The sequence below is a fragment of the Pyrus communis genome, chromosome 7 (assembly GCF_041283825.1).
Source record: "Pyrus communis isolate YQ-2024b chromosome 7, ASM4128382v1, whole genome shotgun sequence".
Taxonomy (NCBI): domain Eukaryota; kingdom Viridiplantae; phylum Streptophyta; class Magnoliopsida; order Rosales; family Rosaceae; genus Pyrus; species Pyrus communis.
The window spans coordinates 8,834,159-8,906,247 of record NC_142571.1 but is presented as its reverse complement, the minus strand read 5'-3'; the positions used below and the strand labels follow the sequence as shown (position 1 = coordinate 8,906,247).

Sequence of the window (72,089 nt, the reverse complement as noted above, 5' to 3'; positions counted from 1 at the left end):
TGAAGTATTGTCTCACTCATGCACCTGTTTTGGCACTCCCGGACGATAGTGGTGATTTCGAGGTTTATAGTGATGCTTCTTTGAATGGTCTGGGATGTGTGTTGATGCAACATGGTAGGGTGATTGCTTACGCTTCGCGACAGTTGAAACCTCATGAGTTGAATTACCCTACCCATGACTTGGAGTTAGCAGCTATCATTTTTGCGTTGAAGTTGTGGAGACACTACCTTTATGGAGAGAAATGTAAGATCTTTACAGATCACAAGAGTCTTCAGTATCTCTTTACGCAGAAAGATCTTAATCTTCGTCAGCGGAGGTGGATGGAGCTGCTCAGTGATTATGACTGCACGATTGATTATCACCCTGGTCGTGCAAATGTAGTGGCTGACGCATTTAGCAGGAAGTCTCAGGGCCGTATCAATGCGTTGTACGCTAGTCGTATTCCTCTTTTAGCAGACTTACGTTCTACGGGAGTGAGGTTGGAAGCAGAAGATCGAGATGTGGCTTTACTTGCTAATTTTCAAGTTAGACCAATTTTGGTCGATCGGGTGCTTGAAGCTCAGGTAGCTAATAGAGAAACTCAAGATTTAATTCAAGCTCGAGATCGGGGAAGGAGGAGAGACCTCAGAGTTCACGATTCGGATGGCATGTTGATGCAGGAAGGTAGGATGTTCGTGCCTAATAATTTGGATTTAAAGAAAGCAATTCTCGATGAGGCACACATCTCGGCTTATGCCATGCATCCAGGAGCTACAAAAATGTATCATACCATTCGACCGTTTTATTATTGGCCGGGCATGAAGAGGGAAATAGCTGAGTATGTGAATAGGTATGCTGTTTGTTAGCAAGTTAAGGCGGAAAGGAAGAAACCGTTTGGGTTGTTGCAGCCGCTTCCCGTTCCAGAGTGGAAATGGGAAAATATTACTATGGATTTTGTATACAAGCTTCCGCGTACACATAATGGTTTTGACGACATTTGGGTGATTGTTGATCGGCTTACTAAGTCGGCACAGTTTATTCCAGTGAGGGAGAAGTATTCTTTGGGCTGATTAGCAGAGTTGTTTATCTCGAAGATTGTGAAGTACCATGGTGTCCCTGTGAGCATTGTCTCTGATCGTGATCCACGATTTACATCTAAGTTTTGGGTGGCGTTTCAGCAAGCTTTGGGTACGAGACTACTTTATAGTACAGCGTATTATCCTCAGACGGACGGACAGTCAGAGAGAACCATTCAGACTTTGGAGGATATGTTGCGAGCTTCGGTGTTACAGTTTGGTGATGCTTGGCACCAACAGTTGAATTTAATGGAATTTTCCTACAACAACAGCTTTCATTCGAGTATCGGCATGACACCATTTGAGGCATTGTATGGCAGATCTTGTCGCACACCGTTGTGTTGGTCAAAGGTCGGGGAAAAAGTCTTAGTGGGTCCGGAGATTGTTGAGGAGACTACTCAAAATATTCAGGTAATTAAGTCTAACCTGAAGGCAACCCAGGATAGGCAGAAGAGTTTAGCAGATCGTCTGCTACTGACAGAGTGTATGAGGTTGGCGATTGGGTATTTTTGAAGCTTTCACCATGGAGAGGTGTTGTACGGTTTGGAAAGAAAGGTAAGTTGAGTCCCAGGTACATTGGACCATACATGGTCACTGAGCGAGTTGGTGAGGTAGCTTACAGGTTGGAGTTAGCTCCGGAGTTAGCTAGGGTACATAACGTTTTTCACGTGTCTATGCTTCGACATTATGTTGCTGATCCGTCTCATGTGATACCTCCTCAACCCTTGGAAATTAATCCAGATTTGACTTATGACGAGGAACCAGTGACGATACTAGATTGGAAGGAAAAGGTTCTGAGGAACAAGACAGTGAACTTAGTGAAAGTTTTGTGGAGAAATCATTCTGTGGAGGAAGCTACGTGGGAAACAGAAGATCGGATGAGGGATTTGTATCCTCGGTTGTTCTTTGATCACTAGGGGTTTGTTGTAGGGCTGTTTTGAATTTCGGGACGAAATTCTAATAAGGTGGGTAGGTTGTGACAGCCCGTTCCGAAAATTTAAAAAACGTACGTGTGAAAAGACGATTTTGCCCTTAGTGCGATTTCTTTACGTTGTGTGGTTATTTTTGGTTGGTTGTTGGCTGATGGTGGACCACACATTCCCCCCCACACACACACACTCACCCTTTTCCTGTCCCGTGCCATTTCCCTTCCCATTTTCCATCCAAACGTACGGACACACACACAAACACATCAAATCTTCACAGATCGAAGAAACAAAGTACATAGTTTTTATGTATTCGTATTACTATTTCTATTATTTTATTAGCTTCCTCACTGTGCACATGGTTACGTCACTTCCACGTGACGGCCAGCATGCCCTGATCTCGATCGGGGTGTGTCATGATACATCACGTGTTACTATATAAATAATGAGATACTTGTATTAAAAAATTAACAACTTAAAAAAATAAAAATTTTCTCTACTTATATAATGATACGTGATGTACTACCAGTATTCCAGAAACAATAAAAAAAGGGTTAAACTCTGTTTACTACCCTCATGTTTCGTGGTTTTCAACATTTAGTACATGAAGTTTTTTTGGTCCCAGAGTCATACCTAAAGTGTTAATTTTGGGATAGTCTCATACATATGTTAGTCTGGCTGTTAAGTCTTCCGTTAACTGATGATGTGGCGCCCACATGATCAATGACTGGGCACCACGTGTCATTAAAAAAAAAAAAAAATTAAACTATTAAAATTATTAATTAAATAAAAGTTATAAATAAATAAAAATTCCCTAGGTCCCCTTTGTCTTCCCTACCCCGATCCCCTTCCTTTCTCACTTTGCACCTCTGCACATCCGCTTTCACCCTCACTCTCCACTCTTTCTCTCTCACTCTCACTCCCCAGATCCCTAGATCCCTCTGCACCTCTGCACATCCATCATTCTCTAGACCCCCTTTGTCTTCCCCACCCCGAGCAACTTGTTGTGACACGTGTTACGATAGAGGCCTTTCTGTGGAAGAAAGGGTCGCCGTGCTTCCATCCGAGGACGAGGGACTTGTTGGGTTCCTGGAGCTCGACGGAGGGGAGCGCGTGGGAGTTGAGGATGGTGCGGACGGCATTGAGTTCTTGGATGGTGAGGGGGTCGAGAGGGTGGTGGGGGGGGGGGTGTCGGAGCTGTGCTATTTGAGATATGGGGTTTGGATTGGATGCGGTTTTTGGAGGAGCACCAGGCAAAGTTTGTTGTGCAGTCGAGGAGGTCGGAGACGTACGTGCGGTGCGTAAGGGAGGTGGGACCAAGTGAAGAGGAGGACTAGGCCTATGCAAAGGGAAAAGGAGAAAAAAAAAACGCAGGAATCTCCAATCATCCATGGATTCTGTGTTTCAGAGTTTGAATTTGAGGGAGGGGGAAGGATGGATGTGCAGATGTGCAAAGGGAGAAGGAAGGGGAGTCAGGGTGGGGAAGACAAAAGGGATATGGGGATTTTTTTTGTTTTTGTTTTTTTTTTTCACTTTTTTTTAATTAATTATTTTAATAGTTTAATTTTTTTAATTTCCACATGGATGACACGTGGCGCCCAGTCATTATTCACATGGGCACCACGTCACAGTTAACGGGCGATTTAACAGTTTGACTAACGGATGTATGAGACTGTCCTAAAATTTACACTTTAGGTATGACTCTGAGACCAAAAAAACTTGATGTACTAAATGTTGAAAACCACGAAACATGAGGGTAGTAAATAGTCTTTTGCCCATAAAAAATTTCCAACATATGAGCCATGCATAAGAATGCCATCGTGGTTGTTTCGGGTTGAGTACTGCTGTAGCGAAACCATCAGCTATAACTATATTTAATGAAAAAGAAACAAAAGGAGCTTTCATGAAAAGGGCTTGGGCTAAGTCTATTTTAACAAAAAAAAAAAAAAAAAAAAGCATGCTATGACTATATTTAATGAAAAAGAATTAAATTTTAATAAATAAAAAAACCCTTAAATTTTAATAAAAGAACAAAAGAACTTAAAGTTTAATGAAAATGACACAATTTTAATATAGAAAAATTCAAAAAAAAAAGAAAAAAAAAAGACCTGACACGTGAGTCCATCACAAACATTTTTATGAAACTGAACATTATTTATGAAACTTAACGGTATTACACTATTTATTGGTCTAGTTTCATAAATAGTGTATAGTTCTTGCTCTATTTTCATAAATAGTGCCTAGTTCTTTGTCATGTTTCATAAATAGTGCCTAGTCATTGGATCTAGTTTTATAAATAGAATATAGTAATTGGTACAAATTCATAAATAGTGCCTAATTCTTAGTCAAGTTTCATAAATAGTGTCTAGTTCTTGGTTCAGTTTCATAAATAGTTTCCACCATTGGTTTAGTTTTAGAAATAGTGCCTAATCCTTGACATCGTTTCATAAATAGTGTCTACTTATTGGTCTAGTTTTCATAAATAGTGTATAATTATTAGTCTAGTTTCATAAATAATGTCTACTTATTGGTCCTGTTTTTATAAATAGTGCTTAATTCTTGGTTCAGTTTCACAAGGTTTGAAACTTAAATCTTGTTTGGTCCTGTAAAAGCACCCATTGTGCCGAAAACGATGAACCCACAAGTGATCCTTTAAGTCAAAGATTATGTATTTAGTAATTATATATAAAAAGTTGTTTTCAATTACCAAATTAAAATTTCCTCACAGTTTTTACATACCTACAATAATTAAATGTAACTTTCCATCCAATTTCTTAAGCTTGGGTGTCATCTTGAAGAAAATTTTCCTTATGCTCGTAACACAAGTGGTACACCACATATTATTATATAAGTGGTGAGAAATTTTATTTTTTTTGTTATTAAATTTTTAACACAATAATCTCACTACTTGTATAGAGACACGTGCTGTACCACATCGTGTTCTGAACACATTGAAAAATCTTTTGTCATCATGACTACTATTGGGAAACAACACCATAAAAATAAAATTGGAGAATGTAATTCAATTTGAAGTCTTTTTCTTATTCTAAGCACAAATAAAAAAAATTAAAAAAAAATTCCTTAATGATAGCTGACAGGAAAAAAAGAGGAGTGTGGAGGGAGTGGGTGTACCCGTGCCCTGCGCAGGTTGTGTTTTTTATGTTTTATTTTTATTTTTTATTCTTCTGTCCGTATCATTTAAATAAAGTTATTACATTGTTTTTATTTATTAAAATGCAAAGATTTAAAGCTCTTTTCATTAATTTTTTCTAAAAGAAAATATAACACACAATATAATATAGGCTAAGTTTTTTTCTTGATCCTTGTGGTGAGACACTAATTTTAAATCGACCATGTGGGGAAAAAAAGTGTTAATCTTAACCGTGTGGTGAAGTTTGTTATCAATCGTAGTCTAAATTGAAATTTCTGTCAAAATCTCATCCACATGCAGGGGTAAAAAAGTCATTCCATTCTTTTTTCTTTTCTTTTTGGTAATTCCACTTTTTTATAATCAACAAAAATAGAAGGAAAAAAAAGAAGAAGAAACCCCTCCCCAATCCCTACCCTTGTCAGCCACAACCATGATGACCACCCACCACCTTCTCCCCTCTCTCACATAACCCTAGCCATCCTGTCCGCCATTGTTCTTCTTAAATGAAACTAAATTCAATGTTTGCATAATAACTTATATTCTAACGTAAATGTGGTGAGGTACTTTGTGATTTTTTAAATCTTGAATTTGGACTCTTGGTTCTTTTGAAATGAGAAAATCTGATAAAATGAACCTTGTAATTTTATTGTAGTTCTAAAAGTTTTTAAAATAAAATTTTTTTTATGTCCATATGGCGCTTCATGATTGGTTCATAGAATCAATAAAAATGAAATTAACAATTTTACCCCTACAAATGATAGAAGAATGAGGAAAAATCCAATTTGGACTATGATTGATAACAAATTTCACCACAGGATTATAATTAATAGCTTTTTTACTGCAGGGGTCTACTTAAAAGTAGGGTATCACCACAAGGATCACAAAAAAAAATTTGGCCTATAATATAATATGGTAGTATCATTAAATACTAAAATAACACTCTTAAATTTGAAAAACAAAGAAATAGAATTCCAAAATTACAAAAAAAAAAAAAATATACGAGGTTGTTTCAAATTGAATGTACTATTACTATATATGGGGCGAATTCCTGGAATTTACCTGTATCCACATGCATTTTGCCCCATCTCTACCCATATTTAATCGTACATATTGTGACAACATTCAACACTTGAAGTGCCTGGTCTCTCAAAGTTTTTTGTAACAAAAATTTGTAGTTGGAGTAGTTAGACTAGGTTTTTATAATTATAACTTTTAACTTTTGACAAGGTATGAGCGATTAAAATCCGTTGTTTCTTCAATGTACTAAATTTATCTTTACTTTTTGTTTGTTAAACGGTTTTCATATACGATTGATTTAGATTAAATGTGTCTAAACTATTTCTGTATGGCACATAAACATATACAAAAAGTAAATCTACAAATGTGCGTTTGATTGTATGTTTTAGAAAACAAATTTTGTTGTATTCACTTCATTTGTACATGGATTATAAGGTTTAAAACATAATTAAGGTTGTTTTGATTATGATATTGAATTGTAGTTTAAGCCAAGTGGACATATGTGAAATTTCTGTGGAGTCCCGAAGCCCAGCATGGGCGGCCATGAAGACTGAAGATGGGCGTCGTGTGTCGGCAGTGAATATTCTTTCTGGGGAAGGTCCCATTATGTCTGTTTCATAACTCATTCTTCACGAGGACTATTTTGACCAGTGCTGAGTATCTATCCGTGTTCTTTTTTCTTTTTGTTTTGTTTTGTTATGTTCTTCTGAATCGTTGTATTTCGAGTTTCTTATACCGAACATATGATTAATTCCAAAGTCACGTATGACCAAATAGTTTTCTATAGTATAAACAGATATGATTATTAATTGGGTATTAGACCTTGTGGAATTCATGTTGTTATTATTTTTCATCATTAAATTATACTGGATTTTCCTTCTCTTTAGACTTTTGCATTATTTCAACCGCTAGTAAACTATACTAGAAGAATTTGAACTCCAAATGTAGTGGGTCATAAAAATTACTTCAGATTATTGCGACGCATTGTTAGCGTCACAAAGTTATTTTCATGACGGCTTTGCAAAACAATAGTTAACATCGCAACTGCTTTGGCGTTAAAATTAAACAGAATATTTGAGACATGTTTGACGTGTCGTAGATGCTTTATTTTTACTGTAAATATAATATGTTGGAAATGAAATTATTTTCCGTGAAAGCATGAGGCTGGAATTTTTAATTTAGTTATAATAATGCTAAAATCAAAAGTAAAATAATAGATGAATTAAAAGAAGGGAATTTTAACTAAAAGCTCCGGGGACTGTTCATTTTAACGAAAAAACATATTTTTACACTAAAAAGTTAATCCTGGTACTATTTACTTTATCCTTTATTTTGTCTTTATCGTTAAAATTCAAAGTTTTCAAGTCATTTTCATTAGTTTCCTTTAAAAGAATTGTACTTTTATTATTGCTGTCATTTTGAAAATACACCACTCATAATCCTACAAGAGTTCAATGTCAAATACGAAAAATCTTCTCCAAAAAGTGGACGAACATATTTTTTATTTAAAATCCCCAAAAGAGTTCAAACTTGGAAAATGAAACTTACACAACCATCAATAAAATAAGGAAAACTAATGAAAATAGTTTGAAAACTTTGAGTTTTAACGATACAGACAAAATAAAGGGTACCATATTTGACTTTTTAGTGTAAAAATATAATTTTTCGTTAAGGTAAATAGTACCACAAATTTTTCGTTAAAACTCCCTAAATCGATGAAAAGTACAATGTTTTCTTTACAAACCTTTTATGAAAGCAATTGCTTTTATGCTTCTAGGTCTGATTAAGGTTGATGCTCATTACTCCCAAGTCTCCTAGCTTGATGTATTAGAATCTATTTAAATACAATTATATTAGCTTCTTTTCTTTTTTTTTTTTTTTTTTTTTTTTTTTTTTTTTTGAGGAGAAAATTGTATTAGTTTAAAAACACACTAAATAAGTTAAAATAATAAAAATAATAAATTAAACAAAAAAGGGAGACTTACCGAGGCTCTTTCTTCATCGCCCTCTGCACCTCGGAGGCGAGCTTCCTCCGTGTAGGGCCGAGCATGTGGCACTTGGTATGGATAATGGCTTTATGTCGTGTCTCACCAAGCCCTGATCACACATGCAAAGGCACCATTGTGATCCACACAGGTCATCGGGATTCAGAATATGGTGGTTTTGAGGTTCGATTTGGTCGGAATGGTGATGCTTGTGGGTGGTGGTTCTTGGTGAGTTCAGAGAGAGAGAGTGAGAGAGTGAGAGAGTAAGAGAGTTAGAGAGAGGAGAGTTACAGACTGAGGGAGAAGAGAGAGAGCCGGAATGGGTTAATCCCACTTAAAAAAATTTCCCAAGGAAAATTATCATTTTGCTTTCCATCGAATTAAATTCATAACTCAACTCAAATAACTCCGAATTCGATTCTGCTTTCACCCCTGCACTTTTGAGTATGAAAACTAGTTTAATAAAATAAGAAAATACGAGAAATTGAAATTTAACTTAGAGCTCCATCATTATCCGAGACACCCAACTATGGGCATCTTGATCATTTCACATCGTTCGAAAATAAAATACATTAATTTAAGGTAGGGGTTGTACATAATTGATCTGGATGACCTTGTGCGTTGCGGTCGCTGATGTATTTGCATCCTTGGCTTGATGTTTTACCTCGTCCATGAGAAACTCTATACATATTCCTTAGTTGACCAACTGTCCGAGATAGTTCTTCCAATCTATACATTCTCTTGTGAGGTGGCCAAAGGTTGATTTTTCAGCGTGATGTAAATCTGATGGATCAGGTCGTTAAACTTGGTGTAAGTTTTCTTGGAAGAACCATCATCTGTTGCGGGACGTTGCTTCCCTTTTTTTCCGCAATCTGCCTTGTTAAAGTTTTTCTAGTAGACTTTTTTCTCTGAGGGTTGCTGCTTTTTGGTTGAATCTGGTACCTTTAATTGCTGCCCGGCCAAGTCTGGTTTGGGGTCATAGTAATATCTCCATGCATGGAGTGGATGCTTTGCTGGCATTCTTTACTTGAAAGCTGTTCACGTAACTGTATTGTCGCAGCCGACAATCTTGGCCTTTTCGAACTTGATGCGCTGAATGTATTCCTGATAAACTCGTCGGCCTTCTCAGTCATGATCGGATAGTGTCTTGACAACTCAGTAGGATGAATACTCTTTCGTGAAAACGAAGGTGAGTTCTTCAAAACTGCCTATAGATAGTAAGGCCAAAGTATGTAACCAATCCTAAGCTACTCCCTGCAAATTCATGGTTAATACTTCGCATATCAAGGCTTCGTCCTGCTTGTGAAGTGTCATAACCTTTCGGTAGTGCTTCAGTGCCCTTCTGGGCCTGAATCTCCCTTAAACTGAGTGAAGAAAATTTGGAAAACCTCACGCAGGTCGTGCCTACTCGATCTTGTCTGTGTATGGTAAAACATTCAAGGTGGCAGCCTCCTTCCATCACGCATCCTCTAAGTTTCCTTTTGTCCAGAAATCCCTAAGTCATTATGCAATCGTTGTATGCCTTCGAGTTAGATGGGCTATCATTCTGCCTGTGGTTCTGCTGCTCTCTGATTTTGTGGTGGTCTATGCTTCGCTTCTTGCAATAGTTGGACCGGATAATTGGCAGAGCCTGCTTCCAACGAACTTTCATTATGATCCTCCTCATGGATTGAGCATTGACCTAATTCCTAGGGCACACCCCTAGAATTACGAACATTTTCCTGGGGAAAAGCCAAGTGTGAACCCTTCCCTCGAACCCAAGGCGGGAAGGTGTTGGAATGTAACCCTTCAGCTGGAGATTGACGGCTGAGATCATTTCACAAATGTTTTCCATTTCAGTTTGAATGTCAGCCATTGGATCATAGTCCACATGGTTACTCAATGTTGTATCTAGTTTTAAGTAATAGAATTAGACATGTGGCATTATCTCATAGGATGATACCAATGAATGGTTGAGATTATGTTGTGTATTGGAGTGTGAAGGATCTCCCTTCCTTCCGTGTGCAACAGTAACAAAATGTATTCGTGTTCAGTGTGTGAAAAGATTGAAGCATATTTCCTTTCATCTTCTTCTTAAGTTTTGTCTGATTTCCTTTACACAGAACCTCCATTGAAACACATATCACCACCAATCACAAACATTAACATGGCCTCAGAGCCTGGTTTCATCGTCTAATCTGGGCGTGAAATCTGTGAGTTCGTGAAGTTCGATTGAGCTACATACTTGAGTCCAAATCGAATCTGGAAATTTACGATTTCTTGAATCCAAGTCTAATATGGCTGGATCCGGCAATGTTGAGCTTAGAGCTCCAGTTTTCAATGGAGAGAATTATGAGTTCTGGAGTATTCGAATGAAAACCATTCTGAAATCTCATGGTTTATGGGAGCTGGTTGAAAATGGGTTTGAATCTTCAGATCCGAAGTCTAAAGAAGCTACGGTTGACGAGACGAAGAAGGAGATGTCAGGTGAAACATCGTTCAGTGAGATTCTGATGAAGGATGCTCGTGTGCTTGGGATGATTCAAGGCGCAGTCTCGAACCAGATTTTTCCCAGAATCGTGAATGAAGAGACATCCAAAGGAGCTTGGGATGCTCTAAAAGGTGAATTTCGAGGTGATAAACAAGTAAGAAATGTAAAATTACAAGGGTTACATAGAGATTTTGAATATACTCGTATGAAGGATAGTGAATCATTATCTGTATATCTCTCTCGATTGTTTGATATCATTAATCAAATGAAAAGCTATGGAGAAGAATTATCTAGGGAGAGAATAGTGCAGAAATTACTGATTAGTCTTCCTAAAACATATGATGTTATCTGTTCTGTAATTGAGCACTCTAGAGATCTTGAGACTATTGAGGTTCAAGAGGTTGTGGCTTCTCTAAAAGGATTTGAGCAGAGGCTTGATTTACATGCTGAGTCTTCTACTGAGAAAGCATTTGCAAGTTTAACTGTTGCAACTAAGGGTGCTAGAAGTGGTGGATTTTCTGGGAATCATAGGTCTCAAGAGAATTGGAAATCAAGAGGAAAAGGTTGGGATCATAAGTCAAACTTTGTTCAGAGGCAGAGTAACATTCAAAGAGGTTGGGATCACAAACCCAATTATGCTCAAAGACAGAACAACACTCAAAGAAATTAGGATCATAGGCCTAATTATACTCAGAAACAAAACAATTCTCAAGGTGATTGCAAATGGTGTGACAGGTTACATTATGGGAAGTGTTGGTATGAGGGTAAACCAAAATGCACAGGTTGTGGGAAACCAGGTCATTCTGTAAAGGATTGTCATGAGAACAAGGGAATGCAGAAGGCTAATTATGCAAGGCAGATGGGAGAAATAGGATCATTGTTTTATGCTTGCAATGCAGTGACAGATGTGAAGGTAAATAATTCATGGTATATAGACAGTGGCTGTAGCAACCACATGACAGGTGATGAGAGATTGTTGGTTGATGTTCAAAGAAATTTGACCTCTAAGGTAAAGATGGGCACTGGAGAAATTGTGCAGGTGGCAGGAAAGGGAACTTTGGTGATTGAGACTAAACTGGGAAGAAAACATATACAAGAAGTGATGCTTGTTCCTGGACTTGAGGAAAATCTTCTCAATGTAGGACAGATGATGGAACATGGCTATTATCTGTTGTTTGGAGGTGATGTAGTGAATGTTTTTTATGGTAGGTCATTTGACAACTTGGTAGTAAGGGTACATATGACTGCAAATAGATGTTTTCCTTTGACAATGATGCATGTAACTCAGTGTGCTCGAAAAGCAAGTGTCACACACTGCTCTCAGATATGGCATAAAAGGCTGGGTCACTTGCATGAAGGAGGTCTGAAATTACTTGAAGAACAGAAGCTGGTGCATGGACTGCCTAAGTTAGAGATGTCCACAAATGTGTGTGAAGGGTGTATGCTAGGCAAACAACACAGAGACTCATTTCTTTCTAAATCAGCTTGGAGAGCTAAGGATCCACTGGAGGTAGTTCACACGGATATTTGTGGTCCAATGCAAGTTGAATCTCATTCTAGAAACAAGTACTTCTTGTTATTCACAGATGACTGCACAAGGATGTCATGGGTGTATTTTCTGAGAAATAAGTTTGATGCATTTGGATATTTTAAGAAGTTTAAGGCAATGACTAAGCTACAATGTGGATATAAGGTGAAATGCCTCAGAAGTGATAGAGGAGGAGAATTCCTTTCTGCAGAATTTACTGGATATTGCAGTGATTTAGGAATCCAGAGACAATTAACTATGGCTTACACTCCTCAACAAAATGGAGTGTCAGAGAGGAAGAATAGGACTGTAGTGGAAATGGCAAAGTCAATGTTGCATGAGAAGGGCCTTCCATACATGTTCTGGGCAGAGGCAGTCAATACTACAGTGTATTTGCTTAACAGGTGTCCATCCAAAGCTTTGAGAAAGACAACAATATTTGAGGCATATAGTGGAAGAAAACCTGGAATAGCTCACTTGAAGATATTTGGATCACTTTGCTATGTTCACATACCTTCTAATCTTAGACACAAGTTAGAAGAGAATAGTCACAAATGTATCTTTGTTGGTTATGGTGCAAGTGAGAAAGGCTACAGACTGTTTGATCCAATTTCAAGAAAAATTGTCCTCTCAAGAGATGTCATATTTGATGAGAGTGCTTCTTGGAACTGGAACTGCAATGAAGATACTGGAATAACATTTCCAGTCAGTAATGACCATCAGGATGCTAATGAAAACTGTGAGATTGGTGAGAATTCTCACTCTGAGGAATATACTGTTGCTCAAAGTGAGAATATGTTTGATAGATCTCAAGCACATGATGATACACCTAAGAAATGGAGAAGTATAAATGAGATCATGGCGCAATGCAACATGTGTGTTATTGAACCTGAAAATTATGATGATGCAGCTAAGGATGAGTCATGGAGGAGTGCAATGAGAGCTGAACTGGATATGATAGAAAAGAACAACACATGGCAGCTTGTTAAGAGACCATATGACAAGCCTGTTATTGGTGTTAAGTGGGTCTATAAGACCAAACTTAATCTGGATGGTACTGTGCAGAAGAACAAAGCTCGACTGGTGGCTAAAGGCTATTCACAAAAGCCTGGAATTGACTATAATGAAACCTTTGCCCCTGTGGCAAGGTTGGACACGATTAGAACCTTGATTGCTCTTGCTGCACAGAAGAAATGGAACTTGTATCAATTAGATGTGAAGTCTGCATTTCTCAATGAAGTATTAAAGGAAGAAGTGTATGTCGAGCAACCTCAAGGTTTTGTGAAGGGAAGTGAAGAAACAAAGGCGTACAGACTGAACAAGGCTCTCTATGGTTTGAAACAGGCACCAAGGGCCTGGTATGATGAGATTAATGCATATTTCAGTAGTGCAGGATTTGAGAAAAGTTCAATTGAGGCAACTTTGTATGTTAAGACAAGGAAGGACTCTGGTATCATTATTGTCTCCCTATATGTAGATGACATTGTTTATACTGGTAGCAGTCCACAGATGCTTGAAGAGTTTAGAAATGACATGATGAAACACTATGAGATGACTGATTTGGGTTTATTACATCATTTCCTTAGAATAGGTGTGCTCCAAACTGAGAATAGTATTTTTATACATCAAAAGAAATATGCACAGAAGCTAATTGAGAAGTTTGGCTTGAAAGACTGCAAACCAGTTGCTACTCCACTTGCCATGAATGAGAAATTGAACAAAAGTGATGGGAGTGAGGCTGCAGATGAAGGAGAATATAGGCAGCTTGTTGGAAGTTTGCTATATTTGACTACAACTAGACTTGATGTGATGTTTGCAGCAAGTCTATTGTCACGATTCATGCACAATCCCACCAAGAAACATATGGGAACAGCCAAAAGGGTACTGAGGTACATCCAGGGAATAGTTGACTTTGGAATCATTTTCGACAAAGGCAAAGCAACTACTCTAATTGGTTACTGTGACAGTGATTGGGCTGGAAGTGAGGATGATATAAGAAGCACTTCAGGGTATGCATTTACACTAGGGTCTGGTATGTTCTCATGGGCTTCAATCAAACAAAACACTATGGCATTGTCTACTGCAGAAGCAGAATATGTCAGTGCTGCAGAAGCTACATCACAAGCAAAGTGGTTAAGGTTTGTCCTAGAAGACTTTGGAGAAGAACAAGTGGAGGGAACTTAGATCATGTGTGATAACACATCAGCTATTGCTATGGCAAAGAATCCAGTTTTTCATCAGAAGACAAGACACATCAACAGGAAGTTTCATTTCATCCGAGAAGCAATTCAAGCCAAAGAAATTGAGCTAGTGTACTGCAGGACAGAGGAGCAGATTGCAGATATCCTTACTAAGGCTTTGCCTAAAGACCGGTTTGTGTATCTAAGGGAGTTACTTGGAGTTAAATCAGCTAAAGGGTTAGAAGGGAGTGTTGGAATGTAACCCTTCAGCTGGAGATTGACGGCTGAGATCATTTCACAAATGTTTTCCATTTCAGTTTGAATGTCAGCCATTGGATCATAGTCCACATGGTTACTCAATGTTGTATCTAGTTTTAAGTAATAGAATTAGACATGTGGCATTATCTCATAGGATGATACCAATGAATGGTTGAGATTATGTTGTGTATTGGAGTGTGAAGGATCTCCCTTCCTTCCGTGTGCAACGCTAACAAAATGTATGCGTGTTCAGTGTGTGAAAAGATTGAAGCATATTTCCTTTCATCTTCTTCTTGAGTTTTGTCTAATTTCCTTTACACAGAACCTCCATTGAAACACATATCACTAATCACAAACATTAACAGAAGGTACATCAGAGCAAGGGCCAAGCCTAGACTGAACACTCCGGGATACTTTGCTTCTCGATCTGCGATCTCCTTTCTTATTTGCTGAATGGTCTTCAAGCTCATGCCTCTGATGCTGACGTCTGGTGACTACTACTCAAACTCCCTTTGATTTGGCAAGGAGTTGATTTTGAGCACCATCCTCTGCTCATTAAGCACCACAGTTAGGTATGTTACTTGGAGCACCGTAGTTAGGTATGTTACTTGGAAAGAAAGAGATCCCAGATGGGTAGAAACCCAGTGGTTTGCTTTAGCTCGACTCAGTTCGCAAACACGTGATGCACTGTAGGCAAAGCCACTAGAGGCTGAATTGATGGGCCAAAGCCCATGGGAGCTAGAGTTTCTAAATCAACGGGCTCGGGCCATGAAGTTTATTCAACCGAGACCATCCGTAGCGGGTAGCGCCGCTCGGTAGAAAGTGGCTGAAGCAATGATATATTTCGGTACGTGGTTGTCGAACTAGTGGTAGCTTTTTGGCAAAGTGGGCTGAATGTGGTGAGGCTACACCGACGACAGCTGCTGACGCTACTGCTATTGTGGCGTCATGGCCAAAGAAGTGGCACACCGACGGTTGTCGCTGCAACCGTGACCATGATTTAAGGCATCGACGAAGTCACAACAATCTTAATTCGCTTCAATTCTTGGGTGAAAGGTGCACAGGAGGCATGACGGACAAAATCCGAATTGACATTCTAGACAAAATCCGAATTGACATTCTAGGGCCTCTCAGTATCCATGGCAATCTTTGATTGCAAGGATTAAGAGTTGTTATTCTTACTCGCGGTTCTTCGCGTGTCCACCATGTTATTCGTTATGAACAAAGATGATGAACGAGGAACAAAGAACACCAAAAAAATATTTTAAAATTTTACTTTCTTCGCTCAAAACTCTAAGCACACATGGAGTATAGCTTAAATTTCTCTCTAAAAGGAAATCAGTAATTTGTGAATTTTGTACATGGCTGATTTGACAAAATTCTACCTATAAGAGAACAAACAGCCTTATCCTAATTAATGAACACCCAAAAAAATGGGGGTGGGTGCCTACCAAAAGGTTTCTGATGCCTAGGTAAAAAAAAGTAGTCGCGAGAAAAATAGAACTTGACAGAGTTCTGATAGTAAGTGGCGATTGCTATTTCCTCTGTTTGACCTGCTATTTATAGGGGAAAAAACCCTAGCAGGTAGCTATGAGGGGAGGTTGCAGAGAGTAATGGGTAGTCCTTAAGGATGTAGGCCAAACTCCACATTCCTGCTAGCTAGCAATTTTGTAGGACCTTGTTGGTAAGAGCATAATAGTGCCGGATACCTAACGGGAGACTCCGGATAGTCGATACCCTACAACCATTTGCAAAAAAAGCACAATTACCTTAGGGCAGACTACATCTCTTCCTTAGGCAGTATTGTAGTTTACTCACAACGTTAAGAGCAAAACTGTCATATTGAGCATATTGTCCAGGTGTCCTTCTCCTATTGGATGTGGTTAATTTATGCCCTAACAATACCTTAATCAGTGACGGTAAATAGTAATAGATCGCAATCCAGTATGAATCGCCAAATACATGTTTTCATTTATCGTACACATTAGATGAGTATGACACCCTAATAGACAGAGAAGAATTGGTTTTTAATGAGGCTCATAATCAATTACAACCCATCATAGTATAAAATAGGAAACTAATTCTCAAAATTTGCTCCATAGGATTGCTTCTAAAAATAGTATTCATTTAACAAAATAATAAACTATTGTAAAGGACTTCTATAAAATATCCTATCATTTCTCAAAAATCGCAAATTTCTTTCATTGTAATATATGTTTTAAGGAAACGATATTTATTACATAAACTTTAACAGTATATCAAAGACATTTACAATATAACACCGAACATAAGATAACGTGAAACAAAGCGCATAAAATCCACATTAGCCAAAACCTTAATGTCATAATCCACAATCCTAAACCTAGACTAACTGTGAATCGAATCCATGCAGCCATAGATCTCCTCGTGTCCTACCTTGGAGATCATGTGTAACATTTGACGGATTTGTGAACTCAAACTTTCACTGATCCAATTGCGCATAAAAGTGAACAAAAAGCCAGGATTTCACTTATTACCCAAAAACATATGAGTATATCGCAATAACGTTGTAATGAAGGGACATGAAAGTTGTAATGGTGAACTCAAATTATATGAGCATACCTCATATCAAATCACCATAGGAAAATTCACCACAAAGGAACATTATTCACCCGAAGAAATTACACTAAACGTAAAGAAAAAGAGGAGGAGGGGAGGGGAGGGGAGGGGATGGGAGGAAAACAGACAGCGCTCTACCTCCTCACCCTCCACTAGTGCTACCTCATATCAAATCACCATAGGAAAATTCACCACAAAGGAACATTATTCACCCGAAGAAATTACACTAAACGAAAAGAAAAAGAGGAGGAGGGGAGGGGAGGGGAGGGGAGGGGAGGAAAACAGACAGCGCTCTACCTCCTCACCCTCCACTAGTGCCTAGGGGTTCTCTTTGGTCAACTTCAGAGTTTTTCGAGGTCTATGAGATTTTTTCAAGATCCTATTAGTTTTTTTCAAGGTCTTTTTTTCACAGTAAAATATTTAGGCCACTGTAAAATTTTAAACACGAGGAAAAGAAAACGCAAGAATTTCATAACTTGTTACATTATACTCTATCTCAAGCAGCCAAGTATTCAATCCCAGCCTTACTTCGCTTTGGCATCTGAGTTTCATAACCATCCGATGTCGATGCCAACGCAGACGAGTGGTCAGGCGAGCGGCGCCGCTTAGGGGTAACCCTAACGGGCTCAATGCTACTCGAGCCAATCAAGTGAGGAAAATTCAGCTTAGCTTTGCAGCCACGTAGCTTAAACGCAGCTCGGTCATAAGCCAACCCCGCGTCCTCTGGCGTCTCATAAGTCCCAAGCCACAGTCTCGCACCGTTCTTCGCCGGATCTCTTATCTCTGCTGCGTACTTCCCCCACGGCCTCCTTCTCACCCCTCTATAATGTTTCACAGCGTAAACCTCACGCGCCACCGCTGCTTCATTCTTTACAGCGCCATGCAAACCTCCAAAGGCAGCCTGCGCGTCATGATCAGTGACTACAAACAATGACTCCCACCAATCTTCCGTTGTTAAAACTGGAAATATGACTGGAACATTATTTGGGCTAACACTCATTGCCCGATGCTCCAAGTCATCAAGATGTTGGTGAATGGATTCAAGAAGAGCAAAATCGTCCGATTCTAGTTCTAGGGTTTCCTGTCCGTACATGTTTCTAAACTGTATATTGTGTACGTATATAATGCACGAAATTGAATGAATGGGTTTGGGTTGAAGATTCTTGTGAATGATTTATATGGAGAGAGTTTTTTGTGATCATGTTTTGTTTAATTTGTTACAGAAGCTATAGCTTTATTAAGCATCGCAGGCAGCTTCGATCGACTTTCAAGTTTCATGGCAGTGCGTGCAATAATTAAGAACTCTTTGTAGCATTTTTGTCACGTGCAGTAATTATGTGATACTTAATTAGTACTAATAATCCAAAATCAAATAAATTAATCGAATTATAGATCGTGTAGATTTTTATAGCGTGGTATGTTGGACTCCATGATTATAAGTGACATCGCAGCCTAATAGGGTCAAAAGCTCTCTCCATCACAAGCAACCCTTTATTTGTCTTACTATACGTGTAACACATGCATTTTAATAAAATATTTTTTTTTTATCAGATTGAATTTGGGATTAAAGTTGGGAAATCAAGTTCCTTATTTTATTGGAAAATACCCCAAAATAGGATATTTTCTTAATCTTTGGATAGAAATAGGATTTTTTTTTTAATATGCACATAGCATGCACACGGCATGCACAACAATATGACAAAAATATGATTTTTTCCACAACTGAAAATCACCCAATTGCCCTCGTATATAAATGTGTTATTTCCTCTCATTTTCTAATTTTTTTTTCCCTCTCTCTACTCTCTCTCTGTCGAAGAACCTTAACGATGCACTCACCCTCTAACAACCCACCTCACCGGCACTAACCGTTTCTCTCTCACCGATAGCCATCCTTTCACCAGTCCCCTTTCTCCTTTGTTTTCGAACTGGTGACCCAAGATTCAGATCGCATCTAAATTTTGGGTGGCAGTACAATTCCCAACTCACAATCCCAAAAGCTTGGTGTTTAATGGATAATAATTCATCCACCAAAGCTCTCATGAAGGTTGCAGATGGGATTGGATGAATCATCATGAGCCAAAGCCCAGTATGAGTGATGGGGTATCTTTACAATATTTGGGGAATAATTTTTTTAATATTTTAAAGGTTTGTTTATGGGTTTTGATTTCAAAGTCAATATTCATGAGTATTAATGTTTGGGTTCATATGCTTTATGGCTGCTGGGTTTCTTGGTTTTGCCTGTATTTTATGATTTCGTGGGTTTTATGGTTAGGGTCAAATATTTCTTGGTTTTGGCTTCAATTTTTCAGAAATTATTTCGTGCGTTTTATGGCTGGGGTCAAATATTTCATGGTTTTGGCTTCAAATTTCTAGAAAATTATACACTGTATGCACACGAGATGCGTAATGGAGGTCAAATTTGGATTTGTGCTTAATTATTTTAGTCCAATTCGAACCTATGACATCGGGTTTTGGAGACTTAAGCATGCATTGTTCATGCTTTGTGTTGTGCATCTTTTCATTTAAGAAAACAAACAGTGTTAATGTTACCAAAAACTTCTCCCTTTTCCATTTACTAACAAAAAGTACATAACAACTAAATTTGCAGAAAAGTTAAGGAAAAGAAACAAATCTAGTGCTTATTAAAACCATTTAACATATCATAAAATATGTTCATTTCCTAATGCCTTCCATTCTTTATCCCTTCATTTTCTTTGCTCTTGTAAATTGTTTGGTTTTTCTTTTATCTTTGAATTTATATGTATATGTACGCACGTACGTACGTACGTATGTATGTATGTGTATCTACTACACTGAATTCGTAGGCTTTTAGTTTGTTTAAGTGCTGAATTTCTGTAAATCTGCATTTTCAAATGCTGAAATTTTTTTACCTAAACTTTGTTTCCCTTTTTTCCCATACAGGTTGCTCTACTTGGGTTTAGTTTTAAGCGCATTGAAAATGGAGGGGAAATTGATGCCAGTGCAACTTGGGCCTATGCTGAGATTCAGATTTTTCCATCCCAGAACAGGTTAGGTTTTCGCCTTCCGGTAAATTTTATTCTTTTAAGGGTATATGTTTTCTCCTTTGTTGTATTGGATTATAAAAGTTTGTTCCTTCTGTATATGCTACACTAAGTGCATTATTATTTCCCATTGGTGATTCCTTTTGTCTGGTTATTCCATTGGAGAGTAACTACATGTTTTTTTTTTTTTTTTGTGTATTAGAATTGATAAGTTACCTTTCCTCTCTTCCGACTTATAATAAATTTTTCAGAGGCTGGAGCAGGGGCTGAAGGTTGTTTGCGGTGGTTGAGGGTTGTCTGGCATGCGAGGAACTCGAGAGTAATGGTATTTGTTAGGTTCTTAGATTTAGTTATTAGTTTTTCATGGAATAAAAAATGTATTACGAATTATTTTCATTATATGTATGAATAATTTCTTATTGATGGTATTACAATTTAAATATATATATTTTTATATATTTACCCTTATTTGTGCTAAGCCTTTTGGGCAACAAAGATCATATTGTGCCCTTTGACAAATGGTGACACCCATAGAGGGCACAAACACAAAGATAGTAGCTGCATTGTTGCTATTGGTCTATGAGCACAATTGTTGGTGCTTTTTGGCCTCAAAGGGCACATATAATTTATTGTGTGCAGTGCTCATTTTTCTTGTAGTGCGAGCCAAAATACAATACTGAAACATCATTTGAACTTCGTAATTTTTAGCATTGTGGTCCCATTGGCATGCCAAAATGTTGAACCGAAAAACTACACAACCTACTTGGCGTGCAGGCCAAGGACAAAGAGTTAACTAAGTCCTTTTGTGATTGAATATTAAAGTAGGCGTGCCAATTAGCTACTGAACTTGGTCGGGCGAATAATTCTGAATGTGATGGAATACACTTCTGACTTCTCAATCAGGCAACCTCAGCCGAGAAAGGAACACTCTTGGCCTTGACTTCTAAAACCTTAAGAGAGTGTTATGCAAATCACTGTGTAGATATGGATCTTAAATGACCAGGTTTGGTAGCTTCAACTATACTTATAAAGATATAAGTGCGCCCAATTGGTATCAAATTGCAGGGGCCCCAAAAAATTCTCAAATGTATGGTTGGCACTTGGAACTGAAAATCGAAACCAAAACACAAACTAAATCGGACCACACCAAACTGTTCGGTTTTGCGGTTTTGAAACTGAACCGCAATGTAGTGAAACGGTTTGGTTTTGGTTTTGGCTTTTGAAACTACAACAAAACTAAAACCGCACCTCAATTAAAATGTGGTGTTTTAATTTGCTGTTTTAGAGTCCATACATTTAGTATGGACTCAACCACACTAAAATGCCACCCCTTTCCATCCATACCACACAAAATGCTTAATTATATCAATACATCAACTTTATGTAGAAACTAGAAAGCTAATTCGTTTATTGAGAGAGAGAGAGAGAGAGACAACAATCACTTTCACTTCTCTCTGGAAACCTCTGTGAACTTTGAAATCCCTCACATTGAAGTTGGGGAGGGGGGCAAACTGCCATGAACTCTTGTTAAAAAAGAACATTAGGCCATTGCCACTTTTAAGCTTCTTTTTTCTTATAACAACTTCGTATAATCTTGAAAAAATGTTGTTCTTCGTATAATCTTACTACAGTTTGCTGCAAGTTTGGTGCAGTTTTGCTGCAGGTCATTAATTAACGCATTGTGTGGAAAATGAAAGCGTCTTATGCATGGATAGGTGCAATTTTTAAATTGTACATCTTTTCTCAAAAACCAAATCGAAACCCTCTGAACCACAAGGAAATGAACCAAACGGTTTGGTTTCATTTCTGTTTTGGCTTCAAAACAGCATCGCATCGAACCGCAAAATGTTTTGGTTTCAGTTTCGATTCCACTCAAAATCGCACTGAACTAAACCATGTCCACCCCTACTCAAAGGAGATGAGTATCCTTATGGTGAAAGTGGTTCAGCCATCGATATGCCAAACTCTGAAAGTCAGTTGGGAATATCCGATCCTAGAAGACTCAACTTTGCCAAGAAAGCTAATCAAGTGACATCATTCAACGAAAGAATAGCAAAAAAACACTTTGCCAACAAAGACTTGGGATTAATAACTAGTAAAAAATGAGAACTTGATGTTTAACCAAACGGCCGAACCACCTTCACCATAAAGATACTCATCTCCTTTGAGTATCTTACCCCTACAATTTAATACCAATTCGGTGCACCTATATTTTTAAAAATATAGTTGAAGTTGCTAAACGTGGTGTTGAAGTTTGAATTTCATAGCAAAAGGTATAACCTTGTCTTCAGGTTTTAAAAAAAAGCCCAGAGTGTTCCATCCTTGGTCGAGGTCCCCTATTCAGGAGTTAGGAGCGCATTCTATTACATTACCGTACTCAGAATTATTCGCACAGCCAAGCTTGGTGGCAAATTGACATGCCTATATCAGCAATCAGTTACTGAAGTTCGTAGTTAGCTTATTCAGTTGCTCAACCTACATGCCACATAAATTTTGTAATTTTTAAAGTCAACACTAAGAAAGGCATCGTGCAATCGATCAACACTGACCGTTAAGCTTGCTTCTCCCTAATGCATTATTAGCTTGGATATTGGGAGGTTTCTCCTAGTAATAGTATTAACTGTTTCATGAAATGTAAAGGTTCAAAATAATAACATGATTCTCCAACCATATCCGATTTAATATCAAAGGTTAGGATTGGAAGATCAAAGCACGACATCAAATGCAATAGCACCAGAGAGAATTCGGGGGTGTGGCCAGAAGAATCTTTACCAGTTTTTATAGAAAAGTTTTGACGGATTTATTGGATCTTGATAGGTTGAGTAATATGATTTTTTTATTTTTTTTGTTTAGATTGATTAAAATTGAAAAAGAATAAGTACCGTTGGCCTGTCTTCCGAGTCCCAAGCAACAACTTCGTTTACAAGTATTTTCTTTTCAATCAATCGAAAATATTCGATCTGATTGATAAAGAAAAGAAAGATACTGAACTTATTGTGGAAGGACAAATGACAATAAAATTTTAGCTGCCATTAAACTAGGCTGGTGACTGCCTTGAACGTGTGTTAGACATTTCCTGTAGATCTCTATTTAAATTTATGTAATATAATATGTATGTAAAAATCAATTATTTTTATTTTATCTTCCAATAGTTTCCAATTTAATAATATAAATTTAGTAAATGTGCAATTTTCAAATTTAAAAAATCCATTTATAAGCATGTTTTTTTTTTCAACTTTAGAATTGTTTCAGCTACTATAATACTTATAGTGCCCATTATACCTAACGAAATAATTTGCTAGTATTAGTGTTTTGGTAGTTCATATCCCCATTTTATAATTAACGAAGTGATAGTTTTTGTTCTTTAGCTTGGAAAAAAACACAAATGATGATGAATATTATTCCATTTTAGAACCCAATAGATCAAAAGTCACCCAATTGTTATTAGAAAATTATAACCCTTTATTATTATTATTTTACATTATATATATTTTTTCAATTATTTATTTTAGGGTAATGCTAAGGAGACTATCTATCTAAACTATAATTTATAAATCATATGACGTAGTAGTTGATAATTAGATTATTTTAAAGTGTTGATTAACATGTTTTTTTTATTGGTAACATAGCACATAATTTGCAAATTTATTCTAAAAAAAAAGTGATCTGCCTACCATTACTCTTTACTTTATATTGAGAGAATTAGCTCTAGCAATATATATATATATATATATATATATATATATATATATATATAGGGGTGTGATATCCACACATCCCATTTTACTTCTCACACATCTTTTTAATTTTCGGCCGTTGGATTAGATGAATTGAAGAAAATCAACGGACAGAAATTATCAAGGGTGTGTGAAAAGTAAAATGGGGTGTGTTGATAGCACATTCCTATATATATATATATATATATATATAAGAGATGTTATTTGGTCTATTACATGGATGCATGCTAGCCACTACCGCCAAGACACCAACCAACATTGAGATACAATAATTCAGGCCAAGGATTGACCTGTACTGTGCCACTGCCCACTTGCCATGCAGCAATGTAGCCATTTGAAATCACTGTAATCGAAATATATAAAAAATAAATGATATGAGTCAGTGACAAATAGATGAATCAATTAATTAAACCCACGAAATTAGTAACTTATTTATTTAGTAAATAAGTATTGTAACATGTGATGCATGTGGGAAACCTTGATCAATAATGAAGTTTCATGGAAATGATAACAGTACTGGTAAGAAAGTTACAATTATAAGCAATACCTCATTGCCCACATATAAATACACACAACACAAGGTCTAAACCACTACAACAACAACAACTAGTATCTACAGTACTACTACCGCATCCTTCAACCTCCAAAAGCCTATTCAAAACCAATTCCAGAACCCTAACAAGTAAAAATGTTTGAAGACATTTGCTTGGTGTCTGATTTTGCTCTTTTGGAGTCGATTCGGCAACACCTTCTCGACGATAATTTTGATACTACTTTGCAAGAATCATCACCAACAGCTTCAGGCAGTCCTCCCCCAATGCACTCCCAGAGTTTAAGCTTCAACACCCTCTTCTCGACGGAAAGTTGGATGGACATGCCGTTTAAAGTGGAACTGGACACTAACGACATTGTTGGTTCTCTGTCTGATGGCACAGACGGGTGGAGTCCATCATCAGATCACCATCACGTTGATGTTGTTGAGACCACACCCGTGAAACCGAAGCCTTGGGAGATTGTCAGGGAAGAGGTAGTGGTGGCGCGTGAGACTCACACGCCACCGTCGCGGCAGCACTTTCGAGGCGTGAGACGGAGGCCATGGGGGAAATACGCGGCGGAGATTAGGGATCCCAAGAAGAACGGGGCCAGAGTGTGGCTTGGGACTTATGAGACGGCTGAGGGTGCGGCATTGGCTTATGACCAAGCCGCTTTTAAGATGCGCGGCTCTAAAGCCAAGCTCAACTTCCCTCATCTTATTGGCTCGGAGGGATGTGAGCCCGTTCGAGTAACAGCAAAGCGGCGTGCCCCGGAGTTCTCCACTTCTTCTTCCTCGTCAGAAAGTGGGTCGCCGAAGCCGAAAAGGAGGAATATTGGACTTCGAACGGCGGCTGAAGCCGAGTCGGGTAGCACAAGCCGGGTTGAGATGAGCCAGCTAGCTGCTGTTGATCAGTGGCTAAGTGATCTTAACACAACAGTGTCCCCAATGCCACATGAATTATTGATTAGTGGTTTATGATTAATATTTAATGCTGGTTAATTGTTGCATTATTTAGAGTAATTGGAGATTCCCCAAGTGTAAAGCGTTGGATTTTTTTTTTTATTCCACCTTTTCGTTTTGTACGTGATCGTTAATGGAGACTAAATTTTTGTTATTTATTATGTACCTTCCTTTTCCTTTTGGTGGGATATTTTTCATTTTTTTTTCTTTTTACATGACAGAAGAAATAAATAATAAATAAAGTATGTAATTGATAGAAGAATGGTAGAGATCAATATAGGAGGTTTTGGTTTGATACAATAAGAAATAAAGTTAGGGATCCTTAATAGCGCATCTCACTTATTTTTTATCTTTTCTGAACAACGATATTATCTATATTAAGAGGGTGGGGGAATTGGTTAATCTTTACAATGGCTAGCAACAATATGATTCAAATTCTTTTTTGGTGAAAATCAAATTTAAGATCTCTCACTTACCAGTAAAGATGAATACTACTATTTTATTAAAGGGAAATTTGTTATATATAAATTATAAGGATTAATATACTTCTCCCATACTGTATTTCATAATTACAAGGCACAAATAGAAATATGGGTAATGCTAAAGAGACCAAACTTTTAAACCAAATGATGTGGTTGTTGATGATTGGATTATTACTGAAGTGTTGAGTAACATGCTTATTTCTTAGAGGTATTCATCAATTCACCCCCTGTTGTGACCATTGGCCAATTTCCCCCCTTAACTTTAATTTTGGCTAATTTCCCTCCTCAACTCTCATAATTAGTCAATTTCTCCCCTCAACTTAAATTTTGGCCAATTTCCCCCCTCAACTCTCATAATTAGTCAATTTGCACCCTACTGTTAATTTTTTTAATTTTCCATCTACTCTTCCGTTAAGTAGGTATCCGCATGATTGCCTTTGAAGGAAAAAAAATGTCAATTTGCACCCTACTGTCAATTTTTTCAATTTGCACCCTACTATCATTTTCCGTTAAGTAGGTTTCCCTACACCTTAACAGAGGTAGACGAGGCCAAAGGATGAGGTGACGGGGTGTGGGCAGCTGCAAACTGCAAAAGCAACATATGAAATGGATTGGGCTGTAAACAGTAGAGGAGGGAGGCATTGGTGGCAGTCACGGGCTCAGCTTCAACAAAAAGGAAGAACAAGAGAAAGTTCGAAGAAAAGGAAGAAGATAGAAAGTGTAGGGAAAATGACTTTTTTGCCCTTTAAAGGCAGTCATGCGGATGCCTACTTAACGGAAGAATAGATGGAAAATTAAAAAAATTAACAGTAGGGTGTAAATTGACTAATTATGAGAGTTGAGAGGGAAAATTGGCCAAGATTAAAGTTGAATGGGAAAATTGACTAATTATGAGAGTTGAGGGGGGAAATTGGCCAAAATTAAAGTTGAGGGGGAAAATTAGCCAATCCTTACAAGTTCAGGGGGTAAATTGATGAATACCTCTATTTCTTATTGGTGACACATCATTTGGATAAAAATTTGATCTACCTAATTATCACGCCCCGATCCCTATATACGTCCAGGATCGACACATGATGTCAACAAGTATCTGTATACCTAACATACTTCGCCTCCGGGATATGTACAAAGCATAATTCAAGATTCAAATTGCATAGTAATTTTCGTATACTTTATGGCTGCATCTAACCTTCTTGTTAGACTGTCTACGTACCCTAAAAAGGGATCAAGCCATTTGTAGTTCACCATCCACTACACCCTGACGTTTATCATAACACGTTCAAGCAAAAAAGCATAGCATTCCTCAATCATTTATTAGAACTTGACATGCCTGAAATTACTAGATTTAAGGTTACATAACCAACCCACATGACAACCAAGATTTTCACTTCATCGATCACATAAATCACTATGTTTCAACATAATACCGCAATACATAGCATGCAACATCTCAAAGAACAATCAACGCAGCACAATATTATTCTCTCGCCACATTGGTCAACAAGTCTAATCGTAATAATAACAATCATACCCCACATCATTCCACAATCACTTAAATTAAGCAATTCCATGAATCAAAGATGTACAATATTAACATTTAACTATGTTAATCAATCAAGGAGACAACATATCAATTCACGAAATTTAATATAGGAATTCTACATAATTCCCTACCTGGATTCCAAGTAATAACATGATAAATCTAATTTATAAACACAACTTCTACTGTGAGCAATTCCTACTCACTCGGATATAAGGTCGGACTAAACTGATGGAAATGAGCAAGAGTAGGGATTCCGGAACACTCAACGGAATCCAACCAAAATATGATCACCTATCGAAATGTACCAACTACAACTAATCATCATCACCCTTAGAATGTGTATGGTCCCCCATCCTAACTCTAGGTAGTGATCACCCATCACCTATCGCAGATATACCAAGCATAATGCAGAACCATAGGCATAATTTCATCGTGCAAGCAGCGATTACCTATCGCGAATATACCAAGCAGGACCACATCCTAACTCTAGGTAGTGATCACCCATCATGGATATACCAAGCATGATCACTCCTAGAATGTGTATGGTCCCCCATCACAGATATACCAAGCAGAACCATAAACATAGTCAAATAAAGTAGGCAGTGATCACCCATCGTGGATATACCAAGCATGATCACTCCTAATAGTCCCTCATCGTGGATATACCAAGTAGGACTACATCCTATACTCTAGGTAATGATCACCCATCGCGGATATACCAAGCATGATCACTCCTAAAATGCCTATGGCCCCCCATCGCGGATATACCAAGCAGAACCATAAGCATTGTCTAATCAAGCAGGCGGTGATCACCCATCGCAAATATACCAAGCATGATCACCCCTGAAATACGTATGGTCCCCCATCGCAAATATACCAAGTAGGACCATCCATGTGCCACTACTACAAGGTGCAATATATTCAACACATAACCTACCCATACCTCAACCCCTATGAGTTACAACGTAGTCACCTACACCATCAACTTTTCATGGCCACCAACTAATATGTCACACAAGCATATAAGTTCTACATAATACTTCTAATAGGATTCTAGGATCACATTGTCATAACATTTATCATACTTATCATTCACGTTATTAAGAAGATAAATAAACACATATATATCATAATATGATGTCCCATACAAGTAAACCGATGTGTATATTATCTGGGATAACTCACTAACCAATATAGGTCCACTAAGCCCTACATAGTCTCTACTAATACTGATTTTAATATTTAAGATCAATTTGTAGCATATTGACCAAAAGTCAAGTTTCTGTCAAATGTGGGGTCCACAACCCTATACAAGTCAATCTGGAACATCCGCCTATGGATTTCTGATCCATAACTTCCTAAAGGTCTCATTTATCTTCTAGAACAATATTCTAAAATTTCGAAATGATCCAACGGTCGGATCTCCGTCAATTGCTAGAATTAGGTTGCTATCAACGTTTGGTTTTACAAACTTAGAAATTCAATTTGGGAAGATCAGTACGTCGGATTCTCAATCCATCAGTTCCTATGGTCCTTAAATATTACGTACTATAATGTGTTAAGGTTTGGTGTTGATCCAACAGTGGGATCGTCAATCCATATAATGACCAAATTGCGGTCTCTAACAAAACTATGTTCAAATGACAGAATTTCGTCAATCGGACGTCACATACGGAATCGGGCATTAAAATTAGCCTAGGAAGGTTAGGTGGGGTCTCAGCCCACATGCCGTTGCTCACAGTGGCGGGGCGCCCTGACTTGCCGGAAAATTCAACTATTTCAAAAAATTACCAATTTTACAGAAATGTAGATCAAAACAAGGGGAAGAACTTTCATGCTCGGTCAAAGTCCAATTGGGTTGGGAAACGCCTAAAAACACCCTCAATCCGTCGGAAACCCTTTAAATGGGTGTTCTCGATTCGACCTCAAAACGAGCTCCAACGCCTCCTCCACCACTGCTTGGGCTTTGTTCCTAAGGTTGAGGGGAGTCTATTGGTAGTGGTGGTTGAAGGAGTTACCTTCGGATTTAATGAATCGTCGCCGTACACCCATACGCACCCGTCATTGGTTTTTTCACCAAAACTACAACTAATTTATTTCTAATTTTGGGTGAAAATGGAAAATGGAAAAGGGAAGGCTAGGAAGTTGTCTCCAGGTGATGATTTTTTGTGATTTTCCGTGAATGGCATCGGGAAAAATGGCACCGCCACCAGGTCGAGTCGAGCCAGAAACAAGTCGAAGGGAGGTCTGGTTCGCTGGCTCTCCCCTCTTATTTTCCCTCATTCCTTCCCTTCTGATTGGTCACTCCCCCCTCATTTTCTCTCCCGCAACTCTTTATTTTCCTTTCTCTCCTACTGCCATCTGGCAGCATCTAATTTTTATTTTTATTATTATCTTTTTTAACAACTAAAACGTCTCTAATTTCTTCGTTTCAATTCCAATTCACAAACGGTTTTTGCCTACGTGCTCCTAAGATTGAGCTTTGTCCAATTGTATTTAATGTGACCTTGTAAGGTTTAATAAAACGCGCTCCTACGATTATTGACCAAAATTCAAAAATTGTAATTAGTTTAATTAAAATCTAAATTTAATAAAACTTGTATAAATTCTCGAAAATAACATAAAATCTTGTTAATACAAATACTTAGTTTTCAATAGTGAAAACCAGGAATGGGATTTCACACTAACATTACCCTAGAAGTGTGATTAGAATTTAGATCCTCCAATCAAAACATAGAAAAACACATGTGCAAAATGACTCCTTACACAAGTTAATAATCATTTATCTAAGTTGACATTTTATTTTTATATTTATATTATTTGTATTTATCAAATAGTCCATCTATCTATTATGAAATCGTAAGAACTACTCCAACGCTTGGAGCAAAACTCAAATTTTACGTTCTAAACATATCCCAACTTGCTCCAACTCTTGGACTAAAAATGAGTTTTAACCCAAAATCAATTTTGGGGCAAATTCCGGCCAGGATTCCATATTGGGTTAGTGGATTGGCCCACGGATGAAAGTGGGGGCACCTAGAAAAAGTTCAGACGTAGCGAGCTTCACTTGCCAACGCTCTCTACGCGCGATGCTCTAACACAAATAGGCACCACGTATGTGGGTCATGTTGGCCACCATAATGAGGCCCAACGGCTCTTTAACAAATCGAACAGTCAGGAAATTTGGACGGTTGGTTGATCCAACAGTCTATATTCAAATTTATTTAATTTTTGGTTTTGTATTTATATATTCATGAATCTAACAGCTGAGATTTAATATGATCAAATCTAACAGTAAAAAAATCTATTGGCCCAAATTCATGGTGTTGCTGTAACATCCCGTCCCGAAACTAACGAAACGTACATTGGAAATTACAATTTTACCCCTAATCTTTTTAGTTACGCTTAGTGTTGTGTTGTGTGGGTTGAGGGACCACACACAATCATACATTTTCTTTTCTTCCCGGGATTCCCTCCCTCATTCCCTCACTCTGTCTTTCTCTGTCTTTCTCTCTCTCTCCCCGAGTTCCTCTCTTCTTCTTCTTCCTTCTGCAAACACACGGACTTACACACAAACATACCCAATACTTCACCAATCGAGAAACTAAGACCACCATCGTGCTCGTGAGGCTGAGAGGAGTCCAGTGGTGCCATTTCCAGGTAAGAACTTTGACGTTTTCACGTCGATATCACCATGGCCGATTTGAGCACTGTTCATGCAAACCTAATCTAGCTTGTTTTAGGAGATTCTAAGCTTGTAGTTGTGTTTGTGAGGTTCCCAGGAGCTTGGGAGTAGTTCGTTGGACGAGTTTTGACGTCGGGAAGGCTAAGTTCAAAGTTGGCCGACTTTTGAAGTTGTGGACAGGTATGATCTAGCAATTTTTAGCCCTTGAAACTAGTCTATCGTGATTCTACTAGTCCTAAGCTTCATTTTGGCGTTTGAATCGTGAAAAATGGTTGAAAAACGAAGGAGAAAACTAAATTGGAAAATTTCCCAGTTTTCCGGCGCCGTCGCCGGCGCCGGAGTCTCGCCGGAGAAGACAGGGGAATATTCCGTTAAGTTTAACGGAATATTCCTAACGGCAGTGGACGGCGTCAGTTAAGTCTAACGGAATATTCCGTCAGTTTAACGGAATATTCCTGACGGCGTCAGTTGATGCCGTCAGTGTGCAGTGCACGTGGCCGCGCGTGGGGGGCGCGTAGGGCCGTGCCTAGGACGGCGCGTGGGGGCGCGTGCGTGGTCCAAAAATTATTCTAAAAATATGGGTGTGATCCTGAGGTTGTGTAGATCACGTTGGTATATTCAATTGTCCATTTTGAGCAATGTATGAGAAGTTTTTACGAGAAGTTGGTTAGGTGCTTTTAAATTAACGTTTTTGTAACTTTTGCGCGTATAGGTGATTCGTTTTCCGAGGACGAGCGTACACACTCGAGGCAGGGGGGCTACGACCCTTCTAATTATCAGTGAGTGGGCTTTTGTTTTCCGTATATACCTATATACATATTAATTCCCAGAAATTAAATAGAAAAGGTTATTTGTTTTATGCCAAGCATCATATGAATGTTGTTTACGCATCATTGCATGTATTAGTAGTGGCATACATATATATATGTGTATTTGGTGCTGTGGACGCACAGGTAAGTGCCAGGTAAGCGGTATTCATGTTGTTATGCAATGGTAGTTTGAAATGTTTAGAGAGCTCATAATCTGCACCCCCGGTGTTAGTGCTCCCGCCCGAGGCTAGGGCACAGCCTTCACGTGTATGTTCACCAGCACCGCATGCTCGCCTTGGATCCAAGTTAGGTGCAAGCCTGTCGTACAGACCACAATAGGTGGTTCCGACTTGTAGGTGACCCGCGATTTATCGCACAGCTTCACGTGATCGTAGCACTAGAGCATACATATATATATATTACACCCAGCCTGTCGTACAGACCACGTTAGGTGGTTCCGACTCGTGTGCAGATTCAGATATTGAGTTGAGATTGGAGCTCTATATGCAGCCGTACAGGTCACGTTAGGTGACTCCCGGCTGCTAGATTATATGTTATTGATGTGAATTACGCTTGAGCATTTACATTTGATTATGAGATTATGAATGACATATTATGGAGCATGAATGGCATATTGTGGAGCATGATTGGCATACCTATACATACGTATATATGTTCATTTTCTGGGAAGTATACAGGTTTTACGGCGAGGGGTTAGAATGTATTTTGCTAAAGAGTTTTCAAAGAGCTTTGTTTTTGCCCACTCACGCTTTTGTTTTTGCGCCCTCCAGGTTCTAGTGGTCTAGCAAGTTCGGTGGTTTATCCCAGAGGGCGTCCCGGCATTTCTGACAGACACTCACCATTGTAGGGTCACCTTCGGGTGTATTTATGTCGTATCTTTTCCTTTTGGACTGTTGTAGACTTGCTCTGAATTGTGTCTCACATACACTAGTACCTTGTATGCTAGTTAGTTTTTAATTATTAGTACTTTTATTTTACCTTCTTAATAGCTTCCGCACGCGCACATGGCTACGTCACCTTCACGTGACGGCCAGCATGCCCTGATCTCGGTCGGGGTGTGTCAGTTGCTTTATTGATTATCGTTTGTATTAGCTTTATGTAGTTTCATGGCGTCGGTTTATTGATTTTTCAATATTTATCGGAATATAAATATTTTTAGGTTAAAATGTTCATAAAATTTAATTAGGATGGTCTAAATAATTTTTTTTAAAGTACTTTAAAAAAAATTAGCCTAAATTTTTTTTTAATAATCTTAGCCTAAATATTTAACCCATAAGGTTTAGTGCTGAAAAACTGTTTCTAAGTTAAAACCTAATTTTTATGCTTTAAAAATTTTAGGTTTTAACTCAAGGATTAGAGATTGTCAAAAGAGCAAAACATATCCTCGATTGAAATGTCTTTTATTGTGTATAAGTGACTGATGGCTCAAATTCTAATGATAAATATATAAACGGGTATTTAGAATATCTCTAAAGAAAGCTCTAAATTTTTGTTAAACTAGCAAATAAACAATGTAAAAAAAATTAAAAAAATAAACATTTTAGCTACTCAGTTTGCAAAAATGCAATTCTCACCATCTATTTGTATCAACTCTCTAATAGAGATGAGACTCACATGTGTTGGTGAACCCTACCTCTATTGGAGAGATAGTACAAGAGTGATGATACAAATAGATGATAAGTATAGCACTACTCCTCAGTTTAACATAACATCTTCAACAACACTTTCTATTTGAAAAATCTGTTCATATTTTATTACTTTTTCAAATTAAAAAGACTTTAAAAAAAGGTAAATTATTCAAATCAGCTATGTTTTGTTCTAGCTTGTATAACATCTAGTTTTCCAATTGCTACTTTTGTAATCGTAGCCCAGCATCCTTTTCATCCCCTTTTTTTTTTTTTTGGTAAAAGCGGTAGAGTTATTACCGAAAACATACTAAAATTTCCAAAGGTTTGAGCCCATAAACAGTAAAAGGAACACAAAACCTTAAATTCCTTGCGACCGCTACCGATGCATCGCCGAAAACATCTGCCCAACAAACGCCTAAAATCCAACCAAACAGTTCCACAAAAATGATGGGAAAACGACTACAACAACCTTCATAAAGCACCATAGATGTTGCAACAATAACAACGAACCAAAGGAAGCTGGTGAAAGAACTCATAAGCAACAAAGTCACCTAAGGCAACAAAGCCGTCAAAGACAAATCCATGGGAGGTGGTGGTGTGAATACCCAAACCGAAACAAAATGCACTTCCCAGTCCATGAGAGGTGGTGGTGTGAACATCTGCACCAAAGCTCTACAAACATCCTGAGATTATCGCACCAAAACGCGTTCAAGGTAAGTGGCTACTAATTCGAAATCTGATGGGTTTGAGGAAATCCAAAGAGGTGGAGGATGGGAAAGATAGGGAATAGAAAATGGAATTGATGGCATAGGATTTGAAAAGTTAAAGCACAGATCCGAGACAATCAAAGGAAAAATTGCAGAGAAAACTAAATTCGATAGCCACCAACTCAGGCCTTAGGAATGACCGAGGGCAGAAGAGATGAAATCGGAAGATAACTCAGCATACAAGCTAGAAAATCTCTTACAAGGAAGGAGAGAAACTCTCACAGTGGGAGAGAAAAACATACTTCACCTGTTATTAACTAAAGCTCATATGCTCTTCTCAAACCTCTTTCATATTTCAAAATTATTATTCTTCAATTATAATAGAGAAGTCTTAGATTTAATTCTCGTCAAATCCAAATTCTAACCAAATTATTGTGACTGACTCATATTGAGAGAGAGAGAGAGAGAGAGAGAGAGAGAGAGAGAGAGAGAGAGAGAGAGAGAGAGAGAGAGGGATCCTAAAGGTTTTCTATTTTAGTGTATGAGGGAACATGGTTGGTTAGAGTTGATTTTTTTAACTTATTCCCAAGTATTTCTATGCAATAAAGTTTGAAATCCCCATGTTACGTCTCTGCAAATAAAAATAAATAAAAGTCTATGAAATCAGATATACTCAATAGTTGGGATTTGAATTTTCACTTTTTTATTTCAGTTTTTATTTTTATGAAAGCTGAAAACTTTAACTAGTTTTAGTTTTCAAAAAATAAAACTTAGAAAACTAAAAACAAACAATTGAAAACGAAATGTTAACTTATTCTTTTCTGGGTGCAACAATACTCTCTATATAAGCAATTCGTGATTTGTTTAATTACTTTTTTGAACTCAAAACATAAAAAATTAACTAATTTGGTTCAAAACTGGGCTTATTAAATGAGCTTCTAGGTAATATTGAGGGAGATTATGTTAAAAATACGTATAGAATCCGTGAATTTTACATATATGAATAAAAATGTTTAAAAATAACGTGTAGTGTGCTAAACATAAAAAGTACATATATACGTTGTAGGACAGCCGGACAAGGCAAATGCAGCAGTAAAAATTGGATCTCCAATTAAAGAATGGAGGATCCAGGGAAATGGATCGATTTGAATCAATACTCAGACCTCGGGGTCTAAACTGTTAGATCAACGTGGTCATAGTGACCTATATGATCTGGACCGGATCGTCTAAAGGTACTATTAAAATAATAAATCTAATAGGCACCAAAACAGTAGACAAGGGCCACCATTGTAGAGACCTACTAGGCCCTCAAGGAACGTAACTCCTAATCCTACTTTGATTAGGAGAAAAACTTGGGAATTCCTATTATTATGGGAATTAGCATGTGCTCTAAGTAATCATTAGCCTAATGGAAAGGGAATATCTTCCCAGATTTCCTATTAGGATTCACCTGGCTTTAATACGGATTTCTATCCTCATAAGGGCTTTCATTGAACATTATAAATACGCCATTTAGGGTTTAATGTAAATGTATCACATTCTACACTCTATTCTACTACTTGACATTGTAAACACTGTTGTAACTTGATAGTCAAAGGGTCCTTGGTTGGTACCTCCCCGGTGCCTAGGTTCTTTTATGATCTCTTCTTCTTGTCTTGTAGGTGGCCGACAATTGTTCGTATACTAAATGGTGGTGTGCAAATTTAATTCTAAAATACGTAAATAGTACGTGTACCGTATTTTGGAGTTTTAAAAACGTATGATTTAGTTTTAAAAATGTATGATTTAGCTAATCATTAAGCCATGTAAGAAATGAGAAAATATTTTAAAGAAACTACGTGAGTATATATATAATAAAGAGATATATATATATATATATATATATATATATATATATATATTTTACACGAAATTATTGCGCACGTACATAACGAAAACATGAGCAAGAAATTAGAATTATATACATACGATTTCAAATGAAATAAAAAAGTTTTATGGTTATACAACCTTAGTTTTGCGCTATACATTAATTTATTTGTGGGCTTATTAAAATTCATAATTTCGAATCTTTGATGTCATCAGTCGGCTAATATTCTCTTAGCACAATATAACATAAGTCATCAGCTAGATTGTGAGTTTAATCTTATGGTAATTCTTGTCTAAATATTTGCCTTGTCCAAAAGTTGATACACAAACATACAAAATTGTACGTTTGGGCTCTTATTTATTTATTTATTTGGTACATCAATATTTTTACATTAAGAGAAGGGGAGTTCGGCTATGCCACACAATGGGTAGCCTAATTTGATATCGAATTCGCCATCAACGAGATTCGAACTTAAGACCTCTCATTTCCAAGTAAAAATGAATATCAGCAGACTATAATATTGAATGGTGGGCCTTTATTAAGACCTTAAATATTTTTTTCACCTTAAAGATTTGAATCTTGATGTGGCAAACTTATTTTATACATGAAGATCTATACACACTTCTAAAAATATATGATTCCTTTCAAACGAAGGAAGATGGTATACGTATAGTATAATCCCAAGCAATATATTTGTGATAATCCCAAGTGGTTTTTGGCTAAAATGATTTATGAAAATGAAATAACAACTTACTTTAGTCCTTGGCAATGAAAATCAATAGAAGTAATCTCTGAGTTTGTCCATCGTAAATCATTTTAGTCATTTCACGAAAAATTAGTCAATATCCTCGTTAACTGAAAGAGTTGGTTTGACAAACAAACCCTTAAAAAGGTGGTCACGTGATCGTTTATACCACAATTTGACGAGGATATTAACAGATTTTTCACGGACCGGTTAAAATCATTTATGGTGGACAAACTCAAAGACCACTCCTATTGATTTTCATTGTTTAGGTAAATTAAGGAGTTATGTAAATCTCAGTGACTATTTTTATTAAAAAGAATCATCCGCCGCCTTGTAGTTGGAGTCATTATCAAGTATGAACTGAGGGTGGTTTTGAATGGAAACAAAATTTCTTGAAAAGATGGAATTTGTTAACTTGGGCCAGAAGGGCATGACACATTGAACAGGGCCAGACTCATCGCTCATTACCAAAATTATAAAGCCTGCAAACTAGTAACTAAAATTGGCCCAAACCTTGTCCTCTTTAGCCTTTACTATCCAAGTGACTAGAAAGGCCGAACTTTCGTAACTGTTTTTGTCTAGGTCCATTATCTTCAACCGGCTATAAGTACACCATGCAAGCCATCCATTTTCCACAAGCAAAAGCGCAAGCTCAAACGCAAGCTAGCTATCAAGCTTTTCACTACTAGGAAAAATGATGAAGGGCATTGTGATCTCAAAGTTGGTTCTGCTAGCCATGGCTCACCTAATGGTGAAGCAAGGAGAGGCCGTCGTCTCTTGTGGCCAGGTGGACTCGAACTTAGCGCCTTGCGTTTCCTACCTGACCAAACGGGGTAATCTTGACTCGGCTTACTGCACAGGGGTGCAGAACATCAAGAACCTCGCCCAAACCACAGCTGATAAGCAGGCCGCTTGTGAATGTTGTAAGGCAGCGGCAAACTGCTTCCCCAGTGTTGACGAAGTTACAGCTTCTACTCTCCCAGGCAAGTGTGGGATTGTGATGATTATCCCCATCTCAAAGACCACCAACTGCCAGCGGCGAGTGTCTTATTTTCTTACCCTAATTAACTTATATATCTCGCTTACACACACACACACACACACACACATATATATATATATATAGATATAAACTTGCTAACATGTCGCTTTTTTTTCTTGGACCAGCATCAGCCAAGATGGAGGTGATCAAGGGCAGGAAATAAAGCAAGAGAAAGCTTTGAGTGTTATATGATCATTCCTTGTATTAATAAACATCTCTGTATTATTTCCTGTTGAAATAACGATTATTTATGCATGATTTGAGAGACCTAGTTAAATAAATTCATTTCTGAGATATTTATAAAGATGTTCGTGTTGTTTATCCTCTTTAATTCAATACGTGTGCGCTGATTAGGCCGCGTGAAATTCGGTATAGATTTGCCTGCTACAGAAGCAAAGTACTGATGGTGTTGATCAAGAACTTGTTAAAACCAAGTAATGATCATGCACAGATTAAAAATTGAGGCTCATGACAATCTTTTATTCTGTAATCGGATAAACAAAGTTCCAAACGAACATATAATAGTATTCAAGCTATGAAGAGGGAACACAAGCTCAGTAGCAAAAGCTGCTACTTCATGAGCAACCCTATTGAATTTCATAACATATTTAAAAGAGATAAACTGGCTGAAAGAGGCAGCTAATGGCACACATGGATCCCTTGGAGTTTGAATACAACTATCAATTTAATCAATCCCATGCAGTTTGTAAGTCACTAACTCTACATCATTTTCATTGCAGACTACTTTCGTTTATGCCAATATACTATTGTAGCTCCGTAAGTTGAACACTGAAACGTGCAACCTTCAAGTGTCTGACCTTTCGGTCTTGAAACGAAACAGTGACTAGGACATGGAGTAAAAGAAAATTCATGTAACTTGTACCGACTCCATAGTGCATTTTCCAGTTGCACACTTGCATTTCTCATTCCTGAATTATGTATTGTAAATACTTCAACCACTTTGAACCCTTTGTCTAACAGATCTTTTATTTTAACCATAGCGGTTATCTCAAAGAAGGATGGAGTTTCTGTTTGAGGATCATTATCAAAATCAAATTCAGAGAACTCTGCAGAGAGATTGCAAACTGAAGAAAAACACACAGCAAAAAGAGGCAGGAAATGTAAAGGGTGGTAACCAGAATTTCATTGCAAAGGAACAAATTTATAAGCCATTCAAGAGACTCGGACACATTAATTAACAAAACGATGTCATAACAAACACACAAAATATAAAAATATGTTGTCTTGTTGAACAAAGCATGAAAACACAAAATTGTGGAAAAGTAAACTTACATTAATTTGAATGAATAAGCAGTTTACATCTAAGCCAAAATACATAAACATCTCAAACGAATTATACATCATTACTCCTGAGCATCATCTTAACTTTCCAATAATTTCAAGGTCTCTGCTGCCACCATGGTGGTGGGCTAATCTGAATGATGGAGTAATCAAGCACCTTACTCCTACAAACAGGGCACTGCATCTCAGAAGTGAAGAAGTACAACCACTTGTTCAAACAATCCCCACAAAACAAATGACCACATTGAGTCACCACCGGCTCTCTAGCCATCTTCACACACAGCTTGCAGTCGAAATACTTTGCAGGTCTCGGGGGAGACAATGGCTGAACCGGACTACTCACAGAATAGAATGAAGCTTTGTCATCATAAGTCTTATTATATTCAAGTTCACTTTCATGTGAAGTAGAAAAACCAATTAGGTTTTCTATATTGATTAAACGTAATAGGTTTACAACACACACTTATATACATGAGTGCATGCTAAACTAGGTAAGAATAACCTAACTTACAAGAATAGAAACTAAATATTACAATGATACTTTCCTATACAGCTGCTATATAATCAAATCTTCATTCTTGATTCTTGCAATCTTTAACACTCCCCCTCAAGTTGGAGTGTATGTTGATTACACTCAACTTGCTAAGAAGACTTTCAAACTGGGAGGTACTCAGTGCCTTGGTGAATAAATCTGCCAATTGTTGTAGAGTTCGTACATGAGCAGTTTGGACAACTCCTTCTTGTATCTTTTCTCGAACCAAATGACAATCAATTTCGATGTGTTTTGTCCTTTCATGGAACACGGGGTTGGATGCAATATGAAGTGCAGCTTGGTTATCACAAAACAACATAACTGGTTGTGAGTGCTTGACACATAAATTACTAAGCACATACTTCAACCAAGTTATCTCGCAACATGTAGATGCCATGGCTCTATATTCTGCCTCCGCTGTTGATCTCGATACTGTGGTTTGTTTCTTTGTTTTCCAAGATATGAGTGAATCTCCAAGCATGATGCAATATCCCGAAACTGACCTTCTTGTGTCTTTGCACTTTGCCGAATCTGCGTCGCAATATGCTTTCAACTGAAGTGAGCTTGTTGAGTGAAGCATGATGCCTTGCCCTGGTGACCCTTTTATGTACCTCAAAACTTGGTGCGCTGCATCTAAATGCGGCAGTCTAGGCTTGTCCATGAATTGACTTAAAATGTGGACAGAGTAAACAAGATCTGGACGTGTTATTGTCAAATAAATTAGACGTCCAACAAGCCTTCTGTATGCAGATGGGTCTTCCAGTAACTCTCCATCTGTTTGTGTGAGTGTCAAGTTTTGATCCATGGGAAACCGTGCCGGCCTCGCTCCAAGAAAACCAGTGTCCTCCAATATATCTAAGGCATACTTCCGTTATGATAATGAGATACCTTGAGATGACCTTGCAACTTCGATGCCCAGAAAATATTTCAATTTTCCTAGGTCTTTGAGTTTGAATTTGTTAGCCAAGAACTCCTTTGTCTTCTCAATAAATGGTAAATCGTTACCTGCCAATATCACATCATCCACATACACTAGAATAATAGTAAGGCTGGTACCTCTGGATCGGAAGAACAAAGAATAATCCGCATTGGACTGGCGATAACCTGCGGCCTTGAGTGCAGAAGAAAGCTTAAGGAACCACTGTCTCGAAGCCTGTTTAAGCCCATAGAGAGACTTCTGAAGTTTGCATACTCGTGTCTCCCCCTTTCGTCCATATCCAGGTGGAAGTCGCATGTAAACATCTTCAAGTAAATCGCCATGGAGGAAAGCATTATTGACGTCAAGTTGATACAAATGCCAACCTTTGGCAGCAGCAACAGCAAGTAATAATCGAACCGTGACTAACTTAGCAACAGGAGCAAATGTCTCGGTGTAATCGAGGCCTTCGACCTGTGTATACCCTTTGGCAACCAAACGTGCTTTGTAGCGTTCCACTGAGCCATTGGGATTGAGTTTGACTTTGTAGACCCATTTGCAGCCAATGGGTTTCTTCCCAGGTGGAAGAGGTTGGAGGGTCCAAGTGTGGTTGGCTTCAAGAGCAGTAACTTCATCGCGCATGTCTTGGCACCATTTAGGATCCTGGATAGCCTGCAGGTAAGTGTGGGGCTCTTTGACAAGGGAAAGGGATGTGGTGAAGGCACAATGAGTGGGGGACATGCGATCATAAGTTAAAGAGTGAGAAAGAGGGTGAGAAGTACTACCTGTATGTGAGCCAACGATAGAGACCGATGATTGGTGAGGACGAGAAGGCAGCGAGACACCAACATGAAATTGTTGAAGGTAAGAAGGTGGTCGAGTGATGCGAGAAGACGAACGTTGGGGTGGTAGGTTGGGTGGGATGTCAGCTGGAGAAGGAATGGGGTTTGGAGGTGGAGGTATGGTAGCAGGTGTGGGTACAAGAGGGTCGGGAATGTTGTCGCTGGGAGAAGAAGTGTCGTTGACGAGGGGAGGGGGATGTGTGGGACTGGGTGGATCAAAAGAGAGATCATCCATGGGAGAGAGATAGGGTAAGGTTGGTGGAGGGTTGGTATCAGAGTGTAGTGCGGAAGAATGAGTAGAGGGAAAGGTATGTTCACGAAAAACTACATCACGAGAGACAAAAATTTGATGTGTGTTAAGATCATAGACTTTGTACCCTTTCTTGCCATAGGGGTAACCAAGAAATATGCATGGGGTAGACCTTGCATCAAATTTGGACGGATGAGATGGGTGCGTGGATGCAAAGCATAAACAGCCAAAAACTTTCAAATGGTAGTATTTAGGTGGTTTATGGAACAAAAGGTCGTGAGGTGTTTTACCATTCAAGACGATGGTGGGCGTACGATTGATGAGATAAGCTGCAGTGAGTATGGCTTCTCCCCAGAAATTGGTAAGTAAGTTGGCTTGAATAAGTAAGGCCCGGGCAGCGTTGAGGAGGTGACGATGTTTACGTTCAGCCACTCCATTTTGTTGTGGAGTGGCAACACAAGTGGTTTGATGGATAATACCCTTGGTTGAGTAGAAGGCAGCAAGAGTAAATTCGGGACCATTGTCACTCCTAATGATCTTGACTTTGTGAGAAAACTGGTTTTCAACGAGATTGATAAAACTTGTCAAATAATGTCGTGTGTCAGATTTGTGTTTCATTAAGTAAATCCAAGTGGAACAAGTGTAGTCATCAACAATTGTGAGGAAATAATGTGCTCCAGTGAGTGAAGCAACACGAACCCCCCCCCCCCCCAAAATATCCATATGTAATAGTTCAAAAGGCTTACTAGTTGAAATTGAACTTAATGAAAACTGAGATCTTGTTTGTTTGGCTAGAGGACACACAAGACAATTATTCGAAACAAAAGAACCAATAATATTTTTAGTAAGTGAAGTATGATGAAGGGCTTTGTCAGAGAGATGCCCTAGGCGTTGATGCCAGAGTTGGGATGAAGCTTTCGTAACAGCATGACAAGTGGACAAGGTGGGTCTCCCGTTGGTGGCATCCAAGAAATATAAGCCTTCTCGCTCAGTCCCCGTCCCAATCATCTTCCCCAAACGAAGGTCCTGAATCACACAAAAGTAACTTAGAAAAATGGTGATGCACGAGGACTGATAGGCAAGTTTACTGATAGAGATGAGGTTGAGTTGGAACGTGGGGACACAAAGGACATCATGTAAGATAAAATCTGGGGAAAACTGCATGGTTCCTATATGCGTCACAGTAGCATAAGAACCATCTGGTAGTTTTACGGTTTTATTCTTAACAGGCACAAAAGAGGTCAGCAAAGTGTGTGAGGAAATTATGTGGTCTGTGGCACCGCTATCCAAGATCCATGATGACTTCTGATCATGAGAAGTAAAAGAAAAAGCTTTACTTGAGAGATCATTGAGAGAGGAAACTTTACCAACGTTGTTTGCCTTGGCTTGATTGCCATTGAGCATGGTCAAGATCTGCTTGCATTGGTCAGGTGTAAAAGGGAAAGAATTTCCCAAATCTTGCATTTCAAGGTTGCTTGAAACGTTATTTCCTCTCGGTCGCTGCTTAGAATGACTTCTTTGTTGCTCCGGATCTGTTCTTTTAAGCTTTCGACAATAATCTATCGTATGACCCTTCCATCCACAATAATCACACTTTAAATGGGCACGACAATCTGCAGAGGTGTGATTATCTTTGTTGCAACGAGTACATTTCATATCAGCACCCTTCTTGCTAGAATCTGGTCCTCTTACAGCAAAGGCAGCAGCTTCCTGAACTGGCGTTTTGCCTGTGGTGGTGTTGTGCTGCTTCTCATGTCGTAGTACAAGGGAGTATACTTTGTTGACGGGAGGAAGTGGATCCATCAACAGAATTTGATCCTTGACTGCACTGAATGTTTCATTGAGTCCTATAAGAAATTTAATTGCCTTTTGATTTTGCTGGAATGCCAACATATGTTGCAAAGTGTTGTAGTCGCAATCGGGTAGGCTAATCGCAGCATCTCTCTCGTCCCACAACGCCTTGAGTTTGGTGAAGTAGGAACTTACGGTTATAGCTCATTGGACACAATCATGAATTGAACTTTCAATATGGTATAACTGCATATTGTTTGTTTGAGAAAACCGTTCTTTCAAGTCTTCCCAAACTTGGTATGCAAGATCATAATAAATGACGCTTGATTGAAGTTCTGGTGATATTGAATTTACCAACCATGTTTTAACCAGGCTGTTACATCGATCCCACTGATGCAAGTCTGCTGCAGCAACCTTTTGTTCTGGTTTCTTGAAGGTTCCATCAACAAAACTAAGTTTGTTTTTGGCTTTCAATGCACCGATCATCGCCCTGCTCCAAGTGTTGTAGTTGTCTGGAGTGAGCGGCTGAGAAACGAGCATCATTCCCGGTTGATCGGAATGATGCAGGTAATAAGAATGATTAACGTCAAACGTGGTTCCCTCCATTGAACCAGAGGGCTTGAGTTTGTCATCGTTCTCTGCCATGATAGGCGGCTAGGGTTTGTTACTTTCTTTGGTCCCAAGATTAGGGCTCTGATACCATGTAGAAAAACCAATTAGGTTTTCTATATTGATTAAACGTAATAGGTTTACAACGCACACTTATATACATGAGTGCATGCTAAACTAGGTAAGAATAACCTAACTTACAAGAACAGAAACTAAATATTACAATGATACTTTCCTATACAGCTGCTATATAATCAAATCTTCATTCTTGATTCTTGCAATCTTTAACATGTGAAGAAGATGAATCGCAGATTGAGTCGACCAAAGCAGAGGCATCATCAGCATTACAACGACTACGGCAAGGCTTGACTTGAGAACCATAAAAGTAATCATATTCTTGTTCTGGTTCTGGAAAGTAAGGTTCTCCATAATCTTCTTCTCCTGGTTCTGGATAAATAACTTCGTGGTATTCAGGTTTACAGTCATCATCCCCTAAATCATCATCAAAATGACAGAATTCATCATGATCGCCATCAAGTTGAGAGCTTTCGCAATCGTGATCGTGACAGCTTTTGTCCTGCTCATATCCTTGCTGTGGTTCTGGGAGATATGAACCAGCATCATCATCAAGTTCACAGCTCTCTGGCTCGCAAGTTACATAACCTGAGTGATCAGGAGAACAAGCACAATCAACACTTTGTGGATTGTATGGCTCATACTCAAAGGGGTCATCGTAATGCTTAATTTCAGAACCAGAAGAAGAAGAAAAGTGTTGAGATTCTTCTTGTGGGAGGTTTCTGAAGCGGAATCGCTTAAATTTCTTAGAACCACGCATATGAGGATTGCTGGGTTTAAAGGCACACTTGACTTTCGGTGGTATTATGCTTTTGTGGTTGGAATTGGAAGCCATTGATTCAAACAACGCGGAGAATTAATGCAACGAAATCGAAGAAGAACGAATGACACACAGAATGCAGAGAACGCAAAGCAATTGAAGAAGGAGAAGACGATGCGAAATAGAGGTCGAATCAAGAGAAGGAAGAAGAAACCGGAAACTGAGAGAATGGAATTTTGAGGGTTTCTATATCACATATATATAGTATTAGGGTTTCACGGCTGAATTCTTAATTCTACTAGGACTAGGAGACGTGGTCCGCAAGCTTTCTCCTTTTCGGTTTTTATTTCTATTTCTATTTATAAAAAAAATGTAAAAAAAAAATGAAAGAAAAATAGAAATTGAATTTTGAATTTGAGAAATAAAAGTATACCGTTGCAACTAATTGGCATTGCTGCTGCCATCGACTTTCCACTTTAAATCTTGCGCGGCCAAACCCTAATTTTTCCAAATTAAATCCCAAATAAAACGGGGAAGAATTCGCTGTTGGCAGTGTGGGCAACTTGGAAGAATTTGGTTTGCACCAAAAGCCGAACCGGTTGAATAAATTCTATGGGCCAATGACCCAAATTACGCTCCCAAATCCCAAAAAAAAAAATTTAACATGTCCAAATTTGCAACTCTATTTTTTCCCTCCCATTTCGATTGCGGATTAATAAACAAGCAATTAGAGTAATCACAATATGTATTCTTCCCCTTTTGATCCAAGAATTGTCCTATTAATACTTAAGTTTGTATACTTCTACTTTCGATTATCATTGTGGTTACCTCAAATAAATTCCAGGGCTCTTATTACATTTGAAGTCCTGCTATGCATGATATTGAGACATTCCGGGATCCAACACAGGTTCACAACTTCGTGTGGTATAGACGTATAACTAAGCCAAGTGGAAACAACGGTTTAACGTTTGCTCAAGTCCCTTACTTTGTTGATTTTTCGGTAGCAAACTGGATACTTGAAACGCAAGTATATACTATTTACAGTTCACACACCTCTTCTTTACCATATGTAAATTTTACGACACGTTTCCTCTAACTCTTTGCTGGTTGGTAATGGATGGCTCTATGTTAATGGAGTTGCAAAGAAGGAAGATTTGGTCACAGAATCGCCCACTTATGTATTGAATTTAACTGAGAGCACCGGACCAACTATTTTTCAAGTTTAGTATTTTTCCATTTTTTTTGTTAGTATTCTCCATTCAATTCAACTTCTACAACGAACTTGACCCTATCAAAAATAAATTTCTCACATTATTCGTCTCACATACATAATTTCCCATGTCTTGTATGATAAGGGAACCCCTTTCCATCAAAAACATCATTGGAAGATGATATGTAACATGGTTACCATAGACCTCCACTCAGTTGAGTCGATGCTCGAAGCTGGGGTACAGGAGGCAAGTTAAAACTTCATTAATTTGAATGAAGAATCAGTTAACAAATATTAAGCCAGAATACGTAATCTCTGAAATGATTAATACATCATTAATCAGTATATGAATGAAAATATGATGACGGAGTGCTAAAGATAGTATGCTGTCCTCTTGAACAATGCATGAAAACACAAAATTGTGGAATTGTAAACTTTCATTAATTCGAATGAAATTAGTTTAAGATACATAAACATCTCAAATGAACAATACATCATTAATCATAAACATCTTTTTAATTTCTCAAAATTTTAAGGTCTCTGTATGCAAAGTTTGGGAGGATGATTTGCGCAAGGAAGGTGTTTGATGAAATGACGCACACGAGTCGAGTGTCGTGGACAGCTCTTATTTGTGGGTATGCAAGGTCTGGAGACGTGGGTAATGCAAGAAGGCTTTTTGATCAAATGCCTGACAAGGACTCAGCTGCATTTAACGCGATGATTGATGGTTATGTCAAACTGGGAGATATGGGCTCGGCTCGCAGTTTGTTTAATGAGATGGCGGATAGGAATGTGGTGTCTTGGACCAGTATGATTTCTGGTTACTCCCATCACGGTGACATACATTCCGCTAGATCACTCGTTAATGCCATGCCTAAGAAGAATCTTTTTTCTTGGAATGCGATGATTGGAGGTTATAGTCAAAACAACCAACCCCATGAAGCCTTGAAGTTATTTCAGGAAATGCAGTCAACTACATCGCTCGAATTGGATGGTGCAACTGTTGTGAGCATTCTTCCAGCTATTGCACATTTGGGAGCCTTGGATTTAGTGTTGTTGGGTTGACAAGGTCGTATGGAGGAAGAAGCTTGATAGGATAACTAATGTTGGCACTGCGCTTGTTGATATGTACGCAAAATGTGGTGAAATTAGAAAGGCGAAGAGACTTTTTGACGAGATGCCTGAAAAAGAAACAGCTTCCTGGAATGCTCTGATAAATGGGTGTGCAGTCAATGGCCATGGCGAGGAGGCACTGGAGATATTTTTGGATATGCAGAAAGAGATTTTTATGCCAAATAATATTACGTTTACTGTGGTCTGGTAGAGGAAGGGAAAAGGTGGTTTAAAGCAATGGAGGGCTTCGGGCTCATCCCACAGATTGAGCATTATGGTTGCATGGTAGATCTGTTGGGAAGGGCGGGATGCTTGGAAGAAGTTGAGAAATTGATCGAAGCCATGCCTTATGCTAATGGAATAATTTTGAGTTCTTATCTTTTTGCATGCGGCCATTATGGGGATGTCACAAGAGCGAACGAAGTTTTGAAGAAGGTGGCCAAGCTGGAGCCAGGGAATGATGGAAACTATGTAATGCTTAGAAATTTGTATGCCAGAAGGAGAAGGTGGAGTGATGCGGAGGAAATTAAGAGGTTGATGAGGAAGAATCAAGCAAATAAGGAGATTGGTCGTTTATCAAGTTATACAGGAAAGCATACAATGGCGAGCAAAGACACCTCCATTTTAGCCGCGACTTCCATAACTTTTTTGTAAACTCATTCACCAAACAGCTCGCTTATTGAGCAAGAAAGAAGGAATATTTAGGCAACTATAAGATAGGGAACAACTTCAGTTGCCTGTCTTAAGGTAGCAATTGTCCAAACTTCCAAGCTAAGAAGCAGATTTCGAATGAGGATGAAAATTGGAAAGCCTAAGATCAGATGCCTTGCTTGCACCTACTAAACTGGACATTCACTAAGCCCTCAAACCGCTCGGTCTTCTCTCTCTCTCTCTCTCTCTCTCTCTCTCTCAATACATATATACACACACACATTGTTTTGGACGTGCTGGTACCGGGATTCTAAAGAATGGGGCTGTCTATGAGTTTCATGGGATTGGGAGGAGGTTGGTTCTTTTTCTTTTTCATGTTATAGAGTCTGCATTCGGAGTTTTTAGTTTCGTGTTTGTTTTCATTTCTCAAATTCTTTTTGCAGTAGTTTTTTCTTTCTTTTGTTGATGATACTATGTTGAATAATTTTATACAATTCTTCTAATGATCTTGAGCTGTTTATAGGGCTGCCATCCGGCCAGATGCTAAACATTTTAATGGCAACGCTGTACGATCAGTTCATCAAGAAAGATATCCAAAATTTTGAGGAATTCCAGTTCGCCATACTCGATATCTTCAAGTAAGCTTATTATACAAGTACAGCGAGAAGTAAAATACGTGATTTTGAATAATAAGATACAAGACTGAACTCAAATCACCTAAACACTATTACTTCAAAAGCCCTGTTAACTGTTGTCAGCATTAGCAACCAAAATTAGCCTTTTTTTCACAACTAAACCAGCAACCATTTTAGTCACTCATAATGGTTTCCAGTTTTTACATGATCATACTTGAGAAAAATGAAAACTTCTCTGTTTTACCCTAAAGCATATTGTTATAAACATAGCATCTAATACTTTGCCATTAGATTTCCTAAATCTTTACGAAGTGTCTTTTTCTTTTTAATTAGCCTTAATCATATTCTTGCATAAATATTATGACCCAAATTTCATTAGATTTCTTAAATTTTGGACAAAGAATATCAAGCTATAAATATGCCTGTTCTTTTTACAATTACGAGTTTCTTGTATGTGTTTCTGCATCGAATGTACCATCACACAAAGCATCTAATACTTTGCCCTTGATACAATCTTACCCAGCACTTTTAATTCTTCTCTGCCCGGTAAACACTACGAAGTGCCGTTGCGCAAGGAAATCGAGGTCAGTTCAAATTAACAGTGCGTCTTCACTTGCCAAGCTTCTCTTCACTAACACACTAACTATTAGCAGGATATGTTCGTAAGTTGGAAAAATGCCAAAGTGCAAGACAGGAGGGGCATCTTCATCCAATTCATGAAGGATAATGTAAGGCTAAGCAAGGTCGATAACGCTACCGTGATAACAGGAGTTGTAACGCCGCCAGTAGCCATGGCTGCTAAAAGAGCAGGGGAGAGAGTGCCCCAGCTGAAAATGATCAAGGCCATTCCTGACGTCTTTTTCGTGCCATCAGCGACAGTGTTGGCTCTCATTTCTGTTAAGATTTCCAGAAGAATTTTCACTGCAAAAAAAGCATCTTTGACACACTCCGAACCTGATATCCAGATGAAGACCGAAAACATTGGCGAAGCCAGGGCACCGCAAGGAGGTGCGCCCGCACCATTGGTCATCGGAAATTCCCATGAGCAGCGAGAAATACGCCCCTCTAACCTGCACAGAAGACCTTCGGTCACCGGAAATTCCCATGGGGAGCAAGAAATACGCCCCTCCAATCCGAACAGAAGGTGGTGTTTGACGAAATGCCAAAATGAAGACTGCATCTACTGCGCACGACCTTGTAGCTTTGAATCATGAATGTTTCACCCTGCAATTTCTTTCTAACTTTGGATAATATATATGTGTGGTTTAACTACTTATGCCATTTCATTTACTTTTACCATTTACAGTCTAAGAATTATTGAAGTATGAATATATATAGAGTATCTTAACAAATAAGTTGTAACGATTTGAGTGCTTTTGGTTTTGACGTATTCGTGTTGAAGTTGTTGAGAATGTTTATTCAGGATTGGAGTTCAAAAAGCTTATCGAGAGACGATCGTCTTTGTGATGTTTACTTTTGTGCTTATCCTTTGTCTTCTTTTCTAAGGCACAATAGCATATCAATGTCAATGTGATAAGTAACTTCCCATAAAGAAGCTCAATTTACATCATTATTCAACTAAAAACATTCCAATTTAGTACGAGTACATTGAGATATATTCTACCATGAACAAGCTATGTGTATAAATTTTTACGCTTAAGTACTACAATCACTTCAAGCTCACAATAAGCGCATTACACTCGTCTAATGCAAACTAGTACAGGCTTGCACTAAATGGATCCATTCTGAGTGTAAGTGCATAAGTGTGAACATACACGTGAAGCTCATTCCGACTACAGAATAAGTACTAACACAAATGAATGCATGGCATGATAACACAATATTTCATATAAACACTTTCGGAAATCATATATCATATATAGGTTGGAAACAAAAGCCAACTCATTGATATAATTCGTAACTGCCTTGCCCTGCTTGACCTTTGAAATCCTTGAGATTAGTCTCCTATATTAGAAACCACTCTATTGATCATTATACTACTCAAAACTCATAATCACTAAGGAAAAGGCTCTATGTTTCCTTTGTTTGCTCGTGTCAGGTGTTAAAAGTGCTTGAAAAAAAAAAACTCACATGCCGCCATGCGCCGGTGGTCAGTCGTCATCGCCGGTGGTGCAGTTGCCGTTGGATTTTCTTTTTTTTTTATTCCACCCTTTCGTTTTGTACATGATCGTTAATGAAGGCTAAATTTTTGTTATTTATTATGTACCTTCCCTTTCCTTTGGCAAAATTAGAATCCCCTGAAACTTTTTAATAATTTTTAGATCAAACATTTGTTTATTTTTAAGATTTGATTAAGACACTTAAATGAACAACCACGTCAGCATTTGTTGTTTATTTAAATTACATATTTTTTAACCTAAAATTCTAATTATCGGTTTACAAATATGTCCTTTTAAGAGGTTTTTTTTGGGTAAATCTCAGTTTACTACCCTAAAGTTTCGTGATTTTCAACGTGTAGTACATGAAGTTTTTTCGTCCCAGAGTCATACCTAAAGTGTTAATTTTGAGACAATCTCATACATATGTTAGTCTAGCTATTAAGTCTTCCATTAATTGATGATGTGGCACCCATGTGGACAACAACTGGGCGTCACATGTCATTGAGGGATCCACATGAAAATTAAAAATTAAAAAAAAAATCTCACCCAAATTTAAAATATTTAAATAATTAATTATATAAAGGTATTAAAAAAATAAAAAAAAAAAAAAAAAACCCCTTCAACCTGACACCACCCTTCCCCTTCCCTGATACCCACCCTACCACCAAGCCTTTTCTCCTTCCCCAAAAACCCCGCTCCTTCCCTTCCCCAAAAACCCCAAAATTCCCCCCCTCCCTTTGCATTGGGGGCTTCACAGAGTGATGGGTCCGATTGGGGGCGGAGGGCAAGTGATTTGGCTGAGACTACGAGTGCGACCAGAATCAGCGAGCTTAATCAGAGAAATGGGGTTTTCGGGCTCTTGAAGTTAGTTATATTTTGGGTTCTCCCTAGCTTGGTGAACATGGAGGTTCGAATGGCGGAGGAGGTGAAGAAGAATCGCTATGAGGAACGACGGAGGCGAGAGAACCACGACACCATGGCCATGGCGATCTAGGAGGTACAGAGATGGAGGGGTGTCGGGCTGGATTTTTGGGGCTGTGAGGAACGGCGGAAGGGAATAGGCTGGATTTTTGGGGAATGAGAAAAGGCTTGGTGGTAGGGGTGGGTATCAGGGAAGGGGAAGGGTGTCGGTGGGTGAGGGGTGGAGGGGTGGAGGGGGTGGAAAGGGTAGAAGGGATGGAGAGGTGTTGGGTTGAAGGGGTTCTGGGGTTTTTTTTTTAATACTTTTATTTAATTAATTATTTTAATATTTTAAATTTAGGTGAGAATTTTTTTTTTTTTTTTTGCATTTTTAATTTCCACGTGGACCCCTTAATGACACATGGTGCCCAGTCATTGTCCACATGGGCGCCACATCATCAATTAACGGAAGACTTAACAGCCAGACTAACATATGTATGAGACTGTCCCAAAATTAACACTTTAGGTATGACTTTGGGACAAAAAAAAACTTCTTGTAATAAATGTTGAAAAGCACGAAACTTGAGGATAGTAAACTAAATTTACCCCTTTTTTTAATGTGCCTCTTTTTTAGGGGAATATTTTCTGCTTGTTGATAATGTTTGGAAATTAATCTTCACTTTTGAAATTTATGGTCTCCCATTTTTGAGACTCGAATGGAATTTTTCATTTTAATTAGTGGTTGTTTTTACAAATTTATCTTGTTCCCGTTTGACAATAAGAGAGGATCTTGTGTTTGCTTGACTTCACATCGGTGTTATTGGAGCTTGATTTAAAGAGTGCAATTAATATGAATAATGCACATGGAGAATGTTTTTCTGCAGCAAGCTGTATTTTGGAAGAGATTGGTTTCGAAGTTTTAATTCTGCTTGGCAGCAATTAGATAGCAACCAAGCAACTCATCAGGTTGTGAAGAAAAGGAATTGTGACTTTCTTTCGTGGATTGAGGATCCTCCAGTATGGCTGGTACATTTTCTTGATACATATGTGGTTTTTCCTAAATGATTGTTTGAGAATGGAGTGCGAATTTGGTTCGTGTGCTACAAAAAACACAAACAATATTTGGTACGTTCTCAGATTTATTTTTCCCTGCAATTTTTTCGTTGATTGTCTCCGATCTGTGCTTTAACTTTTCAAAGCATATGCCATCAATTTCAAAATTCTATTCCCCATCGTTCCCATCCTCCTCCTCTTTGGCTTCCCTCAAACCCATCAGATTTCAGATCAATAGCTACTTACCTTGAATGCATTTTGATGCGATAATCTCGGGATGTTCGTAGAGCTTTGGTGCAGATGTTCACACCACCACCTCTCATGGATCAGGAAGTGCATTTTGTCCCAGTTCGGGTGTTCACATCGACCCAGGCCTTAGCAAGCACTGAGGGCAGAAGAGATGAAATCAGAAGATGGCTCAGCATACAGGCTAGAAAATATCTCACAGAGAAGGAGAGAGACTCTTACAGTGGGAGAGAAAAACATACTTCACCTGTTATTAACTAATGCTCATATGCTCTTCTCCAACCTCTCATATTTCAAAAATATTATTCGTCAAAAATAAATTCTAACCAAATTATTATGAGTGACTCTGAGAGAGGGATCCTTGAGGTTTTCTATTTTAGTGCATGAGGAAGCATGGTTGGTTAGAGTTGATTTTTCTAACCTCCCATCAGTATTTCTACGCAATAAAGTTTGAAATCCCCATATTTCCTCTCTAAAAATAAAAAATAAAAAATAAAAGTCTATGCAATCAGATAGACTCAATAGTTGGGATTTAAATTTTCACTTTTTAATTTCAGTTTTTATTTTTATGAATATAAGCAATTCGTGATTTGTTTAATTACTTTTTGAAATCAAAACATAAAAAATTAACTAATCTGTTCAAACTGGGCTTATTAAATGAGCTTCTAGGTAATATTGAGGGAGGTTATGTTAAAAATACGTATAAAATCCGTGAATTTTACATATATTAACAAAAATATTTAAGAATAACGTGTAGTGTACTAAACATAGAAGTACATATATATGTTATGGGACCCTCATTTTCGTATCGCCGTAGAAGGCAAATGAAGCAATGAAGACCGGATCTCCAATTAAAGAATGGAGGAATCAAGACTCGGACCTCGGGGTCTAAGCTGTTAGATCAACATGGTTATAATGACCTATACGATTTGGACCGGATCGTCTAAAGGTACCATCAAAATAATCAATCTAATAGGCACCAAAACAGTAGACAAGGGCCACCATTGTAGAGACCTACTAGGCCCTCAAGGAACGTAACTCCTAATTCTACTTTGATTAGAAGAAAATCCTGAGAATTCCTATTATTATGAGAATTAGTGTGTGCTCCAAGTAATCATTAGCCTAATGGAAAGGGAATATCTTCTTAGATTTCCTATTAGGATTCTCCCGGCTTTAATGCGGATTTTTATCCTCATAAGAACTCTCATTGAACCCTATAAATACGCCCTTTAGGGTTTAAGGTAAATGTATCACATTCTACACTCTATTCTACTACTTGACACTATAAACACTTTCGTAACTTGATAGTCACAGGGTCCTTAGTCAGTACCTCCCTGGTGCCTAGGTTCTTTTATGATCTCTTCTTCTTGTCTTGTAGGTGGCCGATGATTGTTTGTATACTAAATGATGGTGTGCGAATTTGATTCCAAAATACGTGAATAGTATGTATACCGTATTTTGGAGTCTTTAAAATGTATGATTTAGCTAATCATTAAGCCATGTAAGAAATGAGAAAATATTTTAAAGAAACTACGTGAGTATATATATAATAAAGAGATGTGTAAATATATATTCTACACCAAATAGGCAACGACACTAATTATACAATAGAATTGCGCGGTTGCTGCCGATCGACGCGTAGCAGTACAAGGCTTACTGAAAAAAATAGAGCGCGCACGTACATAACGAAAACACGAGCAAGAAATTAGAATTATATATATACGACTTCGAATTAAATAAAAAAGTTTTTCGGTTATACAACCTTAGTTTTGCGTTATATATATATATAATCTATTTGTGGGCTTATTAAAATACATTATTTCGAATCTTTGATGTCATCAGTCGGCTAATATTCCCTTAGCACAATATAACATAAATCATCGGCTAGATTGTGAGTTTAATCATATGGTAATTCTTGTCTAAATATTTGCCTTGTTCAAAAGTTGTACACAAACATACAAAATTGTACGTTTGGTCACTTTTTTCTTTTTTTTGTTTTTTTTAGTACATTAATATTTTTTCATTAAGGAAAGGGGAAGTTCGGCTAAGTCACACATTGGGCAACCTAATTTGGTATCAAATTCACCATCCACGAGATTCGAACCTAAAACCTATCACTTTCAAGTGAACAGGAATACCACCAGACTGTTTTGCTGAATGAACAACCCTTATTAAAGACCTTAAATATTTTTTCGCCTTAATGATTTGAATCTTGATGTGGCAAACTTATTTTATACATGAAGATCTATACACACTTCTAAAAAGATATGATTCCCTTCAAACGAAGGAACTTGATATATGTATAATCCCAAGCAATATATTTGTGATAATTCCAAGTGGCTTTTGGCTAAAATGATTTCTGAAAATGGAATAACAACTTACTTTAGTCTCTGACAATGAAAATCAATAGAAGTGGTCCTTGAGTTTGCCCATCGTAAATTATTTTAGTCATTTCATGAAAAATCGGTCAATATCCTCGTTAACTGAAAGAGTTAGTTTGACAAACATACCCTTAAAAATGTGGTCATGTGGTTGTTCACGTGACAATTTAACGAGAATATTGATAGAGTTTTCATAGACCGACCAAAATAATTTACGGTGGACAAACTTAATGACCACTTCTATTGATTTTCATTGTTCAAGAAAATTGATGAGTTATGCAAATCTCAATGACCATTTTTATTAAAAAAGAAAAATCATCCGCCGGCTTCTAGTTGGAGTCATTATCAAGTATGCTGCCACCAAGACACCAACCAACTTTGAGATACTATAATTCAGGCCAAGGAAATGACCTGTGCTGTGTCATTGCCCGGTGTCATTTCCCGGAGCCTGGTCTCCATCCACTTGGATCTCGATAAAAACCTTGTCAGGACTTTCAACCCAGTTCAAGGGAAAAAGAGAGTCTCGTACCTCTAAATTAAATAGAAATACAATCCTCAAAACGCAAATAAGAAATTATATCAGGAGATTCTTCAAACCATGAAGCTTGAGTATCCAAAGTTAATCCCAATCTCACGAGCCGATGTGCAATCTTTTTCGTCTCACGTCGACCAAACATAGCCTTCCAATTCTGAAAAGACTGCAACATTTGCCTGGCGTCAAGCAAAACATTACCAAACATACCACTGCATAGCGCTACCTTGTCACTCTGCAAAGCATTAATAACCATCATTGCATCCCGCTGCACTTCTAGTTGTGTCACTCCCAGATTACGCGCAAATAGAACTGCTGCCCGAGCAGCCATGATTTCAGCCAAAATTGCGGAGCTAACTCCTCTGAAATGCAAAGCAGTGGCTGCAACAAAATCCCCCTTCTCATCTCGCACCACGACACCAACACCCCCTCTTTCGCCTATTTCATCCCACGCCCCATCAAAGTTACATTGAACCCATCCCACACCAGGTTTCTCCCATTTATGAGGGGTTGTCCGACTGCTGCCCTGCTTCGAATCATGGCATTTCCTAAATTCCTGCAACCACGCTTGTGATTTGCAAACAATTTGCACCTGATTCAATGCCCTTCCATTCCAAAAAAAGAGTTGCGTTCTTTCCAGATACTCCATATTAGAATCAAAGCTAGATCAAAACTTTGACTGTAAGTAACCCTGCCACCTCCACCAACCACATACGGAAACCACCATGGAATTGTCGGTCCGTTCGCAAGCATAGAGGCCATTTGAAATCACTGTTTTCGAAATATATAAAAAAAATAAATGATATATATGAGTCACTGACAAATGGATGAATCAATTAATTAAACCCAAGAAATTAGTAACTTAATTATTTAGTAAACAAATATTGTGACATTTAATGCATGTGGGAAACCTTAATCAATAATGAAGTTTCGTGGAAATGATAACAGTACTGTTAAGAAAGTTACAAATCTGAGCATGCCTCATTGCCCACATATAAACACACACAACACAAGGCCTAAACCACAACAACACTACTCCATCCTTCAACCTCCAAATGCCTAATCAAAACCAGCTCGAAAACCCTAATGAGTAAAAATGTATCAAGATATTTGCTTCGATTTTGATTTTGCTCTTTTGGAAAACGACTACAACAACCTTCATAAAGCACCATAGATGTTGCAATAATAAAAACGAACCAAAGGAAGCTGGTGGGAGAACTTATAAGAAAAAAAGTCAGCGAAGGCAACAAAGTTGTCAAAGATAAGTTCATTGAAGGTGGTGGTTTGAACACTTGAACTAGAACAAAATGCACTTCCGATCCATGAGAGATGGTTGTGTGAACATTTGCACCGAAGCTCCACTCACATCCCGAGATTATCGCATCAAAACACGTTCAAAGTAATTGGCTAAGGATCAGAAATCTGGTGGGTTTAAGGACAGCCAAAGAGGTGGACGAGAAAGATGGGGAATATAAAATGGAATTGATGGCATAAAAATTGAAAGCTAAAGCACATATCGGAGACAATCAATGGAAAAATTGTAGGGAAAACTAAATCTGAGAGCTACCGACCTAGGCCTTAGCAGGGACCGACGGTAGAATAGATGAAATTGAATGACGGCTCAGCATACAAGTTAGAAAATCTCTCACAATGAGAGAGAAAAACTCTCATAGTGGGAGAGAGACTCTCACAATGGAAGGGAAAGATGTACTTCACCCGTTGTTAACTAATGCTCATATGCTCTTCTCCAACCTCTCTCATATTTCAAAATTATTATTCTTCGATTATAAGTGAGAGATCTTAGATTTGATTTTCATCGAAGATAAATTCTAACCAAATTATTGTGGCTGACTCATACTAAGAAAGAGAGATAGAGAAATCCTAGAGATTTTCTATTTTAGTGCATGAGGGAACATGGTTGGTTAGAGTTGATTTTTCTAACTTATCCCCAAGTATTTATAAGCAATAAAGTTTGAAATCCCCATCATGTTTCCTCTCTACAAATAAAAAAAGATAAAAGTCTACGCAATCAGATATACTCAATAGTTGGGATTTGAATTTCCACCTTTTGATTTCAGTATTTATAAAAGCTGAAAACTTTAACTATATTTTTCTGTGGATCCAACAATACTCTTTATATAAGCAATTCGTGATTTGCTTAATTATATTTTTGAACTCAAAACATAAAAAAATTAACTAATTTGGTTCAAACTGGGCCTATTAAATGAGCTTCCAGGTAATATTAAGGAAGAATATGTTAAAAATACGTATAGAATCGAGATATTTATATATATATATTAACAAAAATATTTAAAAATGACGTGTGTTAGATATAAGAAGTACATATGTATGTTGTCGGACCCTGATTTTTGTACCACCGTACCAAGGCAAATGAAGCAGTGAAGACTGGATCTCCAATTAAAGAATGGAGGATCCAGGGAAGTGGATTGATTCGAATCAAAACTCCGACCTCAGGGTCTAAAATGTTAGATCAGCATGGTCATAATGACCTATATATATGATCTGGACCGGATCGTATAAAGGTACTATCAAAATAAGTCAATCTAATAGGCAGTAGAACTGTAGACATGGGCCGCCATTGTAGAGACCTACTAGGCTCTCAAGGCACGTAACTCCTAATCCTACTTTGATTAGGAGAAAATCTTGGGAATTCCTATTATTATGGGAATTAGTATGTGTTCCAAGTAATCATTAGCCTAATGGAAAAGGAAATATCTTTCTAGGTTTCCCAATTAGGATTCTCCCGACTTTAATACATATTTCTATCCTCATAAGAACTCTAATTGAATACTATAAATATGCCCCTTTTAGGGTTTGAGGTAAAATGTATGACATTCTACACTTTATTCTACTACTTGTTCTACTACTTGACACTGTAAATGCTGTCATAACTTGATCGTCAAAGTGTCCTTGGTCGGTACCTCCCTAGTGCCTAAGGTCTTTTATGATCTCTTCTTCTTGTCTTATAGGTGGCCGACGATTGTACATATACTAAATGGTGGTGTGCGAATTTGATTTCAATATATGTGAATAGTATATGTACTGTATTTTGGAGTTTTAAAAATGTATGATTTAGCTAATCATTAAGACATGCAAAAAATGAGAAAATATTTTTAAAAAACTACGTAAGTATATATATAATAATTATGCATAATATATATTCTACACGAAATTATTGGCTATGATACTATTTATACAATAGAGTATCTGCATGCCTGGTTGCTGCCGACCCATGTGTAGCGGTACAAGGCTTACTAATAAAAAAATAAAAAAAAATAGAGCAAGCACGTACATAACAAAAACATGGGCAAGAAATTAGAATTATATACATACGATTTCAATTTAAATAACAAGTTTTATGGTTAGACAACCTTAGTTTTGCGTTACATATTAATCTATTTGTGGGCTTATTAAAATATATAATTTCGAATCTTTGATGTCATCGGTCAGCTAATATTCTCTTAGCACAATATAACATAAATCATCGTTGGGGGTTTTGAATACAACGATCAATTTAATCGATCCCACGCAGTTTGTAAGTAACTAAATCTACATCATTTTTATTGGAGACTAATTTAGCTTATGCCAATATACTATTGTAGCTCCATAGGTTGAACACTGAAATGTGCAACCGGGCAACCTTCAAGTGTCTGACCTTTCGGTCATAAAATGAAACGGTGACTACGACATGGAGTAAAAAAAAAATTCAAGTAACTTGTACCGACTCCATAATATGTTTTCCGATTGCACACTTGCATATCTCATTCCTGAATCATACCTCAACCATTTTGGGCCATTTGTCTAATAAATTTTTTATTTTAACCGTATTCCAGTAGACCCTCTTGTACTTTTACTAACTGCAAAAGTAGGGATAAAAACACTTAAAAGTACTTACAAGAGTACAAGGTTATCGTAGTATAGCAACTCAAGTAAGGTCGTTTTCCACAGGGATTGAATGAATAATTTATGTAAATACTAAATCTTAATTAATTATTTGAAAACAAAGATTGGAAAATGTTGATTTTGAATTTAAAAATAATAAAAACGAATTTAATTAAAAACAATTAAAGAAATTAACTAGAGAACAATATAAAGAAAATCAATTTGTAAAAGTCTAGGGTTCCGTCGTCCCCTTAACAATCCTATGCAATTTTACCAATTACTTATGAATTTCTACATACATGCTTTGAAGATTAGGTTTTCCTAATACATATTTTCCTCGTGATGTTCAAGCGAAAACGTATATCTAACATGCAATCCGTTTGTGATGTTCAGATCAAATATAAACATGCAAGACTCATTAAGCTTTGTCAAAACTCTTTGAAAAACCATGCAACCCTTAAGAGCATGATGTTTGCCTTAAGTGAACTCACAATTACTAATCACAAGAAGTCCTCCTCAATTTCAGGGTGATGTTGTCACATCCCGGCTCGGGGCGGATCACTTCCCAGGCCCTGCTCCACCACCGTAGCACGATATTGTCCGCTTTGGGCTTACCATTCCCTCACTGTTTTGTTTTTGGGAACTCACGAGCAATTTCCCAGTGGGTCACCCATCATGGGATTGCTCTAGCCCCCTTCTCGCTTAACATCGGAGTTCCTACGGAATCCGAAGCCAGTGAGCTCCCAAAAGGCCTCGTGCTAGGTAGAGATGGGAATATACATATAAAGATCACTCCCCTGGGCGATGTGGGATGTCACAATCCACCCCCCTTAGGGGCCCGACGTCCTCGTTGGCACACCACGGTCAGGGTTAGGCTCTGATACCAATTTGTCACATCCCAGCCCAGGGCATATCACTTCCCGGGCCCGCTCCACCACCGTAGCACGATATTGTCCGCTTTGGGCTTACCATTCCCTCACGGTTTTGTTTTTGGGAACTCACGAGCAACTTCTCAGTGGGTCACCCATCATGGGATTGCTCAAGCCCTCTTCTCGCTTAACTTCGGAGTTCCTACGGAACCCGAAGCCAGTGAGCTCCCAAAAGGCCTCGTGCTAGATAGATATGGAAATATACATATAAGGATCACTCCCCTGGGTGATATGGGATGTCACAATCCACCCCCCTTAGGGGCTCGACGTCCTCGTCGGCACACCACGGCTAGGGTTAGGCTCTGATACCAAATTGTCACATCCCGGCCCGGGACGGATCACTTCCCGAGCCCGCTCCACCACCGTAGCATGATATTGTCCGCTTTGGGCTTACCATTCCCTCACGGTTTTGTTTTTGGGAACTCACGAGCAGCTTCCCAGTGGGTCACCCATCATGGGATTGCTCTCGCGCGCTACTCGCTTAACTTCGGAGTTCCCATGGAACCCGAAGCCAATGAGCTCCCAAAAGGCCTCGTGCTAGGTAGATATGGGAATATACATATAAGGATCACTCCCCTGGGTGATGTGGGATGTCACAGATGTTCCAACAGAAATTGCATCAAATTACTTGTCTAAAAACCCTAATGGTTGCGAATCATTAAGACAATTAGATAGTTTAATCGTGGTGATTAATAATTCAAAGCAAGCATGCATCCATTCATAAGCAAATTAATAAAATCACATATTCATGCTAAGGCTCAAGGCTTCGCCCTAGCAAAAGAACTAGTTACAAACAATCATAGTAAAATATTATTAAGAACAAGAATAGAAAACACCTGAAAAATAAACTTGAATTGTCAAAGGCTTATGCGTGCATTTCCACCTCTCCTTCCTTTCTAACCCTAATGGCTAAAAAGTCTTATTTATATTACTACAAAATAAAACCCTAAAAAGTCTTAGAATAAAACTAGTAAATATAATAAAATAATAAAACAGAAAACTAAAGGTTTCCCATTTAAACTGAAATTCAGACTTCTCAAAAAATCAGATTTTTGACCGACCAAATCAACTCCGATTTTGTTCAAAAATGTCTCTTTTGAAAGCTGGAGACGTCCCTACAAATCCTCAGAAGGAATATTTCTCAAAATATGACATCTTGACCTCCAAAATACCCAAAACATCCAGAAACGTCAATCTGGGAAAGCTATGCGCTGGGCCTTTATTTCATCGCCACAGTCAAACGACTTGGTAGAAAAATCTGAAACTTTGATATAATCATCTTAAAAGAATCACGAACATCCTCCAATTTGAAACAATCCAAAATTCATCCATTTGATCACTTTTTAATCCAGAGGAAGTCGCATGTCCTACATTGAAAATATATAACAAAGTATCAAAATTCTACCAAAATAACCAATAAACTATAACTAAGAATAGGGTAAAATATATGGTATAATATGGATTCATCACCCCCTATATTTTTATTTTAACAATGCACATGTCTAACACAAAATTTCCAGAGTGAGTAAGCGATTATCTCAAAGAAGGATGAAGTTTCTGTTTGAGGGACATTATCAAAATCAAATTCAGAGAACTCTGCAGAGAGATTGAAAACTGAAGAAACACACACAACAAAAAGAGGCGGGAAGTGTAAAGGGTGGTAACCATAATTTCATTGCAAGGGAACTAATTTAATAAGCCATTCAAGAGACGAACGCATATTAACTAACAGAACGATTTCATAACAAACAAACAAAATATACGACAAAATATAAAATTATGTTGTCTTGTTGAAGTTAAAGAAAGCATGAAAACACAAAATTGTGGAAAAGGAAAACTTTCATTAATTTGAATGAATAAGCAGTTTACATCTAAGCCAAAATACATGAACATCTCAAATGAATTATACATCATTACTCCTAAACCTCATCTTAAATTTCCAATAATTTCAAGGCCTCTGTTGCCACCGCAGTGGCGGGCTAATCTGAATGATGGAGTCATCAAGCACCTTGTTCCTACAAATAAGGCACTGCATCTCAGAAGTGAAGGTGAGTTAGGGCTGCGTAGTCGATGGACAACAGGTGAATATTCCTGTACTACCCCTTGTTGGTCCCGAGGGACGGAGGCGGATAGGTGAGTAACGCGTAAGAACCTGCCCTTGGGAGGGGAACAACAGCTGGAAACGGTTGCTAATACCTTGTAGGCTGAGGAGCAAAAGGAGGAATCTGCCCGAGGAGGGGCTCACGTCTGATTAGCTAGTTGGTGAGGCAATAGCTTACCAAGGCAAGTACAACCACTTGTTCAAACAATCCCCACAAAACAAATGACCACATTGAGTCACCACCGGCTCTCTAGCCATCTTCACACACAGCTTGCAGTCGAAATACTCTGCAGGTCTCGGGTGGCTGATCCGGACTACTCACAGAGCAGAATAAAGCTTTGTCATCATAAGTCTTATGTTCAAGTTCACTTTCATGAGAAGAAGATGAATCACAGATTGAATGACCGAAGCAGAGGCATCATCAGCATTACAACGACTATGGAAAGGCTTGACTTGAGAACCATAAAAGTAATCATATTCTTGTTCTGGTTCTGGAAAGTAAGGTTCTCCGTAATCGTTTTCTTCTGGTTCTGGATAAATAACTTCATGGTATTCAGGTTTACAGTCATCATCCTCTAAATCATCATCAAAATGACAGAATTCCTCATGATCACTGTCAAGTTGAGAGCTTTCGCAATCATGATCGTGACAGATTTCGTCGTGCTGATATTCTGATAAGATCCAAATCTCTAACCCCTTAATCAACCTACAAGTCACAGAGGATAGAGAGGGAGAAGGAAGGAAGAGAGAGAGAGAGAGAGAGAGCAGAGCTCTTGAATTGTTTTTTGGTTTTGTATTTCTGTTTCTAAATTTCAATCCCCTACATTTGAGGGAGCTGGGCTCCTTTTATACAACCACTACACTTTTAAATGCCAGCTGGCGTATTAACAATTCCTCTTAGTAATAAAGCATAAAACCTCAGTAATAATTTGGGTCATAACATATTCTTGCTGTGGTTCTGGTCCCAAGTTACATAACCTGAACGATCAGGAGAACAAGCACAACCAACACTTTGTGGACTGTATGCCTTGTACTCAAAAGGGTCATCGTCACGCTTAATTTCAGAACAGAAGAAGAAGAAAAGTGTTGAGATTCTTCTTGTGCGAGGTTTCTGAAGCGGAAACGCTTAATTTTCTTGGAACCACGCATCCGACGATTGGTGGGTTTAAAGGCACACTTGACTTTCGGTGGTATTATGCTTTTGTGGTTGGAACTGGAAGCCATTGATTCAAACAATGCAGAGACTTAATGCAACGAAATCGAAGAAGAACGAAGAACGTGACACCCAGTATGCAGAGAACGCAAAGCAATTGAAGAAAGAGAAGACTAAGCGAAAAAGAGGTCGATTCAAGAGAAGGAAGAAGAAAATGGAAACTGAGAGCATGGAATTTTGACGGCTGAATTCCTAATTCTCCTTTTCGGTTTTTACTTCTATTCTATTTATTAGAAAGAATATAAATTGAATTTTGAATTTTGAATTTGAGAAATAAAATGGGGAAGAAATCGCTGTCGGTAATGTGCCGACTTGGGAGAATTTGGTTTGCACCAAAGCCCTAACAGGTTCAATAAAGTTTATGGGCCAATGACCCAAATTACCCTCCCAAATCACAAAGAATTTCCTAAACATGTCCAAAATTGCGACTATTTTTTTCCTCCAATTGCGATTGCAAATTAATAAGCAAGCCATTAGAGTAATCACAATCTATCTTCTTACCCTTTTGATCCAATAATTGTCCATATTTCTAGTTTATTGTCCCGATTAATACTTACGTTTGTATACTTCTACTTTCGATTAATGTTGTCGTTACCTTAAATAAATTTCAAGCCTGCTATTGCAAGAAGTCCTGCTATGCATGATATTGTGACATTCCAATATCCAACACAGGTTTGCTCACAATTTGTATGGTATAGACATATAACTAAGCCAAGCCTTGGGGGAAACAATGGTTTAACTTTTACTCAAGTCTGTTACTTTGTTGATTTTTTGGTAGCAAACTAGATATATGAAACGAAAGTATATACTATTTACAGTTCACACACCTCGTCATTAGCACATGTTAATTTTATGACACATTTCCTCCAACTCCATGATGGTTGGTAATGGATGGCTCTATGTCAATGGAGTTGCACTAAAGGAAGATTTGATCGCACAACCGCCCACATGTATTGAATTTAACTGTGAGCACCAGACAAACTAGTTATTAGGTTTACTATTTTTCCATTTTTTGGTTAGTGTTCTCCATTCAATTCAACTTCTACTACGAACTTGAGTAGGTAGTGACCACCCACCGTAGATGCACCAAGCAAAACCGTATCCTAACTCTAGGAAGTGATTACCCATCGTGGATATACCAAGCATGATCACCCCATTGCGGATAAACCAAACAAAACCATAGGCATAGTTTAATAACGTACACAGTGATCATCCATCGTGGATATACCAAGCATGATCACCCTTAACATCTGCACAGTCCCCCATCGCAAATATCCCAAGCAGGACCATCCCTATACCATAGCTACATTGTGCAACCATATCACCACACATCTTTCCTTTCACCTACGCACTTATGATTTACAACGTGAGCACAAACATTATGAATTTCATATAACAACTAAATACCTTGTCATATAGGCATACAAGTTCTACTAAATACTTCTAATAAGGATCTAGGCTCATATTTTCATACTAGTAATCATACATAACATTCATATCATCTAGAAGTTCATTAAACATGTATATCACAGTAAGGTGCCATTTATACGTGAACCCAAATATACATCAACTGGGATAGCTCGCTAACCAAAATAGGCCCACTAGGCTCTACCGAGTCTCGAGTAATACTAACTTTAGTATTCAAGAATGATTCGGAAGAAGTTGAGAAATTGATCGCAGCCATACCTTATGATGCTAATGGAATAATTTTGAGTTCTTTTCTTTTTGCATGCGGCCATTATGGGGATGTCACAAGAGCGAACGAAGTTTTAAAGAAGGTGGCCAAACTGGATCCAGGGAATGATGGAAATTATGTAATGCTAAAAACTTTGTATGCCAGAAAGAGAAGGTGGAGTGATGCGGAGGAAATTAAGAGGTTGATGAGGAAGAATCAAGCACATAAGGAGATTGGTTGTAGTGTCATAATGGTTGATAGTAGAATCGAGGAGTTTGTGGCTGGGCACAACAGGGTACATACGCATTCAGAAGCTATACATTTAACCTTGCTGCAGTGTTTGAACCATATGATGGGGGAAGGTTCATATTGATTTTATCATTTTATAGAAACGGGGTGAATTGCTTATGACTATATCAGTACAGAGAAAAAAACATGTAAATATCACTACCAACCCGTGCCATGCCAGTTTATCATGTATACAAGGAGGTTAAGTGTTTATCAAGTAATACAGTAAAGCATACAACGGAGAGCAAAGACTTCTCCATTTTAGCAGTGACTTCCATAACTTTTTTTGTAAACTCATTCTCCAAACAGCTCGCTTATTAAGTAAGAAAGAAGGAATATTTAGGCAACTGCAAGATAGGGAACAACTTCAGATGCCTGTCCTAAGGTAGTAGTTGTCCAAACTTCTAAGCTAAGAAGCAGATTTCAAACGAGGATGGAAATTGGAAAGCCTAAGATCAGATACCTTGCTTGCACCTACTAAACTGGACATTCACTAAGCCCTCAAACCGCTCTGTCCTCTCTCTCTCTCTCTCTCAATACATATATACATACACACATTGTTTTGGACCTGTTGGTACCGGGATTCTAATGAATGGGACAGTCTATGAGTTTCATGGGATTGGGAGGAGGTTGGTGATGAAGATAACAATGATGGAGATAACAATTAAGCAAAGTTTTCAATTGTGGATACAAAGTCAAGCAAACAAGATCAAGCAAAATCATACTTTGTGATTACAAAGTCAAGGGTCTATTGTATAGGCACTCATTGTTGTATAGCCTAGCTTTTATTACATGTAGTTGGATGTAGTTCGGAGCTGCTGCCTTTATTGCATGAGACTCCAGCACTCCTATATAAGGAGTTTCTTGTACCATTTCTAAGTGAGATAGATAAACAGATTATTTCTCCAAAACAGAGTTTAATTATAAGTTTTCAAATACCATTCTCTTCATGGTATTAAGAGCCATTTGTCTAACGACAAACCTCTGACTGTAGTTGTTTTTTTTTTCCTCTTCTGCCTTACCATCTTCTCGACTTTTCTTCAGCTTCCATGGCCCCTTCTTCTCTTCTTACCGGCTCCCTTCCTAATATTTCCTATTTGGTTTCCATCAAACTTGATCGAACCAATTACATGTTGTGGCTTGCCCAATTTAATCCCTTACTGAAAAGTAATGATCTTGTTGGCTATGTTGATGGTACAAAAACATGTCCAACAAAGTTTCTTGAGGATGCTACTACTCTCAATCCCGAGTACGTGACTTGGCAGCGACAAGACCAATAATTGTTGAGTTGGATTAACTTAACTTTGACACCAAATGTGTTTTCCATTGTCTCAACTTGTGACACGTCCCGAGCTATTTGGGATACTTTGAAAACACGATTTGCTTCTTAATCTCACACCCGTGTTCTTCAACTTAAGCACTAGATGCAGCCCACTAAAAGAGGTAACCTGTCCATTACAGAGTATGTTGATAAATTAACTAACTTTGCTGATCAATTGGCTCTTATGGGAAAGCCTATTGATGATGATGATCTTATGGAGCTGATTTTAAATGGTGTTGGTCCTGCTTTCGAAAGTACCTTTACTTCAGTTAAAGCAAGAGAAAATCCTATAAGTCTTGACGATATGGTTGCTTTGCTCTTGAGCGCTGAAAGTTGTATGGAAGACTATAGCACTACTTTCAGTCCTGATCACACTACTACAGCTCTCTTTGCACCTTCTGGCTCCTCTACAAATCATGGTTGTGGAACCATAATTCACCGTGGTAATGGTCGTACGTCCTCATTCCGTCGTGGTGGTTTTCAAGGTCTTGGCTCCTTTCATGGTCGCGGTGTTGGTAATCATTTTGTTAGTCGTGGTGGTGGTTCAAATAGCGGGTTGTTTCATGGTGGATCCAGTCGTGGCTCATTTCAAAGTTGAGGAATTCTTCCTACACCTGCTGCTGCTTTTCCTCGCTCTTCCTATCTTCGTAACCATGTTGCGGTTACTCCTTCATCTTCTGGATATCGTAACATTGGTTTTTCCTTTAATGGTTGTTACTATTGTGGTGATCATCGTCATTCTACTACAAACTGTTTCAAGTCTCCTTTTTTCGAAGGCCGATATCCGTCTTCACAATCTCATGCTATGATGGCTGCCTCTCCTGTGGGCAATGAAGGGTCCTTTACATGGTATACCGACACTGGTGCATCGTCACACACCACCAATGATTTAGCTAATTTGAGCCTCTCTACAGAATACACTGGTCAAGATCAAGTCGTTGTTGGTAATGGTGCAGGTTTGTCTATAAAGCATATTGGTTCCGGTTTCGTGTCTAAATTTCCTTTAAATTCTGTGTTGCATTGTCCTTCTGCTTCCGTTAATCTACTGAGCGTTCATCAATTTTGTTGTGATAATCATTGCTATTTCATTTTCACTCCTACTGATTTTTTTGTGAAGGCTCTATCCACGGGGAAGACGGTTTTCCACGGCAAGAGTGAGAATGGATTGTATCCGTTTCGTGTGGGTTCGTCAAAGTTTCCCTTCAAGAACATGGCATTCTTTGGACAACGAACCTCTTCATTTATGTCGCATCAGTGTTTCGGCCATCCATCTCATGCAATTTTTACTAAAATTATGTCTTTTATTCCTATTAAGGATTCTAAGTTACCTAGTTTTTGCTCTACTTGCCCATTGGGCAAAAGCACTAAATTACCTTTTGCTTTGTCTCCATCTATTTTCGTTTGTCCTCTTCAATTGATCCATTGTGACGTTTGGACTTCACCAATTGCCTCTGTTAAGGGTTCCAAGTATTTTATAATATTTCTTGATGACTATTCTCGTTATACTTGGATATTTCCTATGAGATTTAAACATAAAGCTTTTTCTTATTTTCAAAAATTTTAATTGCTTGTTGAAAATCTTCTATCTATTCATACTGTCTATAAGATAAAATCTTTATAAACTAATGGTGGAGGAGTATTTATGAGTAAGGAATTTCAACAATTTTTAACTGATAATGGCATTGAGCACCGGTTAACATGCCCTCATACTCCTGAACAAAATGGTGCTGCTGAACGAAAACAATGACACATTGTTGACATGGGTCTTACTTTACTTGCCACTGCTAAAATGCCTTCTTCTTTTTGGGTGGATGCTTCCCACACCTCAATCTATTTAATTAACCGTCTTCCAGCACGCCAATTGAATTATGTTTCGCCTTATGAAAAATTGTTTAGTCGCAAGCCTTCTTATTTATGTTTTCATGTTTTCGGTTGCGCTTACTTTCCCTATTTACGACCTTATAATAAAAATAAATTGGAACTTCGTTCAAAACAATGTGTTTTCATTGGTTACTCACTTAATCATCAGGGCTATCGCTGTTATGATATGTCAAATGGACGAGTTTATTTGTCATGCCATGTGGTCTTTGATGAGGAAACTTTTCCACTCGACAACCCTGCACAATCCTCCTCAGTCCCGCCGTCATAAGCTTATTCTTCCGTGGTTATCACTCTTTCTCCCTTACCACTTCTTCCTCATGTACCTTCATCATCTCATATTTCTATTTCTCATAATCTGACATCCTCTTCTAGTGCAACACCTCTCTCCCCCTTGCAACCTTCCTCAAGTTCACCATTACCTACACATCCACATTCCTTGCCACCTCATTCTCAACCTACTCATGATAGCTCTCATAGTTTGATTTCCATTAATGAGGCCCCTCTACCTTCTTCAGCTTCTGCTCCCCATCCCATGCTTACTCGTTCTAAATCTGGCATTCGAAAACCAAACCCCAAATATGCTTTATAGACATCATTGCAGGCTCTAGATTCTGAACCAACGTCATTTTGAGAGGCAAATCAATTATCTCATTGGCGTGATGCAATGACATTGGAGTTTAAGGCCTTGAAAGATGCTGGTACATAGGAGTTGGTACTTTCCTCATTCGCTACTTATGTTCTTCCTTGCAAGTGGGTCTATCGCACAAAGCGGAAATCTGATGGTACAGTGGAGCGATATAAAGCTCATCTTGTCGCTAATCGATTTCATCAAAAAATGGGTGTTGATTACACCGAGACTTTTAGTCTGGTGGTTAAGCATGTTACCATTTGTCTGGTTCTTGCCCTTGCAGTTTCTTATAATTGGCCTATACGCCAACTTAATGTACAAAACGCGTTTTTGCACGGGAATCTCTCTGAAGAAGTTTTCATGAAACAACCTGTTTGGACCCAATTTTACACCATCGGCCCGAGTAATCGAGGCCGTTGAGTGAGCATGTTTCTTAACCATTAGATAAGTTAATTTGCTATTGTTAAGAGATAATATTATGGTTTTTAATCATAATAATTTTCTTTTAATAAATTATCTCAATTTTCTTGTACAAAATAAATGGGATGTAAATCACAACCTCAACGTAGAAGCAAGCAGAACAGTTCGAGTTAATTTGGATTTGTTAGCAGTGTACTGTGTGAATTAGAACAGCTTGGCTTGGACTCTTCATGTGGCATAGCATGGATCTGTAAGTTTTGGATAATGGTGAATAGAAAACCTAAGTAGGTTAGGTTGTTTGATGGATGTTGTCAAACGGATAGACTTTTGGATGGGTGATGGGTTTTTATTAGCTTTGAAAAGTCAGCTACTTGAAGATAGACTTTAAGTCTATGCCACAGATCAGTTTGAGTTCCAGTTATTTTCTACGAAATCATCATGGCCGCGCCAAGCAGGATCATGCATATTTGAAAGAGAATATTCCTATTATTTTTCAACTTGCAATGTGAATTATAAATACAGATGCATCTTAGGGTTACTGGTGAATTATAAATACAGATGCAATGGCAAAGGAAAAAGGGACCTCCAATTCAATACACAATTGCCCTGCGCAAAACCTCTCAAACATCTTGAGATTTTTTATTTTCTTTTTCTCGCCGACACATCTTCAGTTTGGATAAACAAGACTGTGAAGGCAATCGGCGAACACCTTCAGTTTGGATAAACAGCACTGTTGCCGTAGAATCAGCTGACCGAGGAACACCTTCAGTTTAGATAAACAGCACTGCGTCGAGGTCGACTGGTTACCTATCCAAGTCTCGGTCGAGAAGGGTTTCCGAATCCTTATTGGCAGAGGTCATCTTATTAACCTTCTCAACGAAGTAAGGTGTTACGAGTTACGACATTTGGAGCATTGAATGCCGATTGATTTTATGATTGGATACTCACAAGTGAGTTTCAGAGTTCGGCATTCTGATGGCCAAACCACATTCACCATCAAGACATACATCACCTTTGAATACTTGTGTCCGTACAGTCTGGTGTTGATTCAACGTGCTTATACTCTCACGAATATAATCACTGTGACCGAATCCGGTGCCGACGATTTGTGAACTTCGCAGAACTAGCAGCCTTGTCTTCAGGCTCGAGAATCCAAAGGCCGATATTTGTTCCTTCCTCGGCTGCCGTCGCAAGATAAAGAAGTCAGCAATGCGGTCAACGCAACATCAACAAATTTTACTCCTCGACCGAGCTCGGCCGACGAGTTGGCACGCCCCGTATTCAACCGAATGACATAGTTAGCTTATTAGTTACTCAGCCTGTGCGCCACGTAGGCTTTGTAATTTTTAGGATCAATACAACCACGTGGTTTTGAAGATCCCGAGTATCCTTATCATGTTTGTCGTTTGCGCAAGTCCTTATATGGCTTGAAACATGCCCCAAGAGCCTGGTTTCATCGTTTTTCTAAATATCTTATTGATTTAGGCTTTGTGGCATCACAAGCAGATCATTCTCTCTTCATTTTTAATAACCATAGAGTGTATTTGATTCTTCTAATCTATGTTGACGACATCCTTATCACAGGAAATCAATGCTCTTATGTTGATTCACTTATCCATGCACTTGGTCAGAGTTTTTCTATGAAAGATTTGGGACCCTTCCATTTTTTCTTGGGTCTTGAAGCAACTCGTGGAGATGATGGGTTACATCTAAAGCAAACAAAATATATTGTTGATTTGTTGAAGCGTGTAGTTATGTTGGAAGCCAAGCCTTGTGCTACTCTAGTTCAATCTAGCTCCCCACTTCGCTCTCTTGATGGTGTTCCATTGCATAATCCTACCAGCTACCGAAATGTGGTCG

At 38.2% G+C, this 72,089-nt stretch overlaps 5 protein-coding genes, 1 long non-coding RNA gene and 2 pseudogenes across 6 annotated transcripts; 5 read left to right on the top strand and 3 right to left on the bottom strand.

The window, feature by feature from the left end:
• Positions 1-17,465: 17,465 nt before the first annotated feature.
• LOC137734228 (ethylene-responsive transcription factor 1-like) lies at positions 17,466-18,346 on the bottom strand. Its single transcript, XM_088698029.1, has one exon. It carries the CDS (start codon positions 18,259-18,261, stop codon positions 17,665-17,667), a length of 597 nt encoding a protein of 198 aa, XP_088554155.1. The 5' UTR covers positions 18,262-18,346; the 3' UTR covers positions 17,466-17,664.
• A 1,808-nt stretch (positions 18,347-20,154) lies between these two features.
• Positions 20,155-20,610, top strand: LOC148695673 (uncharacterized). Its single transcript, XR_015964898.1, has 2 exons — positions 20,155-20,197; positions 20,443-20,610. It is a non-coding gene; the product is annotated as an uncharacterized LOC148695673 (long non-coding RNA).
• A 3,905-nt stretch (positions 20,611-24,515) lies between these two features.
• On the top strand, positions 24,516-25,577 carry LOC137733301 (ethylene-responsive transcription factor 2). The gene has a single exon (XM_068472455.2). It carries the CDS (start codon positions 24,617-24,619, stop codon positions 25,439-25,441), a length of 825 nt encoding a protein of 274 aa, XP_068328556.2. The 5' UTR covers positions 24,516-24,616; the 3' UTR covers positions 25,442-25,577.
• A 12,027-nt stretch (positions 25,578-37,604) lies between these two features.
• On the top strand, positions 37,605-38,144 carry LOC148695672 (non-specific lipid-transfer protein A pseudogene; annotated as a pseudogene).
• A 4,638-nt stretch (positions 38,145-42,782) lies between these two features.
• LOC137712373 (uncharacterized) lies at positions 42,783-44,230 on the bottom strand. The gene is made up of 3 exons (XM_088697364.1): positions 43,940-44,230; positions 42,883-43,753; positions 42,783-42,820 (listed from the first exon to the last, which is right to left on the bottom strand). Exons 1-3 carry the CDS (start codon positions 44,228-44,230, stop codon positions 42,783-42,785), a joined length of 1,200 nt encoding a protein of 399 aa, XP_088553490.1.
• Positions 44,231-46,429: 2,199 nt separating this feature from the next.
• Positions 46,430-48,006, top strand: LOC137734227 (pentatricopeptide repeat-containing protein At2g44880 pseudogene; annotated as a pseudogene).
• Positions 48,007-48,096: 90 nt separating this feature from the next.
• Positions 48,097-50,080, top strand: LOC137735616 (uncharacterized). The gene is made up of 4 exons (XM_088696543.1): positions 48,097-48,357; positions 48,527-48,641; positions 49,162-49,222; positions 49,292-50,080. The coding sequence occupies exons 1-4, from the start codon at positions 48,321-48,323 to the stop codon at positions 49,850-49,852; spliced, it is 774 nt and encodes a 257-aa protein (XP_088552669.1). The 5' UTR covers positions 48,097-48,320; the 3' UTR covers positions 49,853-50,080.
• Positions 50,081-55,874: 5,794 nt separating this feature from the next.
• LOC148695671 (uncharacterized) lies at positions 55,875-56,519 on the bottom strand. Its single transcript, XM_088697362.1, has one exon. The coding sequence runs from the start codon at positions 56,517-56,519 to the stop codon at positions 55,875-55,877; it is 645 nt and encodes a 214-aa protein (XP_088553488.1).
• Positions 56,520-72,089: the final 15,570 nt, after the last annotated feature.

Excerpts from the sequence above, each read along its gene's own strand:
- LOC137734228 (XM_088698029.1), bottom strand. The coding sequence starts at position 18,261 with ATGTACGGACAGGAAACCCTAGAACTAGAATCGGACGATTTTGCTCTT.
- LOC137733301 (XM_068472455.2), top strand. The coding sequence starts at position 24,617 with ATGTTTGAAGACATTTGCTTGGTGTCTGATTTTGCTCTTTTGGAGTCG.
- LOC137712373 (XM_088697364.1), bottom strand. The coding sequence starts at position 44,230 with ATGGCAGAGAACGATGACAAACTCAAGCCCTCTGGTTCAATGGAGGGA. Across the intron at positions 43,754-43,939 it reads GCCTGGTTAAAACATGGTTG|GCGTTGTGGGACGAGAGAGA; the intron begins GTAAATTCAATA and ends ACCAAACTCAAG. Across the intron at positions 42,821-42,882 it reads ACTCAACCTCATCTCTATCA|GACCTTCGTTTGGGGAAGAT; the intron begins GTAAACTTGCCT and ends TGTGTGATTCAG.
- LOC137735616 (XM_088696543.1), top strand. The coding sequence starts at position 48,321 with ATGGGGCTGTCTATGAGTTTCATGGGATTGGGAGGAG. Across the intron at positions 48,642-49,161 it reads GCCATACTCGATATCTTCAA|CACTTTTAATTCTTCTCTGC; the intron begins GTAAGCTTATTA and ends AATCTTACCCAG. Across the intron at positions 49,223-49,291 it reads CGTTGCGCAAGGAAATCGAG|GATATGTTCGTAAGTTGGAA; the intron begins GTCAGTTCAAAT and ends AACTATTAGCAG.
- LOC148695671 (XM_088697362.1), bottom strand. The coding sequence starts at position 56,519 with ATGGAGTATCTGGAAAGAACGCAACTCTTTTTTTGGAATGGAAGGGCA.